Raw genomic sequence first — 72,089 nt, forward strand, 5'->3', positions numbered from 1 at the left:
TGTATAGTATGCCATGAGAAATCAAAGAAACTGTAAACAATGATCCATTCAAAGAAAAGAGATACAAATCCAGAAGACAATGAAGGTGACCTGACTGTGGATGTACTAGACAGACTTAAAGTGATCTTCAATTTCCTCAAGGAGATGAAGTTGGCCGGGGGGGGGGGGGGGGGGGGGGAAGGCTTTCAGGGATTTAAAAAAAAAATGAACATGGGAATCTCAAAGAGCCAGAAGTTTTAAAAAGGAACCAAACAGAACTGCTGAAGACCACAATAATGAATATGAAAAATTCCCAGGAGGCTTTCAGCAGCAGATCAGAGCTGGCTGAAGAATGAATCACTGAACCTAAACACAAGACAAGTGAGTCAGGTGGAGAGGAATTCAAAATAAAAAATAGTCCAAGAGACCTCTGGGATACCATCAGGCATACCAATATTTGCATTCTGGGGGTCCCAGCACAAGAGGGGAGAAGGAATGTTCAAAGAAACAACAACTTCCTAAGCTCAGCAAGAGATGTTAATATGAACATCCAAGAAGCTCAGAAAACACCAAGCAGGATAAAGTGGAAGAAATACACCCTGTCAAATCCTGATCAAACTGTTGAAATACTTAGCATGCTGCAAGATGACAAATGCCAACCAAGAATTTTATATTCAAAAATGAGGGAGAAAATAAGACATTTCCAGATAAACAAAAGCTGGAGGAATTCACCCCCACTAGACCTGTCCTACAGGCAATGCTAAAGGGAGCTATTTAGAGTAAAAGGGAAGGACATTAGACAGTGGTTCAAAGCAGCATAGAGAAATAGAGACTCCTGGTAGAGGTAAGCATAGGGGCAGTTACTCCAGTAGTGTTGTATTTTATGGTAGGCAACTCTAAATCTTACTGTGGCAGCTAAAATGCAAATTAATAAGGACAGAGTGGGAAGCGGACTTGGCCCAGTGGTCATGGCATCCTCCTACCACATGGGAGGTCCACGGTTCAAACCCCGGGCCTGCTTGACCCATGTGGAGGAGGCCTATGCGCAGTGCTGATGCGCGCAAGGAGTGCTGTGCCATGCAGGGGTGTCCCGTGTAGGGGAGCCCGACGCGCAAGGAGTGTGCCCTGTAAGGAGAGACACCCATCACAAAAGTAAGTGGAGCCTAAGAATGGCACCGCCAACATGGAGAGCTGACACAAGATGACTCTACAAAAAGAAACACAGATTCCCATGCCACTGACAACAACAGAAGCGGACAAAGAAGAAGACACTGCAAATAGACACAGAGAACAGACAACTGGGGGAAGGGGACAGAAATAAATAATAAATCTTTAAAAAAAATAAGGACAGAGATCTAGAAGATAGATACAGGAATGGTACATGCAGATGCTGTTGAAGTAGGTACCAAATTAAATGATTGATAGGGTTAAGATGCTAAATTTCAGCTCCACGGGTAATCACCAAGTAAGCACATGGAAAATATCTTCAAAGAAATGTTTTTCAAAATGGCATAGTACCAAAAGCCAAATATGAGAGTAGGAATTAAAAGAATTGAGGGTCAAAAAAGTATATATATATATAAAACTTGCAAATTCAAAATAGGAAAATGGCAAAAGAAAGTACTGCATTATCAGCAGTTACTTTAAATGTAAGTAGATTCAACTCCCCAGTCAAAAGGCAGATTGGCAAAAGTGGATAAAGTATTACCTAACTATATGATGTCTACAAAAGACTCATCTTAAATTCAAAAGGCATAAGTAGGTTAAAAGTAAAGTGATAGAGGAAAAAATATGCCATGCAAGTAGTAATATAAAAAAAGGGGGAGGGAGGAAAATGTACGTGCTTCAAGTGGTTGACCACCTGCTTTCCACATGGGAGGCCCCAGGTTCAGTACCCAGTACCTCTTAAAACAAACTAAAACTCAAGCAAAACAAAAAGTCAACTCAGGACAGTCAATGAAGCTCACTGGTTGAACACCGGCTTCCTACATACAAGATCCTGGGTTCAATCTCTGGTACCTCAAAAAAAAGCCAAAAAACAAAAAACAAAAAAAAAGAGCTGGTATAGCTATACTAATAACATAAAATAGACCTTAAGTCAAAAGCAGTTATGAGGGACAAAGATGGCCATTAGATACTGGTAAAGGGGTCAACGCAACTAGACAGGTATAAATACATACATACACTTAGCAGCAGACTCCTAAAATATATTCAGCAAATATTGACAGATCTGAAGGGAGAAATAAACAAAATAAGCAATTCTACATTAGGAAATTTCAATATACCACTTTCAATAATGTCTAGAACATCTAGATGGAAGACCAATAAGGAAATAGAAGAATTGAACTATACTCTCAACCAACTAGACCTAACACACATACAGAGAACACTTCATCCAACATCAGAATATAAATTCTTCTCAAATACAAATGGATTATTCTCCAGGGCAGGCCATATCTTAGGTCATAAAAGAAGTCTCATTCAAAAATATTCAAGTCATACCAGGTATCTTCTGTGAACATAATGGAATGAAACTAGAAATATCCGAGGAAGAAATGGCAAATTCACAAATGTGGAAATTAAAAACCAATGGGTTAAAAAAGAAGTCACAAGGAAAGTTAGAAAGTATTTTGATGTGAATGAAAGAGAATGCACAACATACAAAAACTTAAGGGATGCAAAGGCACGGCTGAGGGAAATCTTTAGCTCTAAATGCTTAAATATGAAGAAAGGTCTTAAATCAGAGAACTTACCTCAAACTCGAGATCTAGAAAAACAACTAATCTCAAAACAAGGAGAAGGAAGGAAATAGACATTAGAGTATATGAGAATTAAATAGAAATCAACCAGAAGTTGGTTATCTGGAAAAAAAAAACACACCAAAAAACCATTTATCTATAAGGGGGAGGGTAAGGGGGCAGAAAGGGGTGGAAAGAGGGAAAGAGGGGAAGAAAATCTGAAATGAAAAAGTACCACTAGCCCCCAGAAATGAATAGTAATACCTAGATGAAATGAACAAAGTCCTAGAACACAAACTATCAACACTGACTCAAGAAGAAATAGATAGCAGTGAACCAATAACTAGTAAAGAAATCAGATCAGTAAGCATCTCACAAAGAAGAGCCTAGGAGCAGGTGGCTTCAGGGGAATTTTACCAGTGTTCCAGAACAATGAACACCAAACCTGCTCAAACTCTTCCGCACCCCCCCAAAAAAGGTGAAGAGGAAGGAACACTCCCTAAACCATTGGAAGTCAGTATCATCCTCATACCAAAGCTAGATAAAGGTACTGTAAGAGAAAACTATAGACCAATATCCCTTATTAATACTGATGCGGACATCCTCAAAATACTAGCAAGCTGAATCCAAGAGCATGTTAAAACAATCATACACCATGACCAAATGGGATTCCTACCAGGTATGCAAGGGTGGGTCAACATAAGAAAATTAATTGAATATACCACATTAACAGAATAAAGGGGGGAAAGCTAAGTGATCATCTTAATTGATGCAGAAAAGGCATTTGGTAAAATCCAGCACTCCTACTTCATAAGCACACTCAAAATTAGGAACAGAAGGAAACTTCGACACGAAAGGAGGCATCTATGAAAAACTCACAGCTAATATAATTAATGGTGAAAGACTGAAAGCTTTCTCCTCTCTAAGATGAGGAACAAGACAAGGATGTTCACTTTCCCACCTGTTAATTCAACATTGTACTGGAAATTTTAGCTAGAGCATTTGAGCCTTAGAAAGAAAAGCCGTCTAAGTTGAGAAGGAAAAATTAACTTTCCTGATTTGTAGATTGCATTACGCTATATAAAAAAAAAAACTGGGGTGGGAGGGCAGGGGAGGGAAGAACCATAGAGCTGCTAGAACCAATAAATGAATTCAGCAAAGTAGTAGGGTGCAAGATAAATATGCAAAAGTCAGTAGTGATTATATACACTAGTAATGAACAATCATTCAATAGCAGCCACAAAAATCAAATATCTATGGGAAAGGAAAAAAAAATATCTAACCAAGGATGTAAAGGACTTATACAGAAAACTTTAAGACATTGCTAAAAAATCCAAGATGGCCAATGGAAGGGCATTCTGTGTTCATGCATTCAAAGACTAAATGTCATTAATGTGTCAATTTTACACAAAGAAATTTACAGATTCAAGGCAACCCCAGTCAATTTCAACAGACTTCTTTGTAGACATGGAAAAGCCAACTGCCAAATTTATATACAAGGGTAAAGGCCCCTGAATAGACAAAACCATCTTGTAGAAGAACCACCAAGTTGGAGGACTCACATTTCCCAATTTTAAAACTTATTACAAAGCTACAGTCATCAAAGCAGCATGGTATTTACACGAATAAAGACTATGGAATCTAACCCAGTTCAGAAATTAACCCTCACATTTATGATCAACTAATTTCACAAGGATGCCAAGTCCTGTCAATGGGGAAAGAAGAGCCTCTTCAACAAATGATTCTGGGAAAACAGGATGTCCATGTGCAAGAGAATGAAAGTTCACCCATATACCTCATAGCATATACAAAAAAAAACTCAAAATGGACCATAGACCTAATATAAGAGCCAGAACTATAGAACCCCTACAAGGAAACATAAGGAAGCATCTTCAGGACTTTGTGTCAGACAAAGATTTCTTAGACTTTACACCCAAAGTACTAAAAGATAAATGGAACTTCATCAAAATTAGATTTGTACAAAGGACTTAATCATGAAAGTAAAAATATAAACTAGCCAGGGGATTAAATATTTAGAAGCCACATATCCAACAAGTGTTTAATATCTAGAATATATAAAGAAATCCTACAACTCAAAAAAGACAATTTTTAAAATTTGCAAAATACTTGAATAGACATTTCTCCAAGAAAATATACGAGTGATCAGAAGCACATGAGATATTTAACATCAGCCATTAGGAAAATGCAAATCAAAATCATAATGACATATCATTTCATACCCATTAGAATAGCTACTATTAGAAAAAAGGAAAACTAAAAGTACTGATGAATGGAAAGACGAAAAAATTAATTCATTGCTGGTGGGAATGTAAAACGGTGCAGCCACTGGGGAAGACAACTGGCAGTTCCTCACATTACAGAGCTACCATATGACCCAGCAATCTCACTTCTGGTTCCATAACCAAAAGAAATGAAAGCAGGGACTCAGATATTTTCATACCCGTGTTCATAGTGGCATTATTTACACTTGCCCAGAGATGATAGCAACCCAAGTATCCATCCACAGATGAAGGAAAGGGGGTATATAAACAATGGATTATTCAGCCATAAAAAGGAAATTCAGATACATGCCACACATGGATGGCCCCTGAAGACATCATTTTGAGTGAATAAGCCAGACATGAATGACTATTGTATGATCTCATGGATATGAAATAATTAGAATAAAACTCAGTCAATCTAGAATATCGTTCACCAGGGGATGGGGTGGGGGTAGGTAATACTAGGAGTTAATGCTCAAGATGTACTCATTTTCTCTTTGGGATCATGAAAAGTTTTGGTAATGGATGGTGGTGATTGTAGTGATTAGAGCACAACATTGTGGACATAACTACATACTTGAATGTAATTAATAGGAAACTTAAAAATTAAAGAGTAAAATTTTTTAAAAGGAGACATTTTAGATTATATGCATGTTACTAGAATAAGAATTTTTTAAAATCCAAGGAACACATTGAACCCCAAGTGAAATAATGAACTACAGCAAGTAGAACAATAACATAGGTGTGCTTTCATCTATTTTAAATGGATCACACCAATGCAAGGTGTGAACAGCATGGTAAATTTTCACAAAATTGTTGTAATGTTTTAGCATGGAAATAGCCACACTTCAAGTTATAGACGTTGACACCTAGATGACTTTAAGAAGGAACACTTTACCAGTCTCCTGATGGGAGAGAGAACTCCAGTTGTAGACAGCATGCTCTGGTAACAAGTGTATGCTGAGTCACCACTGCCACCCTCTGCCCAGAGCCTGTCCTCATTTTTCAAGCACACCATACAGCTGGCAGGCAGGGTGATGCTTCTGGATGATTCTCTAAGCACAGATATATGGGGTGCAGAAGTATTGTTGCTATAGCTCAGATCATCTGGGTCTTGTTTCTAGAAACCATATTTGGTATCAAACAGTATAATATGAGAGACTTTGGTGATTTAAATCAATATATCTTAGATGTTTAACTGACCAAGTTTCATTTAAGTAATTAGGGCTATGTTGAAGGTATGGAGAAAAAAGTATTACCCAGTCGACTATAAACTTAAGATCTTCTATACTGGGCAACTAAATATTATGGCAGAGGAAAATCTTAATTGCTCTGTCTTTAAGCAGAAAAAAAAATCATTTCTGTTGCACAAAACACAAGGAAAACCTAAGGCAGCCAACTGCACAAGTCTAAACACTGTGACCACACCACAACCCAACCATTCACTTTGGCCAATAGACAATCCATCCCCATTTCAGGATGTGTCCTCCCAGCACCACCTGACCAGTACTGGGGGACAAGCAGAAGGAAAGAACCTATTCAGCAACACATTGTACACCTGGCTGTTTCTGTCCTAACTTGACATAATATTTCTCTTCTCTTTTTCTCTCTCCTCATCTGTCTTTAAATACAAACCTATGACCTTCACTTGATCTGACGGCTTTTCTCTTGCTTCCATTCTTTTGATCCCTCTTCTAACAGACTTGCAGGTTGACTGGAACTTGAACTTTGCGACTTCTGTTTGAACACCAAATCTTCACCAATAATATTCCCTCAACCCTCTCCCTACAAGTTGACTTCCAGCCCACTCCTCTACTAACAAATGCTGAATCTGGTTGCTTCCTCAGCACCCCTGTAGCTTCTCACAGCTTCCCATGGTGGCCAAAACTCCTCCTTGATCTTTTGACCCCATCTTGGCTCCTCTACCTTTTTTCTGATGGTTCCTCCTTCCTCTAGCCGACAGGTGTTCCCTGGGGCTCACTTCTAAGGTCTCTTTTCTTTCCTTTATTGATCCATTTTCACACCTTCTGTGGAACAAGCCCATAAAACCAGCCCATCCTTCCAATGCATTTTGGACACTTCAGAGCTATGCCACCCTGATAATGGTGGTAATCCCAGGGATTTCATTTTGCAAAGCAGGCTCTCTACGTGGCAAGATTCAGTTAAATATTTAGCAGTTATCATCCAGGTGCCCTGGACAGTGACAAGAACTAAGTATATAGATTGTTCGGAATGTGACCAAAGCTCATGTAAACCTGGATTCAAATCCCAGCCTTGACATTTCTTAGCTCTGTGGGCTTAATTTTAGTTGCTCCTTCTATAAAGCAGGGATTGGAACTAGCTGACGGGATCGTCAGACAGGAACTGGAAGTATACATCAAGTACCAGGCACACAGAAAAGGCTCATTAGATGTTAGCTAGTGACATTCTGAATTCTTAAGCCTTTACCTCAGCATCTTTGGCTCCTTCCAACACATCACTGAGAATTTGTATGTATTCAGTTGCCCCTTTTAGGACATCAACTTTGCTAGGCTTCCTGCTTTGTGGAGGAATGGCACAAATGCCTTCAGTTTGGCAAAACCACAATTGAGATTTTTTATCTAGAAAACCAAAAGGTTCAGTAACACAGAGAGGCTAATTCGTACATATACCTCCCCAAACAACAGAAAGGGCTTGTGAAGCTCATGTCTACAGCCCTTTTATCTGGCTGGCGAATCTAAGCAGGCATATTCTGAAGAGCAGTAGTTCCACTGGCAGAGACTTTCAGGGCAAAACGAGCAGCAAAACTCAGCACTGTGGGTGAGCCAGGGGGTACGTCTACATCGTTCCTTGACCGTCCCCCACCCACTGGAGAGGGCACACACTGCACTGTGGTAGAGAAGCACTAGGAAGTCTTTGTTAAAAACTCCAAGTCAACTACACCCAGATGGAAAACCCCCTCCCCCATTCACTACCTTTATAAAGCCTGTAGGGTGTTTAATCACTCAGCCTCAGGTTGTTTATCTGCAAAGGGGAGAACGCCAACCTTGTAGCTTTTTGTGGTGAATAATGTAATGGACACGTAAAAATACCTCACCAAGCATTGCACAATTAAAATTCATCAGTAAATGGTATGATGACTAAAATGGACACACACTTGTCTACTCAAGCACTGTGCCACCAACCCTTCAAACTTTTCTAGCTGAGCTAATGTTATAGTGGCCAAAGAATCTGTAGTTGATGACACTTGAAACCTAGCATGAGGTGCCTCATTTTTTTTGTCAGACAGGCCAGAGGCCCTGGGCTACCAGCACCTCATTTCTCTGGAGTGTGACACCTCATCATCCTCTTTCCCAGTTCTAAAGTCCTCGAACTCTGATGACCTTGCCCCTGGAGGACACAGGCCCTAGAAGAACTGGCTCCCTATGGACATCACCAGGGATTTGCTTTGAGACCGAATTGTGGAGTAAAAGGTGGAATGGGGCATCCTTTGCGACCTGAGCACTGGACCAGCAAACACGGCATGGAAACTGAGGCTCAAAGTACAAGCACTAATGAGCTCTTTAAAAGCATCTGTGGGCGGGAGACATTTTTGTATTTGTGGGAAGCCTCTGCTGTCCCCCTCTGGCCTCTGGGACCCGTTTCCCGCACAAGCCCAGGCGGTGAGGAGGCCACTCAAGCTGGACAAAAAGCAGCCTGGCCACGGTAGGGGCACCAAAGCCACCGTCACTCCCCCACCAACCAGGCGCAGGAGGGGGACCTCAGGAGGTCCAAAGCCGCGGGGAGCGAGGCTGCCCTGGGAGGCTGAGAGGGCAGGGCCCGCCCGCCCGCGGGAAGGGGTCTGAGGCGGCGGAGCAGCGATGGCCCTGGACGCCCGCGCTCCTTGGCCTTGGCCCCGCGCCGCCGCTCCAGCGCCAACTGCACGTCCTGGGTCGCCGAGTAGTCGCCGAGGGCAGACGCCTGAGCCGGCAGATGGCAGCCAGCTGGGCAGCGGCCCGAACTGCTCCCGCAGCACGTCCTGCAGCACCTCGGCCTCCGGGGCGTCCAGGAAGGCGGCGGCGCCGGGCTGGGCCCTGACGGCTCAGGCGCATCGTCCATGGCTGAGCGCGAGGCCGGGCCCGCCCCCCGCAGCCCCTGCCCTGCTGGGCAGAGGAGAGGCCGGGCTCGGGGAAAATTGGGCCGCCAGGGTTAAAGGCAGGAATCGGCTTTTAACTAGCTCCACCGGTGATTACCATGAGCCTTGACTAACAGCACTGGTTCCCAAACTTGACTTCACCTGCCATCCCCCCGGCGGGGGGCGGGGGCGGGGGCGGGAGGGAAGCAAGTGCATAATAGAAGATTCCAGCCCTATTTCTACATGTGTGTTCAAAAAGACACCGGTACATATGCATAAATTCACATACAGGTGCACGTAAGCATAGATGCAAATTGCACATGCAAATTTTAAAAAATCCATTTTCAAATAAATGTTGTAGAAAAGGTGACAGACTAATAACAAAGAGCTCCTGCCTCCACTTCTCTCTACTATTTAATCACATTTGCTCCATCACTCTTTTCTATGAATAGTCCCATTTTCATTATTCTTTTTCTGAACTATTTAAGTTGCAGAAATGATGTTCCAACAGGGAGGGAGGAAGGAAGAGGAAGAAGAAATCCTCATTGTGTCTGGGCTATGCTGATTCCAGAAATTCATGGGCCCATGCTGATACGAATTGGAGAAGGGAAAGTGCTCTCTCATAATAGATGCCACCAATTTGGCCACCATCAGGGCGTCAACACGGACACCAAGGAGTTGCTCCTCACGAAATAGTTCTCAATGACAAAAGGAAAACTAGTCAGTTTAGGGTGAAACCACCTGGCAGGCACCCCTTTGACCAGGTGATCAAGGTTAGCATCAGCAGTGGGGGCACAGGTAACGTCATGCAACTCCTGATGAGATGCGCGGAGAAAAGCCGAGCACCATTTCTATGGGATCCCTGCCAAGAAGGCCTGACCTAAGTCTCAACATGAGGAAACATTGGGCAGATTCAGCCTACGGAATGCTTGTGTGCTTACACGTATACACTTATATCTAAGTCTATGTGTGTGCACATCTTATGTATGTGTTTATTTTTAAAGCCATGAGTGCACATTAATAATTTCAGTTCCAACCCAACACCTCAGATTTCTCTGTAGTCTTCCACCTTTCCTTATTTTTAATTCCCTTTTCCAACAGTGAGAATCCTGACACCCATTATCCTCAATGTATTGATTTATTGGCCCAGTCGCTGTGCATAGCCAATTTCCTAACCACACCAGCCACTCCCTTGGCTCCCTGCCATCTGCTTGGCCCCACCTCCTCCCCAGCTCCCAGCCATGCCACTCTCTAAGGGAAGGGCAAAGGAAAAAGAAGACACACCGAATTGTAAACCATAGTTCCTGAGCAGTGAGTCTGGAAGTGAGGTATGATCTGTGCGTCATATCTTTTACATTGTTCGCGTTTTTCACAGTAAACATCAGGCACTTTCGTAAAAAAAAGGATTTTTTTTAAGAAAAACAAGTTTGTTTGGCCTAGGTACATTTGATGTTATCTTCTGGTACGCAGATAGAAGGCAGCAAGAACCATTTATGTAGGAATGAAGCTTAGAATGGAGGCAGTTCAGCTATTCACTTAGTTTTCCTTGACAACAGCAAAAATATCATCATTCTATTTTATTACCAAACCCTTGAGTGGGCAACCTGGTGTACATCAGGAGTCCAGTGTGAGAACTCCAGACTTTACTCCTTCTTCTTTTCTGTTTTTGAGATTTATGTACTAATTTCTCACCTCCCCCATTGTTTTTGCAGTCACTATCTGCTTTCTGTGTCAGCTGGGTGTGTGTTCTTCTGTGTCTGCTTGTCTCCTCTTTAAGCAGCACGGGGAACCAATCCTGGGACCTTCCAGAATGGGAGAGGGTTGCGCAATCTCTTGTACCACCTCAGCTCCCTGTTCTGCTGCATCTTTTATTGTTTTACCTCTGTGTCTCTTTTTCTTACATCATCTTGCTTGCATCAGCTCTCCTTGTTGGCCTCCTCTCCTAATTGGGCTGGCACTGCACTCGTGCCAGCTCACCACACGAACCAGCTTGCTTTCAGCACGAGACCCGAGGAATGGATCCCTGGACCTCCTATATGGTACATGGGAGCCCAATTGCTTGAGCCATATCCTTCCCTTTACTCCTTCCTCCTGAAGCAACCTCAGATCTCTTCCTGGCCTCTGTGTGTTAGCCATTTGTTCTGAAGAAAAGCAATCATGAACTCATTTGAGCTAACATGTTAAACCTGAGAGTGATTTGGTTTTGATTCCTTGACACTACATAGAATTTACTTGGCAAAAATTTTCATCTGTGTCAATCTCATTGGTTCCTCATAACCCTGTGTTAAAGGGAGAAGTATAGTTACTACAATGTATTCATTAACCAAATATATTCATTGATGACTCATATGACAGATATTGTCTTAGGACCTGGGACATAAAGGACTATTAACTTACTCTTGAAGAGTTTGAGATCAGAGAGAGCCCACTCGCCAAATGATAATAACCCTCTGATATGATGCAATCTCCTAGAGACATGAACAAGGAAAGAAGGGACTGATACCTTTGTGATTAAAAAAAGTATCATTCAAAATCCATGGTGGGTAAGAACTGAGACACAGGAGTCTGACACTAGCCATGTGACCTTGGGCAAGTCACATACTCTCGCTGAGCCTCAACTTCCTCTTCTGAAAAATAAAACCTACTCCACAGGCATTTGTGGGACAATGAATGAGAAAGCAAATGCATGTATGATGCTTGCAGTGAAACATGTGGAAATAAGAACCTGCTTGTTCAGGCAAAATCTTTCACTTTTTTGCCACAACTACCCTGCCCCCATAATAGGTATTTGTTGAGTGAATGAATGAAGGAATGAATGATTAGGCAGATGAGTGAATTAGACATACCTATGGAATACTGAGGGATAAGTATCCTCTTTCAGCCTGATGATATCACTTGGTTGAGGTACACAGCTCCTATCCCAGTTGCACTCATCTCACACTGATCTAATGGCCTACGAAGGCGTTTCTCCTTTCCAGACTGCCTGAAGTATCTGAGCACCTCTGCACCTCAGAATACATTGCTTTCCCCGGGTTTGCTCCTGCCTCCAGCCCTTCCTTTTGGGTCCAAACTAATGCCATGCTCAAGTACTGCCATTTTCCCTGAGTCCTAAATTCCTTGCTGTCCTTTTAAATGCCAGTTTACTAGAATCAGTCCTTGGGATAAGGACAGGCTCACACAGCTATCTCAGTGTACGGTGCCATTGCAGACAAGGAAGGGCTGCCTACTTGGCTGATGGTGCAGGTGCCAGGTCTTGGGGCAAAGGGGAGAAGGGTGGGAAGCTGAGGCCAAAACTTTTACCTCTTTCTGATTGGACAGAGTTGCTCTGTTTCAAAAATCAGGGTGTCCACTTGTTCCAAATCATGCTTCTCATGCCCGCTCCTGGGATATGATAGGTAGGGGTACAACTTCTCCTGTGTGAGTTTCCACTGCTCACTCCTTTGTGAGTTTCCACTGCTGCTGCCAACTTTGTCTTTTCCTCTGTCTTCTTAGCTACTGGAGAGGGAAATGAGAAGACCTTGAAGCAGGTGCCATTTTAAACAGAGTGCCCTTAGTAGGCACTTTCCATGATACATTTTTTTTCCATTTAAAGCTAAGAAAGGGAGAGTTAAGCAGGCAGCAAGAAGTAACCCCTGCCTCTCCAGGGGTGAGATGCGCTGGGACTTGACACATGGTAAGCAGTAAAAAATGCTGTCATCATGGCCAATATTTCTCTTCCCAGATGGGCCTGTGGACATCTAAAGGAAGGTCAGGGCTGCTCTCCTTACTCAGGAACAAATAACCAGCATTTCTCATGCCTTCCCAGGCACTACCCTGGAAGGAGGACTCGTGCTTTGGGTAGAGGATTCCATCAGGTGAGAGAAGAAGCTTTGAACAATTGGGGAACTGAACACCTGGATTTGGAGAATTTGCATTTTGGTGATTCGGTTTTTTATTTCTGTTTCCCTTCGGCTTTCAAAATCTGTGGCCTATATTCAGTCAGAGTGGACATCATCCCAAATCTGTCAAACCTGAGTAATGGAGAACAGGTGTGGCTCAACTATTGGGCTCCCGTCTACCACATAGGAGGTCCTGGGTTCAATGCCCAGGGCTCCCTGCTGAAGGAAAACTGGCCCTGTGGAGTGCCGGCCCACGTGGGATTGCGGCCCCATGCAGGAGTGCCAGCTAATGCGGAGAGCTGATGCAGCAAAATGATGCAACAAGAGACAGAGGAGAGAAAATAAGAAGACCAAGCAGAATAGTGAGATGAGGGGGCACAAGAGAGTAATGGCATCTCTCCCATTCTGGAAGGTCCCAGAGCCACCAATGATAATACAAGCAGACACAGAAAACACACAGCAAATGGACACACAGAGTAGACAATGGAGGGACAGGTGGGGACTGAGGGTAGAAATATAAATCTTTTTCAAAAAATCAATTGAAAAAATGACTGAGCAATGAACAAAAAGGGCTGAAGGGGAAACTGTTGACTAAACCAGATGTACTGTTATTGCAGCTATCTTATGTAAACTGAGTAATTTTCACAGTTACATAAAAATAAAATTTTAAAATTATAGGCTATTTTATTCATACATAAGGGACAATGGACTCTATCCCAAATCCCAGGAATGGGGTGGCCATGTCGAGCAGAGTGAGATTATCCCAGGGTTTGGTTTTCTTTCAGGCAGAGCCTCCTTAACGGACCCCACCTTCTTCCCACCTGGAGCCCCTACCCCAGGTGTCCCCACCTCCCCAGCACTTGGAGAAGGGGTTGAGATGACCATGAGGTGATTGGGGACCATTTCCAAAACTGGATCTGTCCCCCCAGAGGGCCTCCTGCCACGCAGCAGCAAAGGCTTCAGCCACTCATCCCAGCTGAGAGTCGATGCAGGATCAGAACCTAGTCGGCTATTCCAAGCAGATTCCAAGAGCTTTCGAAGGGCTTTTGGTGCTCACTCATGGGGAGGGTGGAGGTGCTGGCTCCTGCAAGTCCCAGCCCTCTGATCAGCCCCACAACACCAGCCAAATGACCTGCCCTGGAGCACCTATCTGTGAGGCTGTCACTGGAGCTCTGAGACCAAGGACATACCACCAACACTGGGCTCCGGGTTCAGGAAGCTTCTGCCACTGCAACTGCCACCTGACACCCACAAAGCTGATGAGCGGATACGGGAAACTTCACATCTCCAGCACCTTCCTGGTCCACAGAAAATCGACAAAAAGGCAGGAAGATGAGTCCTGCCTGGATTCCACCACCTCCTCAGTCTCACACAACTGCTTCTACTTAAATCATCTTGATTGGTGTCCAGAATCCTGGACACAAGGGATTCTGGGAAATGAAACTGGGCCTTCCTGCTTCTGCAGTGCAGGAAAACACCCTAGAGGGGGCTAAGGGGCCCAAGCCACATCCTACTCCTCTTGGAGACTCAGCGGAATTGCCTCTTCTCCTGCGTATGCCTCAGGCTATCCACCTCCTGTGTCTTTCCTCCATCCTTTGCCCTGTGGCCCAGCTGGGAGGACCAATTCCCTCAGGGGGCCACCCCCTCCCACTGATCAGCTTTGGCTCAGACACAGGTCTGGTTCTCTCCTCTTATCAGGGAAGTCATGAAAGAGTTTCCATGAAGCAGACTTAGTAAGAGAAGCAAAGAGTGATGTAAAGAAAGGATCAAGGGTCGCAGCTGTGGCTCAAGCAACAGAGCTCCTGTTTACCACATGGAGGATCAGGCTTCGACCCCAGGACCTCCTGGGTAAAAAAAATAAAGATTTCCCAGACCTGCACAGAGAGTCACAGGCTTCTGTGCAGCGAAGTGACAGAGCAAAAGAAGATGAGGCAACAAGATTTTTATAAATTATAAAAAAAAAATTGTCCAGAATACCTATCTAGGTCTAGAACTCAGGTCTGTGCCTCCACTGAGGTTCTTTTCCCAGGAGGTGTGAGGGGCCTCCCCCCAAGACCGCTTCCCCAGCCCCACATTCCTGGTCCCCCCAGCCCTACAGGCCATCCTGCTTCCAGGCTCCATATTTCACTTCCCCCAGGGCCCCTCCCACCCCGCCCCCATGGGATGAGCCAGGGTTATTGTCTTGGTGGCACCAGCAGAGTCAACTGGAGGTCAAACGTGCCTCTCGCCAAAACCAGGAAGAAAAGCAGACTTGCAGGCGCTCCTATAGGCCATTGTCCCAGGAAACCAAGAAAAGCTCAGTCCCCACAGAGACTCTCAGGTCCAGACCTTCCTGTTGCTACAGCAGCCAGGAGGCCTCGAGCCCTGCCAGGATGCAGAAAGCTAACTGGCCACCCCAGGAAGGGGCAGGGGGCCGCTTACAGCCTGGAGCCTGCGTGGCCTAGAAGAAGAGCAGATGCTTAAGCAGGGTCTGGGGGCTATAGGCAGAGAGTGGACCCCTTCGCGGTCAGAGGGGAAAGAGCGTTTGCAGCACAGGGTTTCATATGCCCTTTGAGCAAGTCATCCAAATTAGTGGCCTCAGTTTCCCATCTGCAAAATGGGGTTCTAATAGAACTTTCCTCAGAGAGTCATAGCAGCATCAATTAAACCATGAAATGAAAACAGCTAACACTTATTCAAGGGATGTATGTGCCAGACTCTGTGACAGACTCATCATATAATTAATTTTCTTAATCTTTACCACAACCCCATGAGGGAGGAACTATGCTTATCCCCATTTCCCAGAAGAGAAAACTGAGGTAGGCAGGTCAAATGACTGGCTTTCCCAGCCAGTAAGAGACAAAGCTGGGACTGGACATGAACAGACCAACCACGGAGCCTGGGTCCACGACTGTCCACCTCCCCTGCTCACAGAAATCCCACCATATTGTAAGTGACAGCACAATGGTAATGAGGGTTAATCAGCCATCATAGAAAGCCCAGAAACTCATCTATTGTACTGAGAAATCCTAGAGGACATCAGAGCTGGTTAAGGGGACACTGAGGTGCAGGGCTCAGTTCCAATAGCCCCCATAGAAGAAATAGAGCCACTTGAAAAGGGCCTGGCATCCCAGCTCCAGAACTGGGATTGGGAAAGGCATGTCAGATCGAAAAAGGCAAGATTGCAACAAAAACAGGGCTGTGGGGGCAGATTGGAATTAGTGGCATACAGATTGCTGTGGGGAAGACAGGGGAACCTAAGAGACAGAGCCTTGCTGTGGACACGCTGCTGCTTGGGGCCTTGTCCTGCAGAAGGAGGCTGGCATGGCCTCATGTGAGACCCAGATGGCAGGACCCTCCTCTGTCCTAAATCACATGGGCCCTCATGCCTCAAGAGTATCCCAGGCCTTCTCAGGATTCCGTGATTCTCACCTGGGCTTGGGACTTACCATGAGGTAGGTTCTCTGGGGTTGCTTGGCTTTGAACTGCATCAAGAATTGCTGGCAGTAGAGATACAGCCACTTGGCTGTTGTAAGTGAGTACAAAACGAAGACCTACAAAAAGGATACATCCCAGTTTCCTTGGCTGCCTGGAATTTGCTCAGGTCCAAGGGTGGGTATAAGTGTTATAAGAATTTTAGAGCACCAGAGAGCTGGGGCATTAGCTGGTAGAAGATACTCAAGGTGGTTGACTATAAGCATGTGCAGAGTTCCCTCTAAGCTAGTGATTTCCCTCATACTCAAAATGCTGTTATACCTTTCTCCAGAGTGTGTTTACTTTCTTTCCTTAGAAAGTGCTTCCCAGGCCTAGAAAACCAGGCCTGAGAGGCCATTTCTGGGCAACCATAAGTCTATGCCTTCCTTCCCCCACTTGAGGGTCGGGCTCTCCACTAAATCACAATGTGTGGAACTCCAGCCTTCAGGTTGGGTCATCACACCCAGAAAGACTGAAAAACATAGGTCTGGGAGAAGAGGCTGTGGGACACCAGGGTGGTGGCCATTGTCCATTCAGCAATCTAGAGTCATGGAGGGTGACATCTGTGCAGGCTTCACAGAGGAGGCAGTCGGAGCAGGCATTCCACAGCGACAAACTGACAGACTTCCCTCCAGGTCAACTGAGAAGTCACTGTCTCTTCAGACAGCTCTAGTCAGTCTACAGAGAACTTAATTCTGCCTTTCTGACATCCTCTTGGGGAATTTTCAGCATTCTTCAGAAGGAGGGAAGGGGCCAGTCCAGGCCTGAGCAGTGGCCCTGGGCCTTAGCAGGTTGGGGGTGGGGCTGGCATCCTCTCAGGCCGGCCTGCCTCTGTCCACCACCTCTCCTGGTATCTTTGGAGAGCCCCAGGCTAAGGGGGGCTGGATTAATTTTGCACAGCTGCCTGCTCCTCCAGACTGTCACACCCCCAGATTTCCAGCTCCACAGGCCTCCTTCCTGCGGCTCTGAGGGACTTGAGCTGCTCACTACCTCGCCTCCTTATGAAACACGGGCTTCATTGGGGTGGGACTTTTTATCTGTTTGGTTCACTGATGAATCCCTGAAACCTAGAAGAGTGTTTGCTACATAGTAGGGGTACAATAAATATTCCTTGGATGAATGCATATTGGTTAAAAAGTAGAATTCATGAGTGCAGATATAGCTCAGTGGTTGAGCCCATGCTTCCCAGGTACAAGGTCCTGGGTTCAATCTCTGGTACCTCCTAAAAAAATAAAGACGTCTTTAGATTTAGTGGTTATAAATCTTTACATATTAAATAGTAGCACTGAAATATATACAGCAGAATGTATTAGAAATATAAGGAGCAAGTGGCAAAAGGATTATTATATTGGGAGAATTAAAAAAGAAATCCTCAGAGAAATTGATAGGTTCAGTAGACAAAACATAAATTTTATGTTAGACTATTTGAATAAAAATTACAATCCTAATTAATAAATATTTAGCCTATGGAGCATTTTTAGAAAATGAACATGCACTAAGCCACAAAGAAAATCTCAGTAAATTTCAAAAAGGTGGGACATGTTACTTAATGCTGGCTTCAAATGATGCAAAGCAAGAAAACTCTGAACAAAGAAAAGAAATACAGGCCAAGAAATCAATAAATGCATCTCACTTATGGCTATTATAATGTTGGCTATGGGTGGGAGGCTGTTTATCTCTTCGAAGATAACCTGCGTTGTGGCTGTGAGAGAGTGAGAAGCTGCAGTCCTGCCCTTGGTACCCATGGCAATGACTCCAGTCCCGGGAAACAATTTAGCAATGAAAACTCCGTATACATATCAGTCAGTCCAGAGAGATTCTGAAAATAGTGATGCCAAATCTTCAATAAACTTAAACTTGTCCTCAAGGGGAAATATAATATAGCCTGTGCATGAATTCAAAATTATCTAGTTCTGCAACCACAAGTGCATAGAAATCCAAAGAAGTAATACATACCCTGTAGACTTTGAATGTTCAGAAGGGATGTGTATTCAAGGTTGCATCAAGTTCGAATGTGGGTGATATGTTAGTTCAAAACCTATCTGGTACTCAGGCAAACACTTAGCTAACAAAGAAAGTCTTTTCCTTTCATAAAACACCATTTGTGTCCCCATCCTGTATAAAAGGAACTTGAAAACCTTGTTCAGAGCTCTGGTTTTGAACAGAAATGTCCTGAGTCCTGCTGGCCATAAATAAATCTTTTTCCTTCCCAAGATCATTCGAGTCCTGGTCTTTCTATATGCAAATAATTGAACCTCTCTCCACTTCTACAATATTTTGGGGGGCTTGTCTGGAATTGCAAATGAAGGCCAGAGATGGTAGCATTTCACTACCCCATCCGGATCCCTGAGGAAGCTGGTAGGACTCAGGAGAACCCCAAATCTGGATGCCCCTGGGTTAAATTTAGTACAGAAAAGATGTGGGCTCCACTGGAATTTTCCTGATGAAAATTGAGGGCAATGGAAGGTCTGAAGAAAATTCTGGGAACGAAAAAGACTCCAAACATGGAAGTAAGTAAGACTCCCCAGGGGAGCTTAGTCAGGAAAATCATGGCTTTAATAGCTAAGTAGTGGAACCTGATCACCTGAGAGACAGCCCCAGTACCTCCAGAAATGTAGGGGGAAGCCGTTCTCTTTAGGTCTGAAAAAAAAAAAGAAAAAAGCATGGTGCTTGGGTTTTGTCTAACTGCATGTTAGAATATGGTACTGGTCTTGTCTCCACTGAGGTAATAAAGGCTTAATTATAATAGGAAGGGATGTTTAAAAGGTTCGAGTCCCAACATCCTGGTACTTGGTCTGGATTTTGAAAAACTTGGTTACAGGAAAATGAATCGGACCTTTTTTTAGTGGCACTTGGTCTGGGTGTAAAATTAAACAGTGGAAAAGGTCTAGCTAGAAACTTTTGATATGGTGCTGAATTGCAAATGAATTCGCTTTTTATCAGATGTTAATGTTAGGTGTTCTCTCTTTCTAAAGTTTGTAATGGCTGTGGGGCAGCCATGCTGAAGAAGATATATATAGAACTTATGGGTCAGATTAATGAGGTTTGTGCTTCTGTCTGTGTCAGCTCAGTGCTGGTGTTGGAGTTGTGTGGTTATGTAAAGTGGAATCTGGTTGAGCTGGAGCCCTCCCTTGCCGTTGGTGGAGGAGTGAAACGATTGTAGCTTGTGAGGCAAAACCGCATGCAGAACCAGGTTCTTTTGGGCTAATTTTAGCAACTGGAGCTCACCACCATGATCTTCTCTCCCCTGGACCCTGGGAAGGGGGAGCAGCTTGCCCCTTTCCAGTCAGTCCACACCTTCTATTCATAACCAACATTCCTATCAAGTCACTGACCAACTTGGAAGTGGGGAGGTAAGGGAAATATCTCTCTTTGTAAGTCTATGCTTTGAAATGTTTAAACTCTAAATGGGTAAAACACCTTGGTCTAAGCAAGGAGGTTATTGCTTGAAAACAATAAACCTTTAATTACTTGATAGCCCTTTTGAAGGTTTGGATAAAAGCAGTCAGCAGTAAGGGTTGTAAAACTGCAGGGAATAAAAAGGGATAAACCTCAAATTTAAAATCTGTGTTGGACTTTTGTCAGTTGCTTGTACCAAAGAATTCACGGTAAAAGGTAGTTTAAAAATGAATGGTTAGATGCCAATACTCTGGTATTGCTGGTAAATTAAATGCATAACTCACATATGAGAATTTGTTCTGTTACTAGGAAAAGGCAGAACTTCACAGAATTATTACTGATAAAATTCTTGTAACTTAATAAAGGTGTCCAATTCGCCTTAAGGTTAAAACATAATGAAAACTGTAACTAACAATTAAGATCATTTATAGATACATTTATATTATAAAACAGTATAAGGATAATAACTGAAATTATAACTGGGTGAATTTAGCCTGAACCTACTATTCTAAGTGTAAATTCTAAACTAACCATACCTTCATTTATGATCACTTCAAGCCTAGCCTCACCCCTTGCATTTGCTTATGGTTATTTCATAACAGCTTCTGCCCCAAAAGTCCAGGGAAAAGCAGGTATGAGACATCCCTGTCTCCTGTCCTGCTGGTATTAGTAACCCTGCTTTCTCTCATGATTCCAAGGGTGAACTAAATTGCTGCCTGGTGGAATTCTTAACCCTCGGGGTTGAGTGTCCACTGGGGTCTTTTGATCTTCTTCCTTGACTGTCAGGGCTCCTAAGAGTGATGATTCATGAGAGAAACCAGTCTCCATGAAGCTCCAATAGCCTAGGTGAATAGACATAGAATCAGTCTTGCTCATCCAATAAATCTACTAAAGTCAAAGTAAAATAGAAAGTTCTGAAACAAAAGAAAATTGTATTAAAGCATTGGGAACATTCTGGTCACAACCATTAGTTAAGAAGCAAAATTCTTGTGCAAAACTGCATGATCATAGTGCAAATTTAGAAAAAACTTTTCAGGAGTCTTTGATTTCTTTTGTAGTCACACTTATTTTGTAAAGAAAATGAAAGTTTTAAAGTGACTAAGTTGTATTTCTGTGTCAAACTATTCACGTCTGCCTATTTGCTCCAATTGTTGGGGTTAAATATGCAGTTATATAAGTAATATGTATTTCTAAAACCCAAGTTAAACTAAACAGTATATATTGTAAATTATAAGTAACATCAATGATTTGTGTCATATGCCTAACTCTATTTGGGTCTGCCTTATTTGCTCAGTGTACATCTTCATACATTGGGATAATAATATCAAATTAACAAATGAAAATTCTGAAAAGATCTCTATTCAAATGGTTAAAAATTAAGTATGCAGTTATATATATGACTAAATATTCCTGGAGTCCAAATTAGACTAAGCAGGATGGAAAGATCATATAGAAATCTGAGTATAGGAACTATTGGGAAAGGGCCATCTCTTTGCAAGAGTTTTGAGGGCAGGACTAGGTGTGGTGGATAAAAATTATATTCTAAGCTGGGGAATTGAGAATCGGTTTGCCCTGTAATTCCCCAGTTTAAACCTTTTCACAGCCTTAAAATAAGGGTGGTTAATAATTCTATTACTAAAACTGAGTAAGTAAAAGAAAGTCCATAAAAGTTATGGAAAAATCTATGCTAAATTATGATTTAAAAAATTAAGCAATTATAATATATTTTGGAACCTAGTAGTCATAATGCCTTTAAAATTATTCACAGCGTCAGAACTTAAACAAAGAAAAGAGGTTTTAGCCTCCTGTAAAGAAAGGAAAGAGAACATTCCTGCATAAACTGTAATGGTTTCAGTTTTATTCAGCTTGGGCATAATCTCTCTTAGTTTATAAATTACTCATTAAATAAATTAACATTATATGTACAAAACCTTTGGGGTAATGAAAATTGTTAAATTAATGTGAACGAAATTAAGATAAAGAAAATTGTAGATATGCTCTCTTAAATGAATAGAGTAAACTTCTTTGGTTGGTATTTGTAATTTAATAAGTGTATTTAAGTGTAAGGTAACTAGTCTATGTGGTTGTGATTAATTGCAAAAAAGTTTGTAAAAACATCTTCCAAACTGAAATATCTAAATGGTTCTAGTTCTAGAAGTCATTGGAACTAAAAACCTAGTTTGGTATTGATGGCAAAAAGAAACCTGGTGGTAATAAAACCTGTCTGAAAGTCAGTGCAAGGTGCATATTTAAGTAAATGGTAATGTAAAGTTATCTTGATTCCATCAAGAATCTTCCGTTTTCATTTTAACAATGAAAAATAGTTTTTTTTCCTTTATTACTATGGTAAAATACCTACTCTTATCTTCATGGTAAAATTGAATAAGTAGACAAATTCATTTGATATATGATATATAGATCAGCAGATCTAAGCATCTGTCCTCGGGCCTCTTGGCTGCCAGAGGTGGGCCCCCCCCCAGTGGAGTCCAAGACTGCTTAAACAGCGGGGTGCGCATCCCCGTCGTCCACCCCAGGGGTCCACTCTCTGAAGCCTCAGAATCCCGGAGAAGCCCCCAAAGCTGTTAGAAAGAAATCTTCTTCTGGAAGAAAATAGGACTCACCCGATTGTGGAGAAGAAAAGAATTTATTCTCAATCTTGCAAGAAGGGGCACACAACCAGAAAACGTGGCTGGTGCAACAAGCAAAGAAAAATGATACAATTTATAGCCCTAAGCTTAGCACGCAAGCCCTTCCTCTGTTTCTCCAGATTGGATACTTCAGAAGTGACAGCCTATCCGAGAAGATCTAACTTTCCCGCGCAAAAGTTTGTGATTCACCGCTTCCTCCATCACATTCCAACCATTTTAGTTTTTACCTGCTCCCCTTTGCCAAATAAGGAGTGGAATTTAGTGCTGAATTGGTATTGACTTAGCTCTTTCTTGGGCATCTTTTTGACTGCCGGTAGGACTGGCTTAAGCTGGTTTCCTTTCTTCCTGCTTAACATGGGAGTGGGAGACTGAGGCAGTAGGCTGCCATGTTACATTAAAAAATATTTTCTTCATGTGGAAACTAAACTAATCTTCATTTCTTACATTAGGTAATGACTACAACCCATGGCCAGCAGGAAGTAGTTATAGAGAAGAGAGCATCTCCCTTCAGCACCTCTTTAAGACTAAAGGTATAAACTCTTTAAGGGTAAAATAAAATTAATAGATGGATCTGGAGCGACAAGAAATCAGTGAGCTCTGGGTGGGAGGCTGTTTATCTCTTTGTAGATAACCTGAGTTGTCCCTATGGGACAGTGAGAAGCTGCAGTCCTGCCCTTGGTAACCACGGCAATGACTCCAGTCCCAGGAAACAATTTAGCAATGCAAACTCTATATACATATCAGTCAGTCCAGAGAGATTCTGAAAATAGTGATGCCAAATCTTCAATAAACTTAAACTTGGCCTCAAGGGGAAATATAATATAGCCTGTGCATGAATTCAAAATTATCTAATTCTGTATCCAACTGTGCCTAGAAATCCAATTAAGTATTATAGGCCCTTTAGACACTGAATGTTCAGAAAGGATGTGTATTCAAGGTTGCATCCAGACAGAATGTGGGCAATATGTTAACTCAAAACCTATCTGGTACTCAGGCAAACACTTAACTAACAAAGAAAGTCATTTTCTTTCATACAAGCACCATTTGACTCCCCACCAGGGTTTTAAAAGGAACTTGAAAACCTTGTTGGGGCTCAGGGTTTGAACAGAAAGCTCTGAAGTCCACTGGTGTAAAAAAATATTTTTCCTCCCGAAGATCATTCCAGAGACCTGGTCTTTCTATATGCAAATAATTGAATCTCTCTCCACTTCTACAACAATAAATGAAAAAACAAAAAACAGGAATGACTAAACTATCAGGAATTCAAATCCAGCAGCATACTAAAAGAATAATATACCATAACCAAATAGGTTGCTATTCAAGAATTGCAAGGATAATTCATCACTATGAAATTATTAATGTGATCAAGTATGTTCACAGAGTAAAGGATAAAGATTATTATTTTCATAGACATTGAAAAACCATTTGGTACAATTCAACATTCAATCCTAATTTTAAAAATACACTCTTATTGATTTGGAACTGAAGGGAATTTTCTTTACTTTATAAGGGGTAATTATCCAAAATCAACAAGCAATAAGCAATAGTGCAAAACTAGAAACAGCCACATTAGTGGAAGGAAGGAGACAGGAAGGTCTGCTCTCCCTGCTGCCAGGCAACACTGTTCTGGAAGCTTTACCAATGCAACAACAAAAGGAAAAGGTCTAAATTCTGGAAAAGAACAATCATCATTATCATTATTGGCATAGAATTTTATTTATAAAGAAAACTCAATGCAATTAACAAGAAACAAATATGAGAATGAATAAGAATTATGATGTCTATATTGGTTAAAGTGAGTACATATGAAATACACAAAAATCACTAGCTTTCCCTAGTATCCTAATATCTTATTTGAAAATATCATGAATTTCCACTTAAAAGGGCTAGATTAAATATATACTTCATACCTGCTTCCTCCCAGAAACAATTATAATGACAGTAAAGGAATAAAGAAGAGAATACCCCATAATGATGAAGACAATGGGAGAGGAATCAACAGCAGACAAGAAATGTCAACAAAAGTTTGGAGGCTAGCAATGGGTAAATGAATGGTAAGTGATTTAGCAGTAATGGGGGGAGTGAATAAAAAGTGGGACAATCCATGCTATAGAACACTGGCAAGCTCACAACTCACAAGTACCCAATTCCTCTAAAGGCAGGGTAGGTTGAAAACAGGAAAATTGTTTATAAGAGTTTTATGGAGACCATTGAGACATACCCATCCCCTCCTCTACCTCCCATAACCAGGCATTAGCCCCTTCCAGAAGAGAAAGGAGGTTTATACCAGGAGAGGTTTGCACAGCCAGGCTGAAAGCAGAGGGATTCAGGAGACATCTCTATACCAAACGGTAAAATGCTGCATCTCCTTACCCCACTAGGCCAGTAGAAGACTGGCAGCTGAGCTTCTATCTTTCTAGCAAAAGACTGGAGGACTCCTTTTTGATGAAACTGACAGACTTCAGAAAAAGGAGCAATAAAGAATAACATGTAGGAATGTTCCAGCCAGCCATCTTGGGCCCTTCAGTGAAATTCAGCAGTCACCAAGACCTAAACCCCAGTGGAATCTAAGCCTCCTCTTGACATCGATGTGCAATGGACACAACCAATCCAAGGTCCACAGAGAAAATGTGGCATTGGTGTGGGAAGTGGCCATGGTGGCTGCTGGGTGTGGGGGAATGGGAGGAAGAGATGAGATGTGGAGGCGTTTTCAGAACTTGGAGTTGTCCTGGGTGGTGCTTCAGGGACAATTACGGGACATTGTAGATCCTCCCAGGGCCCACTGGATGGAACGTGGGAGAGTATGGGCTACGTTGTAGACCATTGACCATGAGGTGCAGTGATGCCCAGAGATATACTTACCAAATGCAATGGATGTGTCCTGATGATGGGAGAGAGTGTTGCTGTGGGGAGAGTGGTGGGGTGGGGGTGGTGGGATTGAATGGGACCTCATATTTTTTGAATGTAATATTTTTAAAAAATGAATAAAAAAATAAAAAAATGAAAAGAATACTTTAAGAACAAAAAAAAAAAAGACCTAAACCCCAAACAGAGCTAGAAAGTTTTGAAAAAGCCAAAGGGGCTTGCCCCAGGTGATAACAAAACATAAAGCTACGATAATGAAAATAGTGTGGTTCCAATAAAGAAAAAGTGAGCTCATTGAAATGCAGTCAAGAATCCAGAAACAAGCTCATGCATTTCATATTAGATAGAGTTGGTGTTGGAGAAAAACAGTGCTCACTGGGACACGGAGACTGATATGACCACAGGCAGAGACTTTACTGAGGAGCTCTCCCATCAGAGGGGGTCTGAAGAACAGACTTGAGCCCCAACACCACCATGGTGGGGGTCTGAAGACAGACTTGAGCCCACTCCTGGAAGGGGGGGAGTTGAATTTTTGAATTGACACAGAACTTTCCTAGGTGGGGAAATGATGGTCAGTGGGAGAGGGTTGAGGGACACAGTGAGGTGCAGGGTTCAATAGGAAGCCCTAGAGGTGAAAATTTTCCCTCTAGGAGGGTAGCGGCATAGGGAGTTAGGTTTTCTTGGAATGCTGGAGGACTGGCTGTTTCTTAGATCTGTAGGGAGTAAAGGGTTTATCTCCCTTTGACATGCAGGCACTGAAGGTTTTCATCTCCCTCTCACATGCACATCGCCAAGATCTCTGTCTCCCTTTACTGCCCTCTCTACCTGGTTTCTTTGTTTAACCTGTGGGGAAGTGCCATGCCCTTAGACACATAGGCTTATGGGGAGGGGGTAGCCTTTCCCCAGTGCATATGAGGGTAAATGAGCTACAGCTTGTTAATTACTGCAAACCTCTAACAGTTGGCTTTCCAAATGAGTGAAGAACAGGTTATGATTTAATGATATTTGAGAAAAAGTAGATGACAATTTCACAATAGTCTCAAAAACAAATTCCAGGTGATTAACCATATAAAGGCAAAAATAAACAAACAAACACTTAAATAAAGGTACTAGAAGAAATATAGCAAAGTGTTATTTCAAACCTGGGACAGAAGAGGAGTTTCTAAGATTGATAAAAGGAAAATCCAAGAAGCCATAAAGTAAAAGATTGATAAACATGAATACCATAGAATTAAGTTTCTGTTCATCAAAAGATATCATAAAAGACAGAATATTTTCCACTCCTGGTTATGGCAGAGTAATTGAACTAGCCCGTTTGCTGTGAGCAACTAGGAACTAGACAAAACAGATGAAATAATTGTTTTTGGACATTGAACAGAAAGAGCAAAACTGAGACAAGGAAGCCTTCCAACCCCCTGCGTTTCTTCCTGGAGGCCCTTTCTGGATGAGGTGGTGCAAGAAGGGAGTTTTCAAATGGGGCATGACAGTCTCGACGAGCTGAGGCAAGGGCCAAGTGGGATGGGAGCTTCAGGAGACTGAGAGCAGTGGAAGTTTACAGAGGAGGAACGCTGCAGAGGCTTGTCTCCAGAATTCTGCATAGTGTTCCCTGTGCATACACACAATGGCTATAAGAGAGAAACAAGCAAAAGCCAAGGGGAGGAGCTAGAATCTGGAAGTATATGGAAGCTGTAAGACAAGGAGAGAGCATCTCCAAAAGATCAGAAAACCAAGGAACCTGAGGATTGTCAGCCAGCCAGAGTGCTGCTGACCCCGGGAGGAAGCAAGCCTTCTAACCTCTTTTACTAGAAGTAGTGAGAAGTTCAAAATGCTGATGTATCTGCTTCCTAGTGAGCCTTTTACCTAGACAAGGTGAGAATGTCACCTTAGTTCAACCCCAAGTTATATCCCACTCAGAATTCTGCCTTAAGCAATGGAAACAAGGAACTGATTTAGGGAGAGCATAGCCAATTTTCCTGAGAGTGTATCCAAGACTCTTGTGTTTGGAACAAAGAATGATCCTTCTTTAATCAGAATAAAGTATCATGTCCTAACAGAGATGTGCAATGTCTGCATCAACAATAATGAAATGAAAACAAGAAAATCTGCATTTTCAGTAAGGACCCAAATGTTTTTTCATGTCTTTTCTAATAAAAAGAAATAGAATAAAAAATAAATAAACACACAAAGGGCTTTTATTAACTCATCAAGTGTTTACTGAGGATCTGCTGTGTGATAGCCTATGCTGGTTGTGGAGGTGGACACTGAGGAGCACACCAGGGCACACCACTGGTCTCCCTGTTTACATGGGGTCAACGTATTGAAAGTGTGATCAGAGCCAGTATTGACGTCCTAAGCTTCTTCTCGAGAAAGAATTCAAGGATGAGCCACAAATTAATCAGGCAAGCAAAGAATTTATTGGGGGTGAAGCAAGAGAAGGTAAGTGCACCTGCAGGGGTGCAGGCAAGGGGGTGAAATGTGAAGTTCTGCCCTGGTGTCCCATGATATATGGGGGTACAGGTCTCCAGTTCTGCCCTGATTGGCATACTTGAGACACAGCAGGGGAACTCTACTAGGTGATCAGATTCCCTTAATGGGTTAGGGGCTGGGTTAGGGGATGCTGGTGGGTGGTGATTGGCTTCTGGCTGCTGTCCACGAGCTCTGCAGGCTGTGCTGACCGCCGGTGATCAGCCTCTGGTCACTCTCAATGAAGCAAGAGGTAACCTGAAAGTGGGTGGGGGTTGGGGTGCTGCCCCCCTCGCCCTGTCCCTATTTTTCCACCATGTAATGAGGTTGCCTCCTGATCACAGAGCCACTGGGTGTGCGCTGTATGCTGTAAGCTGCAGGGTGTGTGCTTGTTAGCTGCCCCTTCCTAATTTGCCCCTGTGCTCAGCACATTCATGCTAGCCAGCAGGCCAGTGCCTCAGTTTCTCTTGCCAGGCTTATTAGGTTTTTCTACCCTTCCTTCTTAGGTCCCTATCTATCCTGCCTCCAAAGGGTTAAACAACAGTTCAAGGCAGGACACCCAGGAGGCTAAGTGGAAGCCCCAGAGAGCAAGCAGAGGCCAGAGGCTCGAGACTCACAGGAAGCAAGGAAGAGGCCCAGAGCTGGCCACCGGGAGGGACCCATCAGCTCTGCTCTGCCCTCAGGCCACGTCATGGCCCACGGATTTCTTGCAGACCCACTGGTAGGTGGCATCACATTATACATCACCCCACATCTGCTGAGGATGGACACAGTCCTCCGTGTGCCCATTCCCGTTGTCCAGTTGTCCAGCTGCTCCTTGCTCAAAAACCTGGAAACAGAGGGATGTTATTCAGCTAGACACAGGCAGTGGCCCTTGTCCCTGCTGTGGCACATGGAGCTAAAGTGACACAGCTCCCCATTCCCCTTGCAGCCCCAGAACAGGGATAGAACTGCGATGCCTGCAGGCCTGGGTCTGCTGAGGACATCCTGAGTCACTGATGATCCAAGGATGGGGAGGGTGTCTGTGAAGCAGCAAGTTGGGGAAAGGAGAGGGGAGGGCCTTTCAACTTCCACCCCAGAACTCGCACTCAGATCCCTATCAGACAGGGCCTCTTTAGATTGACTTGCACCCCTGTGGAACATGGGGTGTCTGGGGGGGTGCTGGTGCCACCCGGACTGCGCACCAGCCCATTTTGCTCTCAGTGCAGAAATTCCCAGGCAAGCATGAAAAGATAACAGCAGAAAACAGTGCTGGAACGCGGGACTCGGCAGTTTTGCACAGGAAGCTTTGGGACATGTTGTTCTCTCTAGTCTTCTCAAAGTTGGGACAAAACTGAACAAACGAGATGAGCTCGGTGCTTCAGAAAGTGCAAAAGCTACTAGCGAGCTCTATTCTCCTCTATCAGGAGAACCAACAGAAATTTATGAAGTTGTTGCAGAAAATCCAGGACTTGTCAACAAATCTTTTTACCCAGGTGGTTGCTAATTAAGAAGATACTGAACATGTTCAACTAAGGAGTGAAGGAGCATTTGAGAAATACATAAAATCTATGTAGGAATGAAAATAAACTAATCTGAAGCAACTTAATCCAGAATAGTTATTTTAAATTGTGGTGGATAGAGATTTAAAATGGTGACTTGTAGCAATATCAATGGAAAAGCTACATGTTGCAGCGACATTATTGAAATAAACTTTAAAATGATTGAAGATAAGCATAATACAGGGTGTTCCTTTTTTTTTTTTCACAGCACTCTGTGACTTAGGCTACAGTCTAGTTATTATATTCACAATTCACAATATGACCTGAAAACAAAAAATCCTTCTGAAAATTATGTAATTTAAGGGTAACACTGTTATCATAAGCCTTATATAATATTGTAACTATTGCTTATTATCCTACTAATAGAACATTCAACTTCTTCATTTAAAAAAGTCAAGACTGGGAAAGCAGGTGTTGCTCAACCAGTTGAGCTTCCATCTACCATATGGGAGGCCCTGGGTTCATGTCCCGGGGCCTCCTTGTGAAGGCAGCCTCGCTCACACGTCACTGAGAGCCACTGGCCTACAAGCGCTACGGAGAGCTGACTCAGCGAGGTGACACAGCAAAAAGCAAGGCAAGTAAAAACACAGAAAAGCATGCAGCAAATGGACACAGAGAGCAGACAACAAGCAAGCCTCAAGGATGGGGTGGGATAAATTCAAAAATAAATACAGAGACGCAGAAGAATGCACAGTGAATAGACACAGAGCAGACAGCAAGCAAGCCTCAAGGGGGATGGTGATAAAAAAAAATCAAGACTGATGACTGGAGAGGAAGCCCAAAGGGACCTGAGGGAAAAGCATGCTCCCTTACATTCTCAGGGTGACGCGCCACCACCCGCCTCTGCCCTGCCCTGCTGCTGGCATCTGTCCACCTCTGAGAATCTCCCCGCTCATTGAGGACAGTGGGGTTTGTTGTCCAGGTTTCTGCCTCCAGTGCAAGGTGCTCAGAGGAATTCAATATTGTTCCCTGCCTGACAGGAGACATGAAGGTTATAGGCTGTACCCTACCCTAGAGGAGGAAGGTCAAAGCACCAAAGTCCCTTGTCACTCACCAACCCTGTCAGAACCACCCCAAGCCCCCAGCTCTGACCTGCTCTTCCTCAGAGGACACCGATGCCAGGTGAGCTCCTTGGGATGCACAGAACTGCTCAGCCTCCTCCGAACACTTCTTGACATCAAAAAAGTAATGCAAGCTCCGACAGTAGAACTTACAGCAATCCTGGAGAAACTGGACATACTGAGCTGGAGCAGAGGTGGGAAGAGAGGGAACCAGGGGCTGATGGTAGATGTCCCAGAGCTGGCCTTCCTGAACCCGCCAGCAGCTGGCCACTGAGGCCCACGTCCCTGAGGCTCGGTTCCGCAAGGGCAAGTGCTGCTGAGGCCACGCCCCTGTCCCACTACCCAATACGCCAGGGAACAGCAGCTCAAGACGCCTGGCTCAATAATCCTGGGACACTCAGCTCTGCTACCCAGAAAAACTCTCTGCTGAGACATGTGCTTTCTGTCACTTTATTTCCCATCTCACTGCTGCCACCGTACAGTCCTACCATCTCAATTCCCACCATCTCTCGAGGACGTTGTCCATCCATCCAGAGTCTTCCTTACTTCCTTGACTTGATCTCCATCCTCTCTGGCTGCCGACACCCAGGAGTGTCCCAGGACTTCCTCATCACCTGCTCTACCTGCCCTCACAGGTGTCACACACTAAGAGCTCATGCTGTCACCAGGAGCCCCAAGTCTCAGCTCTTCTCTCCCTCCTTGTCACCACATCCTGCTCTTTAGTATAATCTCTACCGCAGCTATTGAAATGGAGCCACAACACTCATTTCTTCATTCATACCTTCAAAATTCATACATTCATTGTTCGACATTCCTTAGCTTCTATGAGCCAGGGACTGTTATTAAAAGACCAATAAGACACGAGTCATGCCCTCGAGGAATTTACAGTCTTGTGAAGTGAGACAGATGTAAGAAGGGGATGGAAGATGTACTAATTAAATGCCACGTGCAGGTTAGAATAGAGGCATGAAAGAGGGTGTCGTCTCTGTCACCTGGGCTGGGGGGGGGGGGTTAGCAAGGGAATCTGGGATGAAATGTTCCTTGAGATGAGTCTTTAAAAAAAAACTGAGGGGTGGGGGATGGGGAATTAATACTTATTTGGTAAAGTTTCAGTTTGGGGCCAAGGAAAGCTTCCAGCCAGAAAAGATCATGATGGTAGCACAATGTTGTGAATGTATATACTGAAGCAGTTAAAATGAGAGCTTTTATGTTATATATATGTTACCACAATAAAAATTTTTTTAAGAAAACATAGAACTGTACAATACAAAGAGTGAACCCTACAATAAACTATGGACTATAGTTAATCATATGATTATAATAATATTGGTTCATCGATTGTAACAAAAGTACCCACTAAGGGAAAACGTTAATCATGGTCAAAGCTCTCTACCTTCTGCAGGATTTTTCTGTAAACCTACAACTGCTCTAACATTTTTTAAATTTTTAATCAGAAAAACACTAAAAAAAAAAACAAAAATACTGAGGAAGAGTTTGCCAGGGGATCAGGTCCAAGAAAAGCCTTCCAGACAGGGGAAATGGCAGGTGCAAAGGCAGGCAGGCAGGAAACAGCATTGCACAAGCTGATCTGTGCAAAACCTGGGGTGTGGCCGGCATGCAAGGGGTGGGGGAAGAGCCTGGAGAGGCTGCCAGCACTAGATCTTATGCCCATGAGAAGGAATTTGGATTTTTCCCTGTGAGCAATGGGAGGCTCTGAAGGGTTTTACGGATGGTGCAGATTTGCACTGTAAATATTTCAATGTGTTGCAATGTGAAGATACAACAGGGAAAAAAGACCACCCTGCTTGGACCAGAAACATCCATCAGAACCCAACTGCAAAAACCTCAGGAAGAGACAGGCCATGTGGACCACGCGTTCTCAAAGTGTGTTCCCTGGAACAGCAGCATCGCGCCAACTGGGAACTTGGTAGAAATGCCCCTTCTCAGGCCCAGCGCAGACCTGCTTTTCCAGAAATTGCATCTGAACAGTCTGTGTTTTAACAAGGCCGCGTGTGACTCTTATGCTCTCTGAAGCCTCAGAACCAGTCATCTAAACCTGGGGAGGATCAATTATGGCCCAAAACCAGCCTCTTTTTATAAATAGTGTCATTCGAGCAGCCACGCCAATTCATTTACACGTTCTCTTTGGCTGCTTCAGCAGTGCAAGATGCAGCATTGAGGAGCCCTGACAGAGACTGTGGCACACAGGTCTCAATTGTACTATTTGGCCCTTTAAGAAAAAAGTTAAATAATTCTCCACCCTGACTGCCCATGTTTTAAAACTTCGTGGTGCTGACGCTGCATATCAGACCAAAATCCATAAGATTTTGTACATGAGCCCCAGGCATGTACTTGGGTGACTCCAGTGCACAGCCAGGATGGAGCACCTCTCAGTCCATACTAAAGCAGGAGGGCAGCAGTGGGGCTTGAGGAGAGGCAGGAAGGAGGAAAGACTTCCAGGCACTGGTCCGCATGGCCAGTGATTCCTTAGACTCGACTGGAAACAGGGCAAAGAGCAGGGGCTCGGCACTGCCTGCCAAGTCCTCATTTGTCAGCTCCCATCTCTCCAGCAGCTTCTCCCAACCATCCCTTCTCTCCCCCAGCTCCCTACAGGCATCCTTCTCCTTAGCAAGTGACCTCCTATGCCACCCAGAAACAGATGTGGTTAACAGCAGCTCTCGCAGTCTCGTGTTCCCACATCTGCACAGTAGGGTGGACACCAACTTCCACACCTGCTCCCCTCCCAGGCTCAGAGATTCAAGTGCCATCCCAACCTCCTTCAAGGCCAGTCACTCATCATGCATTTCACTCTCCTCCCTCTCTCCTCCCCTATCTTCAACCTCCACCTCTTTGCTGTTTCCTTTCTGTAAACCTCAGCTGAAGCCTATGTGATTCTAGAAACACTCTCTCAAGTTCACCAAAATATTAGCAGGGGGTTCACATGGAAGTCTTGCAAATTTTCATGGCAATACAGATGCTTGTTTTCTCATCTTGCAATTTTTCAATATTTGCCACACTGTTTATAATTAATAGAAACATGTTGTAATGGAGAAATAGATGATGTGCATTGTTTTTTACTCTTCCCCTCATCTCTCCTTCCCTGTCAGCTCTGTTCCTTGACAGACTCATATACCTGATCGATTCACGGCCAACAGCAGTGGTCTGGCTTCCACTGAAACTTCATTCTAATGACTTATTAATTGCTCAGCCTCAGTGGATGTTTTTCAGTTCTGATTTTACATGGCCTCTCTGGCATGTGCCAGAACTGACTGCTCCCGTTTGGAATTTCTTTCCTCTTTTGGCTTTCCCACATGCACATCTCCCAATTCCCCTGTCCTCAGTTGGTTCACACACACATCTTTCCCTTCTTGCCTCCTGAAGGTTGATTCCTGGCCCCACCCTCAACACTCTTCTGCATTTTGTCTCATGCAATCCCCCACATCCACTGCTGCAACCAGAACCCCCACACCCAGGGCACCTAAGCCTATGTCTGCAGCCCTGGCCTCCCTCCTCAACTCCAGACAGCCTGCAGGCGACGTCCACTTGGCTGTCCCCCAGAGCACCACAGCCAGCATGTGCAAATCTTGCTGCTCCTCTTCCTCCTTTATTTCTCAGTTGGGGACCCCTCCATTTGACCACTCAAGTCAGAACCTCAGGGTTCTCCTTAAAACACTTCAGTGGCTCCTCATTTCCTGGAGGATGAAAGCCAAGCTCACTCAGAGGCCTTCCAATCTAGCATGTGTCTCTCCAGCCCTGGTGACCCCTCTACCCAGTGTTTTTCAAACTGCAATCGCTGACCCATTAGTGGGTCATAAATTTGGTTTATCAGCTTTTACATGCTTTGATTTTTTTTTTAAAGAATAGAATATAAAATGTCTGAGTGAGTTCATGCAGTTAAGTTTTTGCTTTTTAAACTTGCATAGATAGATTACATAGATGATTAGATAGATGACAGATAAGTGGATTTCCTCCCCCCCTTCCACAAAAGGTCCCTTCTCCCCTTTCTATTTGCCTCCCCCCTCTCAGTTCCCAGTACTTGCTTCTAACTTAACACCTCTTTCACCAATCTATATGACTTTGCTTACAGGTCTGTCTCCATCTTGCAACTCCCAACCTTCTCAAGAGCAGGTGTCATGTCTTATTCATCTTTAACCCTGACACATGGTAGATGTTCATGAAAGTTTGTCAGACACATGCGTGAATGCTGCCTACTAGCTTAAGTGCGTTACCTGTGTTGATTCACTTGATCCTCCCTGTGAAGCAAATCCTATTGCCCCCATTGTGCAGGTGAAGCTCAGCGAAGGTAAGCAACTTGCTCAGGTTCACACCATTTGTGATAACTGGAAGTCACAAACAGGTTGTCTGGCCCCACAAGCACACTCTGCCATTACTACACACCTTCATCACAAAGATCTGCTTTGCCAAAGGAGAAATTTGGTGGAGAGATTATAAGCCACCTGAGAGCAAGGACATAGATTCTCACATCTTCTGTGCTACCACCTGGGCAACAGAGGAGCTGCTTTTATTGGATTTGTCCTCTCTCCACCACCCTTGCTCTTTCCCAGAAGAGACACATGCTTGAGGCTAAAGGGGCAGAAACATCCCAACAACTCCGCCCTCCCCATGGTGGACCCTCCCTACCACTTACTTTGCGTCCTTTGTAGCTGCTCCTGTGAAGCACAGGCTGCGCGGAGGGTCTCCAGGCTGCTCTCCTGCTCCTGGATTTTCACACTTAGCGAGTTGGTATTATTCACATTAACTTTTAGCCTCTGGATCTCGTCCTGTGCCTCCTTCAGTCTCTTTTCTAACATCTGGGTCTGGGAATTAAAGGCAGCACCCTTCATTCATTGTTTTAGGGTCTCTAAAGCTCTCCTAGCATTTTCCAACTCTGCTCTTACTCCTGGGAGCTCAGCTTTTGTCTGCTCCATACCGCCCTTTGCCATTTGGGTCTGGGCAATGGCAGTTTTCAAATCTCTTTTTAACAACTGAATCACTTCATCAGCCCTGTCCAAGGGACCTCTTAATAACTGGATCTCAAAAGTTCTGTTGTCTACACTGCCTTTTATACAGGGCTGGGTCTGCAAATTGAAAGCACTTGCATTTCCCAGAGCTCCCCAGAGCCTCTGGATCTCGGCATTGGGCCCTTCGAAACTGCTGCTTAAAACCTGGTGCTGGGTCCTTAAAACTTTGACACTCCCCAGATTGCCTTTCAAAAGTTCGGTCTGAACATTGGCATTCTGTAAGCTCATATTTGCCAAGTGTAAACCTACCTTTAACAGCTGAATTTCAGCATTGGCATCTTCTAGGTCTTGGCTTAACATGTGGAGCACAAAGCTGGTGTTTTCTGAACTGCTTTGTAAGAAATCTTGGGTCTGGGAATTCAATGTGTTTGCCTTTTCCAGAGCTCTCCTTAGGCCCTGGATCTCAGCAACAGCCCCCTCCAAGGAATTCCTTAACATCTGGGTCTGGATATGGTAGGTGCCAGCATCCTCTAGAACTCCTTTGACCATCCGGATGTCAGCACTGGTGTTTTCCAGGTGGCCGCTGAGCATCTGGATCTGAGAACAGACATTGTCCACCTTGTACTTCAGCATCTGCATCTCCACAGCCCAGGTGCTAGAATGTTCTTTAAATAGCTGGAGAGCTTCCTTATCTCAGCCACCACGCCAAAATGGTCAGAACCTGCAGTGGAGGAAATGGAGAGGTCAGGCAAAGAGGCCCATTTCATGGTGAAGCATAAAGATCTACCAGCGTGTTCTGAAGATTTCCGTGGGGAGATGCCTACACCATGGCCCTGAGAGCACCCCTAGTGGCCTGTGACCCCCTGACCTTGGACCAAACAATAGCCAAAGACCTAATTAGCCATCACACCTGAACTAACAGATCCAAAGAATTGAAATTCTTGCTTACAGTAAACTACCTACCCCACACATACCCCAAAGTCATGCTGGTGAGACTTGGATTCTTTTGCCATTGCAACTGAACTTGAGAATAACTCATTATACAATTTAGAGCTGTGGAAGTTTAATTCCACAGAAATTTCACCATTAGAAGAGTCATTGAGGAAAAGAAGATGTGAATAAGGCCCCTGTTTTGTTCTGAGCTGTATTTGTAAAACTACCATTGAGCCTCTTGACCTATCATTATTACTCCTGAAAACCATGTAAACCACAATCAAATTTTCTGATTACAAATTCAGGGGGGGAAATACAATATGAACAAAATGGGTGCTCCTAGCAGAAGGCCCCTGTTCAATCCGCAGTGCTATGATGGAGGTGTGCCACACCTTCAGGTCACACGGGGACTCTGAGCTGAAATCACCTCTGAAAGGGTTGGGCACCCCTACAGAAAACGGAGGACAAGAGTCCCTTCAGAGCAATTTGGGGATATGAGAGCCCTGAGTGAGAGATCTTGGCCACCAGGGCCGTTTAAGGAAACTGCAGCCCTTTCCTCTGCAGGGTCTTTCCCAGCAAGCCCAGCGGCCACTGCCCCTGGTCTTGCCATCACCCTTGGCTCTCCTCATGAGCAAGGACTCAATTTCACACATCCATGGTCACCGCCTGGTTCCATCCTCCCCTCAGGACCCCTGCCCTATTCCTCAAGCCCTGGCTTGGGGAAGTGGGAGACCACCTGGCCTTTGGAGGCGTGAGAAGAACAGAAAGGAAGTCCAGGTTGATCTTCAACAAAGAAGCAAAGGCAATTCAGTGGAGAAAGCATAATCCTTTCAACAGATGGTGCTGAAACAATTTAATAGTAATATCCAAACAAATAAAAATGAGCTTCAGGGAAGAGGCCTTGGCCCAACAAATAGGGTGTCCACCTACCACACAGGAGATCCGCGGTTCAAACCCCGGGCCTCCTTGACCCATGTGGAGCTGGCCCATGCTCAGTGCTGATGTGTGCAATGAGTGCCGTGCCCTGTAGGGGAGCACCACGTGTAAGGAGTACACCCGGTAAAGAGAGCCATCCAGTATGAAAGAAAGTACAGCCTACCCTGGAGTGGTGCCACCCACACACACAGAGAGCTGACACAACAAGATGATGCAACAAAAAGAAACACAGATTCCTAGTGCTGCTGATAAAGACAGAACCTGGTCACAGAAGAACAGGCAGTGAATCAACACAGAGACAGACAACTGGGAAGGTGAAGGGGGGCGGGGGGAAGGGGAAATAAATAAATAAAATAAATCTTGGAAAAAAAAAAGGAACTTCCCTCCAAACTTCACACCTGTACACAAACACTAACTCAAAATGAAAATTTAACCTAAACTTTAAAATCTTTAGAAGAAAATGGGAGAATATCTTCATGACCTTGGGTAAGGCAAGCAGATTGAGAGAAGATATTTGCAAATCACACATTTGATGAAGGACTTGTGTCTAGAATACATAAAGAACTCTCAATATTCAACAAAAGAACACACCCATTTTTTAATTAGACAAGAGTTTGAACAGATAAATCTTTTTTCGATGAAGTATTTAACTACATGAAATAAAATGCTCAAAATCATTAGTAATTAGAGAAATGCAAACTAAAACTACTGTGAGATATCACTACATACCTACTTATTAGCCTGGCTGAAATGAAAAAGACCCATCACCCCAAGTGTTGAAAAGGATGTGAAAGAGAAGGAAGGGGTCGGAGGCGGCGGAGCAGCGACGGCCCTGGACGCCCGCGCTCCTTGGCCTTGGCCCCGCGCCACCGCTCCAGCGCCAACTGCACGTCCTGGGTCGCCGAGTAGTCGCCGAGGGCAGACACCTGAGCTGGCAGGTGGCAGCCAGCTGGGCAGCGGCCCGAACTGCTCCCGCAGCACGTCCTGCAGCACCTCGGCCAGAGGCCGGGCCCGCCCTGAATCACCCCCGCTCGGGGCGGGGCCCGCCCCCCACAGCCTCTGCCCTGCTGGGTCAGAAGAGAGGCCGGGCTCATGGAAAATTGGGCAGCTTGGGTTAAGGGCAGAAATCCGTGTTTTTGTTTTTGTTTTTTAAGATTTTTATTTATTTATTTTATTTATTTATCTATTACCCTCCTTGCGGCTTGTTCCATTCTTTTGCTGTCTCCACTCTGTGGCCATTCACTGCGCGTCTTTTGTTTTTTCTGTATATGCTTGTCTCCCTCTGCTGCTCCTCTTGCTGCCCCAGCTCTCTGCGGCCCCCAGGCAGGCAGATCTCCAGCGCACAGGCCAGCTCGCCCTCACACGGAGGCCCTGATGGACATGAACCCGGGGACTCCCATATGCTAGGTGGGAGCCCAACTAGTTGAGCCACAGCCGCTTCCCAGCTTTGCCTTTTTCTATGTCTTCCTAGCTGCTTGAGAGGGAAATGAGAAGACCTTGAGGCAGGTGTCATTTTAAACAGAGTTCCCCTAGGAGGGACTTTAAATGATACTTTTTTTTTTCATTTAAAGCTAAGAAAGGGAGAATTAAGCAGGCAGCAAGAAGTAACACCCTGAGAAGCAGATTTGATTCAACTGATAGAGCATCCGCCTCCCATATGGGAGGTCCAGGGTTCAAACCCAGGGCCTCCTGACCCATGTGGTCAGCTGGCTCACACGCAGTGCTGATGTGTGCAAGGAGTGCCGTGCCACACAGGGATGTCCCCCACGTAGGGGAGTCCCACGCAAAGGAGTGCGCCTCTCAATGAGAGCTGACCCACGCGAAAACAGTGCAGCCTACCCAGGAGTGACACCATACACACAGAGAGCTGATGCAACAAAATGATGCAACAAAAAGAGACACAGTTTCCCAGTGCCAGAGGATAATGCAAGCACACACAGAAAAACACACAGCCAATGGACAAAGAGAGCAGACAATGAGGGTGTGGCTAAGTCACTGTGGTTGAGGGAAATAACCCCCCATTTGGCTAAGTCACTGTGGTTGTGTTTCTGCTTCAGGTAGCTGGATGCAATCTTTAACCAACATAGAGTGTTAGACAAAAATTACCCTGTTCAATATGTTTGGCAATTAATGGGGTAAACACAAATCTTCATTAGAGGACCTCTGCAAGCCTTTTTATCTGAGATGCTCAGTGACAGTCCAAGAGAAGGGTACAGTGTTGCCCAATTTCTTTTGACTATGGAAGCTTTTATTTCACATTACATTTCTTGGGACCAGTGTCCTACCAAATATATTTTGGGGAACAGTGTTTTGAGTGCTTTGTCCAGCTCTCTCTCCTGGGCCCAGTGAAACAACATGTCTTTGTAGGACATAAGCATAAGTTCTTAGTAAAAGTTTTAATGTAAAACTTGATCGCAGACTCTTAAAATCATTTTAACTTTTTCCAGCCCAGGGATGAGAACTTGGGTCAGCACCAAGGTCTGGTTGCCCAGAGAGCCTGTGTCTTCCCCACCCATCTCCTCTGCCAAATCTTATTCTTTCTTTCTCTTTACCGTGAAAACAAATAACATCTTAAATTCTGACATTAAACAAGGGAGAAATTGACATTAGAAAGAAAAGCCCTGAAGAGGCACTTTTCAGAAACCCTGCATTTGGCATTAGTTACCTGCCTGGCCTGGGGTCAGAGCCCTGTGCCTTGGTGCATGGAGAGTTCTAACTGAGAGGACTGATTCTTTAGATAGGGCTGTGCTAGAAATTACTAAGACAAAAATGAGTGTAACTCTCTCTTACCCTTAAGAGAAACTTACATATAGCTTTAGGTAAATTATTCACATTATAAAAGATGTCTTTAAGAACAAATTTACTAAAGATTTCCTTTAAGTAAACAGCATCAAGTTTTTCCTTAACCTGCTCTTCTCCAACCTAAACCCAAGTGTCTTTAAACTTTCTTCATACGAACTAGTTTCTACCTGCTTGACCATTTAGGATGCTTATTCCTGAGCCCCTGGCATTTCTCATCACCTTTACAAGCATGATGACTTACAAAGACCACAATAGTCTCAGAATGGCTGAACAGAAAAGAAAATTATGATGGAAGAGGAAAACAAAATTGGAGCTTGAATGTCATTTCTCAGTATATCCCACAAATTACAGAATATGCAGTGATGTAATGAGAAATAAAAGAATCACTGCTTTTTGCAAGTAGACAGTGTCTTAGGAGGGTGCATTACAATACTGTAATTAGACATAAATACTTTTGATGTCTTAAATGCATACAGATCTTGTCAAAAAATGGTTTGAGGAAGCCACAGTGAGTATAAATTCTAACAGGCACACAATTTGGATATTTGCCTGTGAGCATTTTCAATGTAATTTGCATTTAGCAAGGACACAGATGACTTAAAATATGATACTGGCTCTCTAATCTCAAAGTATATCAATAACACTAGTGACTATTTTATTTTTAACAAAGGAGAAAAAGAAACCAAAAGAATGAATTGGGGTTAAGTCATACACCATAGGTAGGTGTTATCTAGTTATAAGTTAAAATTTATTCTTTATAGAACCCACAAATATTTATTGCCCGTGTGTTCATGTTTCTCACACAAAACAGATTAATAATAGCATCTAGTTCATGGGGTTTTTATTATTAGACTTTAAATGTATATAAATTTTAAAAATCTATCATTAGCAAACAGCTGAACATTTGGAAGTAATCAACGTCTGCCACTGCTGTGATTATGGAGCAAGTGGAAACACCAGGGGTATGTTTGGGTCACTGAGACAACAAAACTTACTGATGGATTGGATGGTAGAGTGAAGGAAAGAGAGAAACCAAGGACAACACCAAGATTTTGGCTTGAGTGACTGGGATGCTGAGGTAAGGAAAATGCAGAGAGAAGGAGCTATGAAGAAAGAAGCCAGGAGCGCTAACTGGGCCTTGTTCATCTGGTTCTGAGATGCCGACAAGATGTCCATGTGAATATGTAAAGGAGGCAGTTGGATATAAAAGTCTGCAGCCTCACAAACTCAAAGTAGGATCTAAGGATCAGCAGCAGCAACTGCGAGCTTTTTAGAAATGCAGAATTCTATTAAAACTTGACAACCCATGGACTAGAGTTCTTGGGAGATAGATCGTGGACTATTAGCATACAAAGGGAGTCTAATGCCAGATTAAATGAGCTCTCCCAGACAGAGGCTGTAGTGAAAGTAAGTGACCCTGGGCAGAGTCATTGGCCTTCCCACACCTACAGGTCTAGAGAAAGAGAAGGGAACCACAAAGATGATCAACAGCCAGTGAGGCCAAGGGAAAACCAGCAGAATGAGGTACCCCAGAAGGCAAGAGACCTGAATGTTTCAAGAAGTGGTCAATTATGTTAAATGCTGCTGATGGCGTGATTAAGGAAAAAACAGAAAAGAGGTCATTAGACATGGCAATGTAGGGGTCATCAATGACCTTAACAAGAGCAGGGGATAGAAGCCCAAGAGCAGACAGCAGGAAGAGCAATTCAGACAGTGAACAAGGGCAACTCTTTCAAGGAGTTGTGTTGGGAAGATAGAGAAATGGGACCGTAGCTGGAATTATGTAGGTAAGCAATATTAGAATATGGCTGAATGCCAATGGGAAAATTACAAGAGAGAGACGGATGGGAAGAGGGAGGGCAAGAGGAATGGAACTGATGCAGGAAGGAGCAGGACCAAGTCCTGGAGTAGTGTTTGAGAAGGTGACAAAGAAGGGGCCCAGAGCCCAGGAGGAATGATGGCCTCTGATAGAAGGCAGGCAACCTGACCCAAAGCAAGAGGTGGGAAAGCAGGGACAGATGCAGGGAGGCTGGTAGATTTAGCAGTAAGAAGATAAGGGAGCACCTGGCTCATTGCTTTAATATTTCTTAATCATGTCAAAGGCAAGAACATCAGCAGGGAGAGAGGAAATGGGAAGGGAAACAGATTTGGAGAAGAGGGATTAGTCCTTTAGGAGAGTGTGAAAGTGAACAACCTCAGAAAAGCCAGGTAGTGTGGGGTATTCAGATTCTGGGCATGGATATTATTTTTCAATCCATGTTATCCTCTATCATGTTTCATTCCTCAGGAAGTGTTCTGTTCCAAGGCATACATCCACAAATCACTAGAAAATACAGCATCTTCCCATCAATCCTCATTATTCCTATAATTATTTTATTACATTCAAGGTCACCATGAGAACAGAGCTGGACAAGGGAGTCATCTTGGAGCCACAGCAAGATGATGATGAGAAAGGATAGATGCCTTCAGTCATCGCCATGAGATTTATGGCTGAGGCTGGAAGGATACAGGAATTAGTGACATGAGAACAGATGCCTCAAGAAAGGGAGTTTTTCTCCTCTTCTTACAGTTCACAAGAACTGCTAGGAGGTCCTTCATGAGACTGATACTTTGACAAACAATACCAGATACTGTTAATTGCTTTTAATAGAGTTTTGAATGATCCCAAACTCAATAATGCCTCCTTGGGTACCTTCATTTCTGCTTGGAAACCAATCTCATTGAACAATCATGTAATGCTGTGCAGCACCCCCTAATCCAGCTATGTAAAGGCTATTTACATGATCCAAAATTCAAGCCTCTCAAGCCAGGCTCACCACGGCACCTTTTCCCTACAAGCACTGTCCTGTGGCAGCTGGCTCAACTCCCACATTCCACATGCCCTAGGACCGGGACAAGGGTACATAACCTCCTTGGGCCTTACAGCCACCTCCATCCTCTTCTCCTTCAAAAACCCCCATCATCTTGGAAGCACCCATCCTCAAACTTGAACTCCCATCACCCCTCCTTCTTCCACAGCAGCCTCAGCCACGCCTCCCCGTGGTCATATTTCCTAGATCTCGCCATCACCAAGAAGATCTCCACTTCCAAAGTCTGGATTTTGACATCCTACTTTCCCTGACCAACCCCTTCCAGCCCATGTACTCTGGCTGCTCCACTCCAGCAATTCTCCCATGCCTGAGAAACTTCCTACTCTTTCCCTTCTCTCCCCACAACCTCCACTCTTCACATCCCTCCTCATCTAACTTAAATCAAGCAGTCCTTGTAAAACACCTCTAATTCCTCTACTCCTCTCTCCCTCCACTCTTCCCACCCCACAGAGTCCTCAGCTTGGTTAATCCAACATCAACTTGCTCCCTGTCTGCATCTGAGCAGTTGGCACTTGCATACAACTGTGCTGACTGACTCACTTCAAAATTACCTCTATCCACTTCAGAGGATTTCTCATTGCCAGACAATCTGCCCTTCCCTGGTATAGACAGTTCAGGAGGACCATTTTCCACCTTCTCACCTCCTCCTCAATTCTCTTCACCCTCCTTATCCCCACTCAGCCCATGATGTCATCTCAAATCACATCATGAAAATGGCTGCAGTTGGCCACACTACCTAATCCTCTGACCCAATCCCACCAACCCACCTGAGTCAACTCAATGCTACCTCCCCAGAGAGGCCTTCCCTGGCCACCCTGCTAAAGCACCCTCCTGTAATCACTCCTTCATGTTACCTGAATATTTCTTTTTAACAGGGGTCAGTGATTAGCATGTTGCTTTGTTTGCACAGGTAGCATCTGCCTCCCTACTCCTGGCATCCAACACTGCCCCCCTCCCCCCCACAACTGGGAATAGTAACTGCACATAGGGGGTGTTTAGGAAGCTGTCTCCTTAAACCATACACAAGTGCCCGCTATACGTGATACTTTACTCATTGTTGCTAGTATATCTCAATTTTTAAAAGTTTTCATGGATATGTTTTATGGGATCTTTCTTTACCCTTCCCAGGAGAATTAACTGTAGGGCTTCTATCTGGGCCAAGTTTATTTTTGTTTAAGAAACACTTAAATAAAACTTTGTTTTTGACATTTTGCTTTTCAGCACATTAATAGGTGTTACCCTGCATGTACAGTGGCAAGGCAATCTCGTCCATTCCTTCCTCAGTGTCTACATCCTTTTTTTCTGAATTTGACTTCTAAAAAGTTTTAGATCACAGTAAAGTCACATATACAATATAGGAACACCTGTATACCAAACATCAAACCTTTTTCCCACTTCCCCAGCAATGATTTTATGATATTTTTCATTTTTAAATACCACAACTTATTTTTTACTTTCAGTTTTTCTAAATTATTATATATTCTATTTCTAAATGAAACCTGTCAATGCTATTTCATTTTCCTGGTAATTGAATTTGGCAATATATTAGGCTTCATTTTTGAGGAAGTTTTTGACTACAGAGGGGTTCAACTGTGGCACAGGAGGAGCACTGAAGTGGGTTGTCGTTGGTGGGGGTGCATGGGTGGAAGGGAGTTCTTCAGGGCATGCATATAGGGTATAGATATGTTCAGATATTCACTGGGTCTTGTCATAGTGGATAGAGTTATACATGACAACTAAAGGACTGCTGAGTTTCCATCCTGGGGAGCTCTGTTGCATTCCCCTGGGCAAGAACAACAATCCCCCAAGTGCAAGGACAAAGACAGTGAAGAAGAATGGTCCAGTGATGGGTCCTTGATACTGATGACTATGCTTATGAGCCTGTGTGCTTGAAATTTCAACTAGGCCTAGAGCTGCAGGGTGCCTAAGAATTACCTCCTGAGAGCCTCCATGTTGCTCAAATGTGGCCACTCTCTAAGCCAAATTCTGTATGTAAAGGCAGGACCTTCCCCCAAGTGTGGGACAGGACTCCTGGGGATGAGCCTCCCTGGCACCAAGGGATTACTACCATCACCAGCCTGTGATCCAACTAGAGAAAGACCTTGACTAAAAGGGGGAAATGGTAAAGAGAAATGAGTTTATATGGCTAAAAGACTTCAAAATTAGTCAGGAGGTCATCAGAGGGGTCATGCTTATGCACATCTGAGCAGGATCCCAGAGACAGTCAATAAGATACAACCCCAGGAAGTGGTGCTCCCGAGAGCTATGAGACACACAGGTTCTGTGGTCATAACAGATGACTCCATAGAGTTCACTGCCTTGCCAGTGGGTCCTTCTGCAATTTGTGCTCCGGATTGTGATGGAGTTGGACTCAGATGTATCCTCTCTACACATGCCTCATTTGTCACTTTACTGAACCTCTGACTTGCGCTGGGGTTTATGTATATGCAGGAGACTTGAATCTCTGAACTGTCCATGTGCCAGCTGGGCCCTGAGCCTCAGCAGAGTTGCAACAGCTGCTCTCCAGTTCACTGGACGTACCTAGGTCCGCTGATGGGCAGGTGAGAATGGTCAACCACAACACCAGGGAACTGAGAGTGTCTACAACTGCAAGGAGGAGAATCACATCCATCAGCCATGTGGGGTCTAAGTCTCCTCTCGATTTAGAGGTGGAGTGGGCATCACCATCCCAGGGTCCACAAGATGGAAGAATATGGATTAGAGTGGACTTGCAGGTATTCTACTGTAGAACTGTTGTGACACTAGCAATGGAAGAAATTGTACCATTGATGTGGAGACGGTGGCCATGGGAGTTACTGAGGGCAGGGAGAGGCAGGAAGAGGTGTGATATGGGGCATTTTTGGGACTTGAAGTTGTTCTGAATGGTATTGCGGGGAAAGATGCAGTACACTGTTTATCCTGCCATGACCCACTGGATGAACTGGGGAAGAGTGTGAACTACAATCCAAACTATGGTCCATGAGCTGTGGCAGCGCTCCAGGGTGTATTCACCAAATGCAACAAATGTGCCTTACTGATGAAAGGGGATGTTGACGTGGGGGGAGCAGGATTGGGGGGTCGGGAGTGGGATATATGGGAACCTCATTTTTTTAATGTAACATTTTGTGTGATCTATTTCTCCATTAAAAAAAAAGACAATAAAAATATTTTTAAAAAATATATAAATAAATAAAACCATCCCTCAAAAGAAAAAAAAATTTACAGTGGGAACAGGTATGGCTCAGGCACTTGAGCTCCTGGGGCTCCCAGTGCCTCCTGTAAAATATGAAAACAAACAACAAGCGTAACAAATTTAAAAAAAAACAATTCAGGGGAGACAATGTGGCTCAGTGGTTGACCACCAGCTTTCCACATGTGAGGTCTGAGGTCCAATCCCTGGCCCAAAATTTACAGAAAAAAAAAACACAAAAAACACAAAATTTACTAAACTAAAGGTATAAAGTTCACAAATCAGAATAAGAAAAGAAAAAAAAAAGGAATCAATATTATAGCTCATTTCCCTTCCTCCCTCCCTTTCTCCCTCTTCCCACTCTCCCTGAGGAAATAGCCCCCTCATTATGCAAACCACAGAATCCTCCAGAGAAGAACTCCAGAAGCAGCTTGAGCAGGACTCAGATGACCCAGCTCCCGCCTTCATCCCCTGAACATCACCTTTCCTTTGGCCTCTCTCCTCCACTCCCCCATCATGGCCTCCAGGGCTGCACCTGCTCCCATTCTCAGACTAAGGACACAAATACCCTTCCCCTGTCTGCTGACATTTAAAACACCAACAGACAACTAAGAAGAGATATTGTGGAATGAAGCCCATGAAAAGATGCTCAGCATCATTCAACATAGGGAAATGCAAATTAAAAATTTGCCCCACACCAAAGTGATTTAATTTGTAAAAGACAAAAACAACTAGAATTCTCATACATTGCTGATGGGGATGGAAAATGGTACATTTTGGAAAGAGTTTGGCAGTGCCTTATAAAGTTATATATACACAAAAGACAGCCCACTGCAATCCCATTCCTAGGTATTGATCCAAGAGAACTGGAATCTTACGTCCACACAAGTCTTTATGCCAATTTACACTGCAGCTCTAGTGATAATTGTCAACCACTGGAAACAACTCCAAATGTCCTTCAATGATGAGTGGTTAAATAAACTGTAGTGTATCCATACGTAATCCATACATATGGATCCATCGTTTATATGTAGTACACCCAATAGGTAATGTAGTACATCCATAGTAATCTGGATGAATCTCAAGCATTGTCCTCAGTGAAAGAAGACAGACACAAAAGCAAACACTGTATGATTCCATTATATGCCTTTCTGGAGAAGATGAAACTCTAGGGACCGGTGGCTGCAGGGGCTGGGGGTGGAGGGAGAGGATCCACGACAAAGGGGCACAGGGGAGCTGTTCTATGTCTTAACATTGGTGGAGATCATATGACTGCGTTTGTCAAAATTAATAAGACTATACTTCTAAAAAAACATGGATTGTGCTGTATGTATATCTCAATAAGCTTGCCTTAAATAAGTAAGCAAATAGAAAAGCAATCGATTTTTTTTCCTCAGGAAAGAACAAAATGATAACATGATTTTTCTGGGCTTACATCCACCTGTGCTTAAATCTCTATGTGAAGCAGAAGTGGCTCATGCAATTGGGCTCCCATCTACCATATAGGAGGTCCAGGGTTCGATACCCAGGGCCTCCTAGTGAAGGCAAGCTGGCCCTTGTGGTGAGCTGGCCCATGTGGAGAGCTGGCCTGTGCAGGAGTGCCAGCCAAGGTGGAAAGCTGATGCAGCAACATCACGCAACAAAAAGAGACACAGAGGAGAGACACTAAGAGACTCAGTAAACCAGGGAGCTGAGGTGGTACAAGAGAATAATCGCCTCTCTCCCACTCCAGAAGGCTCCACAATTGGTTCCTGGAGCCACCTATTGAGAATACAAACAGACACAGAAGAACCACAGCAAATGGACAGGGAGAACAGACAATGGAGGGAGGGGGGAGAAAGAAATAAATCTTCAAAATAAACAAACTATGAACCCAATTTGCAACACTAAAGGAAAAGCTCTTTTGCATAAACTGGAGCTAAGGATCTGTTTCATTACATTGTCAAGGTAATTACTACTTCTTGCATGTTGCACTTGCAGGATCCATAGATTTTTATCCCATTATAAATTGACTGAATAAATTTGTCCTTTAACAATATTCTCTAGGTATTTTCATTTTGTGTTTGAAATTAATTTTTAACATCATGGTTCAGGAGGAAAGTCTCCCATTTCAAGAAGACAGCAGACAATGCAAAACAGACTTTTTTGCAGCTCCATGGATTTTCTTTCATTATGGAAAGTTTTTAATTATGGAAACTTTTGAACCTATGAAAAATTAGAGAGAATACTATAATGAATCCCCAAGTACCAATCATCCAGTTTCAGATTGGTTGGAGTGTGCCAGTTTAGATGATAATTTATCTCTAATTTATCACTCCCCCAAAAAATATTCTATTGAAACAAATCCTAGACATTTCATTTTCATCTATAAATACTTTTTAAGAGGATTTTAATTCTTTGACATCCTTAATCTTGATGTCTTCAATTCAGAACCAAATATAAATTCAAGCTTCAAAACAACATTTTGACAGTCTATAACTTAAACAGAATTTTAAATATATATATATATATATATATATATATATATATATATATCAGGATCCCAAAGTCCATCTGTGGGCTTAGTGATCATTGCTAAAGTCGAAAAATTTGGCAACTTAGATGGAAACAGAGACAACCGAAGTTTCTCATGCATAGAAACTCCAGACTTACTTTCTGAACACACATCCCTTCTAGTCCAGGTGAAAACAGGCAGCTGCCACTCCCCATCATATGTGAGTTCACAGAGACTATTCCTTAGTCTCCTGGTCTAAATCAAGTGTTGGAAACCCTGACCAATATCTTCCAAAGCACTCAGGCAACAGCTACCTTCCAGGCTCCCAGGAGAAGTTCTCAGTTTCTCATTGCTCATTTTTACCCTATTCCCTCTTAGAGGACTAGCCAAACTTATTTTTACTTTGCCCCCTTCTATTCTGCTGGAGTCTCTGAAGAGAAATAATTGAACTTGTTAAGAGTTTCATGTAAACCAAATGTCATTAACCTATGAGTGAAAGGTTGAAGAAGGTGGGTCAAAGTGTCTAGACTATTCCAGATCAGAGAACGTGCTGGAGCTGACTTGACAGGTACTGCTGCTATTAGAAGACATTCATAACAGAGAAAAGTTAACTTCTGCTAGGCCTTGAATTTAAATCATGGCCATGCCAAAGGTCTGTTTTATCGCTATGCATGGCACAATTAAAAATTAATGCCCCTGGCTTCCAATTCAAGATGGCAGGCCTATTCCACCAATCCCTTATGTCTTCTGACCCTAGACCCCACAAAACTGGCCATAAGGAAAAAGAAATATATAATCCTGCGATAACAATGAAGAATTGGATCATCACTAATGGAGATGTTTCTGGAGAGTGAAAAGTAGATGGTAGGCTGGTGACCAATGTTTGAGCAGCCTCAGTTTAGATTTCAGACAAAGGATGCTGAGCCAAGGAGGCAGTTGATCTGTCTGGCAGAGCCCTGAAGATGTCTGGAACTTCAGGTCTCCTAGGGAGCAGACCAGCCCCCTGTCACACCCCCTCCCACTCCAGGGGCCTACAGTTAGGCACTGGCTGAGTGGTCTTCTCTAGAGAAGCAGCACACACTGCAGGGGGAGAACCAGAGCAGCTCGGTTGATGATGGTGCCCCAGCCTACAGCCCTTCTCAGTCAGTCACTCAGGGCACCCGAGTCTAAAACCCATTTGAACTTCACCCCATAAAGCTTTCCACTTAGTGACTGAAGGAATGAGAGACTGGAGCCCCTGAGAAGGACATGAAATCCTAGCAAGCACGTTATTTATCAGGCAGTGAACAGTAACAACCTAGTCAGATAATGAACTGTTTTCGGCTTTTAGAATCACCCACAGACAAAGCACAGAAACTCAGCCGTGCTTATGAAACAGAGTGAACACCTTCTCAACTCTGATGATGGAAAAGAAATAAATGTACAGCTAGCAGGAAGGAGCAAGCAGGCAAGGAGACGGATCAAAGTTAAGCTCAGAAATTGCAGTATTTGCATATTATTTTGAGACATTGAGTTAACTATAGCAGAATGAAAAACATAGCTAAAATAGGATGCCTGTAAATAAGGGATTGGGGGAAACGGACTTTGGCCCAGTGGTTAGGGCGTCCGTCTACCACATGGGAGGTCTGGTTCAAACCCCGGGCCTGCTTGACCCGTGTGGGCTGGCCATGCGCAGTGCTGATGCGCGCAGGGAGTGCCGCTCCACACAGGGGTGTCCCCCACGTAGAAGAGCCCCACGCGCAAGGAGTGCGCCCCATAAGGAGAGCCACCCAGCGTGAAAGAAAATGCAGCCTGCCCAGGAATGGCGCTGCCCACACTTCCCGTGCTGCTGAGGACAACAGAAGTGGACAAAGAAACAAGACGCAGCAAAAAGACACAGAAAACAGACAAGCGGGGGAGGGGAGGGGAATTAAATAAATAAAAATAAATCTTTAAAAAAAAATAAGGGTTTGGGGTGGGGCAGTGATTGTTATTTGTCATTAGAATTGTTCATTCCTATTGATTAACTGTGCACATGCATCAACTTAAAAATAAAAATTGGGGGACAGGAGAAGAAAATGCCATCTTTTAAACAATAAGAGAAAGGAAATCTCACAGTACAGTAGAGACAGCATGAAACAGGTTAAGCTGGACACTGCATAACTATGGTAACAGATGGAGCTAATTTAGGACACAAATGAGGGTATTGGAAGGATCTAAGAGAAAGGTGGTGGTAAGCAGGAAGGAAAATAAATTCTAAATAAAGGAATACTGAGACAATCAGTACAGATGCTCTGCCATCTAATACAAGGAAAGGAAGAAAGAATTGAACCCGCCTTCACTTTTCCTGTGTCTTTTCACCATGGATTTTGAAGAGTAAAACTCAACAGATTCTTATGTGAGCTCCTTGCCGTGTAGAGAAAGCAAACACAATAGAACTTATACTCGATAAAGTAACAGGGGCAGAAAACCATGCCTGCTGTTCAATGAAGTTCTATCTTCATAAAGTCGCCATGCATTTCAAAGTTTAATGGTCTATGCTGTGGACCATTCACCATGAGGTACAGCGGTGCTCAGAGATGTACTCACCAAGTGCAATGAATGTCTCATGATGATGGAGGAGGTTGTTGTTATGGGGGAAGGAGTGGGATGAGGGCAGTGGGGGTATATGGGGACTTCATATTTTTTTAATGTAATATTAAAAAAATAAATAAAGACAAAAAATACCCATTAAATAAATTAATGTTTTTTAAGAAGTTTAATAAGCTCACTTGTTCAAGAAAAATACTTCGGTGACAAATGTAATTCTGTTGACTTTTCCTTAAGATGATTCGCATTTGAGCACAAGCATTTAACTACCCCTTCCAAAATTCCACAGAAAATTGCCAAAGGAATATAAAGATAGGAATAAACTTGCCTCACTTCTTGTTATCAGGAGGGCAGCATCCACGTGAGAGAAACTGTGAGAATCGACAACTGCAACATCGGATTTTCCCACCCAGGAACGTATTCTATTTCTTGAGTAAATACTGGCACTTTATATTTTCAGTGAACACTGGCCATTTTTCAAGCTTTTCACACATGCTAGGATACGATAGTGCATGGTGTTACAGTTTCAGGTCTCTGCTCCCCTTCACTCTGCATGCCATTTCCAATATTGATTTTTTCTTTTTTGTCTTAAACACGTTTACCAGAAGTTTGTCTATTTTATTGGTTTTCCAAACGAAGCAACTTGGAGGACAAAAAGTGGGGAGAAGGCACGTGAGACAGCGGAAGGAACCCGAGGAAGGCGGGAGGCTGGCTGCACACAGTCGGGAAGGACAATGAGCCTCAGTCTGTGCCCAGGACAGAGCGTGAAGGAAGAGGTAACGCAGGAGAGGTGGGTGAGGAGCTGGAGTTTTATCCGTAGGGGAGTGGAGGGACAGATTAGATTTTTTTTCAGGAAGACCACTCTGGGGGGAGGGAGGTCAGGCTAGAAGCAGGGAGGAGACCTGGTCTGCTCTGGAGCTGCTCTCTACCAGCCATCCCCGCCTCAAGCTTGTCTAAAACTGGCCACTGTCCTGCACAACCTCTTTCCCTCAGCTGTGCTGTTGCATCAGCCACAGTCAGACCAGCTGAGCTGAGGGAACCAGCAAAGGGCTCCGAAGGCTTATGATGAATTTGATAAAAGTAGTCATCATGGAGCAGTTAAAGTCATAACCCTGAGCAAGACAAATTACAATTCCAATTTCATGAAGTTTAAAAGAATCAAGTCTGATCTACAGAGCACAAAACTACAAATGCAAGGAAATGATGACCATAAAAGGCAGGCAGGTGGAGGCTTGAAAACAGGAACTCAGTTACATGCACGCCCATGTTCACAGCGGCATTATTCACCACAGCCAACAGGGGAGCCAGTGTCCAAAGATGAACAGAGACCCGAGCTCCAGCCCTACAAGCTATTATTCAACCATAAGAAGTAGTGGAGCTGCCACATGCCACAACGTGAATGAACCTTGAAATCATTACGCTCACTGAAATAGGCCAGGCACAAAAGGACAGATATTGCATGATTCCATTTAAATGAAATATCTGGAATAAGCAAATGCATAGAGAAAAATTTAATTAAAGGTTACCAGGAGCTGAGGGGAAGGGGCAATGGGAATTACTACTAATGGGTAAAGAATTTGTTTGGGCTGATGAAAAGGTTTTGGAAATGTTGGTAGATATGGAGGGTAATATACTGTAAATATAATTAATGCCACTGAATTATACACCTTAAAATGTATGATGTACTTAATGCAGTAAAAATGACCTTAAAATGGCAAAATTTATATTACATGTTACCACAAAAAAAGACAAAAAGGTAGTCTAGTGTTTCACCTTGTAATACTCTGAGCTGTACATGTTTCATGCATTTTTCTATGTATATTATACCATACATTTTAAAATTTTTTTAAAGAAAATAGGCACTAGAAGGGAAAAATCTTTTGTGGACTTTCATATACTGATTTTACAGATATTGCCAACAAACTTCTTTTCTGTAATACAAAACGCCAGAAGAGGAAAAAAAAAATTGCAGATGCAAAGGTTTAGATGAAGAATTATATGTCTCAAGATAATGGTATTACAGTGTGAGAATAATATAAAGTTTATACACATGCAAGAACTAAGAAAATGTCCTGCTTTTCCTGAAAAAAAAAATGCAATTAATCAAGGAATTAGTAAAAAAAAAAAAAAAAAGATTAAGCATCGGATATGGATTGAGTGCTGTAGCCCATATAAAACTCAGTCTAAATAGCAGCTGATAATACGGTTATGAAACATAAATATGTCAAAAATAATTCTGGAAAGCAAAAGCATATACTGCTTAAAAAAAAACAAAAACAAAAAACCTGGGTCTAGGAGTCGAGAAGGGGAAGTGGATTTGGCCCAATGGATAGGGTGTCCAACCACCACACAGGAGGTCCAAGGTTCAAACCCAGGCCTCCTGACCCATGTGGTGAGCTGGCACACACGCAGTGCTGATGCCCACAGGAGTGCCGTGCCACACAGGGGTGCCCTTCACGTAGGGGAGCCCCACGTGCAAGGAGTGCACCCCGTAAGGAGAGCCGCCCAGTGCAAAACAAAGCACAGCCTGCCCAAGAATGGTGCCGCACACATGGAGAACTGACACAGCAGGATGACACAATAAAAAGGAACACAGACTCACGGTGGCGATGGTAACGATAGAAGTGGTCACAGAAGAATACACAGGGAATTGACACAGAGAACAGACAACTGGGGGGAGGGGGAGAAGGGGAGAAAAAGAAATAAAAAACAAAATCTTTACAAAAAAATAGTTGAGGATTGCTAGTTCCAGTACTATGGTAATTCTTACAGCAAATATTTTTAAAGATATATTTATTTATTTATTCCCCCCTGCCCCCCATTGTGTGTTCTCTGTGTCTATTTGCTGCGTCTTCTTTGTTTGCTTCTGTGTTTCTTTTTGTTGTGTCAGCTCTCCATGTGTGGGGCACCATTCCTGGGCAGGCTGTACTTTCTTTCGCACTGGGCGGCTCTCCTTCCGGGGTGCACTCCGTGCGCATGGGGCTCTCCTACGTGTGGGACACCCCTGCGTGGCAGGGCACTCTTTGCCCGCTTTAGCACTGCACATAGGCCAGCTCCACACGGGTCAAGGAGGCCCTGGGGTTTGAACAGCAGACCTCCTATGTGGTAGACAGACGCCCTAACCACTGGGCCAAGTCTGCTGCCCTCTTACAGCAAATTTGCTCCAAGCCTAGAAACTACATGTGGTATGTCATTTCAGTCATTTGTGTGTATTGTGTATGTGACAAGCCCTTTCTGAGAGAGCTACGCAACCTAGTATCTAAGAACCAATGTAGATTTATGGATTTTGGACCAGAGATGGTCTCTCTTCAGAGGTTTTCCAAATATGTAGACATCCTAGTAGACACTTTGCTTTTACTTGTGCCCTATTTGGAGGGGGAATGGAGACTGGGGGCAGTGAGGAGGGATCCTGGTCAAGCATTGAGAAGAGTCTGCTCACATTACAAAAACGAAGGCAAGGCATCATAAAGTAAAACTATTAACGAATAACTTACACCCCTTTAAAAAATCTCTAGTATTCATTATTTATATGCTAGTGGGAAGAGATACTTCCAAGTCTGAAATTCCACAATTAGTTTCTTTATCTATATCACTTCAAATGTCGACCAAATACTTTCCCTTAAAACAATTTCAAAATCCCATAATGAGAACACCTCACGCTGCACAAGTTAAACATTTCATATCCTCCAACCTGAGAAGAGCTGAGTGCACCCCCAGTGCATTTGCTTCTGTCGGGAGGCCAGACCAGCGCTCCTTAGGGGTTAGTCAGAAGACACAGGATGTCCATTTATAAAACTGATATTTGGTTTCTCTTATTTATTAGACTCATTTGAGTTAGTTAAATCTTAGACGACAAACTGCAAGAGGAGGGAGGAGTGGGTGTAAAGAAACAGATGGGTAATAGTCATGTTGTAGATAAACGAGAGTTTTTGGAAGAATTGGATAGGGTGTGGGCTGGAGCTTTTTTCATTTTTAGGGGATGGAGATTAGGGGTGAGAAGAAAAAAGGCAAGACAGTAGGCCAGACCAGAGCGCCTGCTCAGCACCCTAACGCTGCCTGCCCTTCCCATCCCCCTCCTGCCCCCACCCCAACACCAGGTACTGAGGTCTGGATATGAAAACCAGCAGACGTGGACCCAGACACCCCGCTGCCTCCCTGGGTGGAGGAGGGGAGGGAGGCAGGGAAACTGAGGAAAGGAGACGGAAGGTAAGATCAACAGACTGTCAAGACCTCTTCAGGTACCTTGGGGTTTTTTGTTTCCCTCCAAAGTGGTTGAGGTGCACAAAAATTCAAACCCACCCGGGCCAGGTCGCCTGCCAGCTCCCTTTATCAAAATGCTGGCGGCTGCAGACCTCACACCTGCTCACCAACAGCTGCAACCACGCTGCGGATGCCCACCCGGCCCCAAGGGAGCGCGCCCAGGGCGGCGGCCAACAGGAAGGCAGGGAACCCAGAGGAAAGCCCGACCTGGCAGACTTCGTTCTCCTGACAAACCGGCCCACAGCCCCCCATGCGGAGACCAGCGCCTGGCAGCCCCGATTTCCGAAAAATCCTCCAATGTTACACCAACAGAAATCGGTAGGTGTGAAATACATACCCAGCCACTAGGAAGGGCTGCAGCGCAGATGCCAACAAAAAGAGACAGGGCACTCCTCTATCTGCACCCCGCAGCTCTGGGAAGGGGAGGGATGCTGGAAGGCTCGGGAATTCCATGAAAATTAACAAAACCAAGGCAAGCCTAAGATTCTTACCTCCTGCGCGGCATCGCATCCATCTCTGGTCTTCCCTGTAGGATTCTCCTCTAAGTCAGCTGAATAAATGCACCCAGCTAACCTGCAGCACAATATTTCCTACCCCTCCTGCAGTCCCGCGCTGGTCAGAGCGGCCGAAAGGGTTTCTCTACCCACATCTGCCTGAAATCCCCCAGCCATTCGCTGATTCTTCGGGTCAGTGGGGATCACAGACAACAGAGGCTGCTGCTCCTTGACAAAGTATTCCTTCCAGCACCTCCCTTACAGCGCTGCCATCAGAACTAAATCCATCTCCCACCCCGGGCTGCAAGGACGCGCGCTCCTCCCCCGTGCGCGCTGACAGCAGCCCGGGCCCCGGCGCCCGCACAGCCCCCTCTAGCGGCCGCGGGGCGGGCGCTGGGAGGGCGGGGGCTGCAGTGCCCGCCCCGGCGCTGCTGCAGTCCCGGGCCCCCGCGGGCAGCTCCCCTGCAATCACGCCCACCTTCACCCACTAGGGAGCCCCTCACAGCAGTCGAGAGCTAATAGCAGTAACTTACCAGCGGGAAATCTGAATCCTCCCTGGGGTGAGAAATGAAGCCTCACTTAGAATGTTTTTGTCCAGGAAGTAGGTACATCTTCCCCTGAGAAGTAACGCTGTTAGTGATTTTTATAGGAACTATTGGACAATTTAAGTTCAAAGCCAAGATTACCCCTATACTAATTCTGATTCCATTTCCAACTAGGACAAAACTCTTTGTCTTGCTGAGCCCTCTGGGGTTATGGGACTTGTCCAGCTCCCTAAATTCTAGTTACTAACTCCCCTCACCCCTTCATCCTCGCTGACCTCCCACTCCTCAGGAAAAGGTGTGAGTGAGGAGGAAACTGGATGCGGAGCCAGGACGCCTGTTGCAGTCCGAGTCCTGCCATTAATTCAATGTGTGACCTTGATAAAGCCAGGACCTCTCTGGGTCTCATCTTCAACCGGAAAATTATAATGTACCTAAAAAGGCAGCTTCGGGGTCTAATACTTGCTGGCAGTGTTTCTCAAGAGTGCACTCGAGGAGCAGGACATCAGTGGGTACGTTGGATGTTAGACCCCCAGGCCCTCTACCAGCTCCTCATATTCCCCTCAGTCAACATTCCCTCTAAGTGGCTGGAAGGCTGTGTCTGCAGGGCAAGCCCCCGTCATGGCCCCCAGATCGTCGCCCCCCAAGGATCTGAACTACCACAGCCCTCAGACCCCACCATGGGGCCTGCCCGAGCTCAGTCTCTGGAGTGAGCCCAGGAACTGAAGTTTGGAAACAAGCAGCCCACGTGACCCCTTTGCACACTTACCAAGAGAACCCACCACAAGGGCCCCAGAACCACCAGCAGGTGGTCCCTGGCCAGTGCCAGGGAAAGCTCCTTCCTGCTCTAGCGTCCTCACGTCCACTCCTGCACCTTCACCCCCCACCCAGGGCTTCCCACTCATTCCCATTCCTTCTCCAGAAGCACCGAGTCCACTAGCCCTTGCCCATTCTGCTGTCAAAACCTGCTAGAAGAGTCAGGCAAACTCGGCTCCCCCCTGAGGCTCCCATCTGTGCAAAGCTACGAGGTGACGTGTCTGAGACCCTTCACGGGGCTGTGGCACTGTTAGTGCCAGCGAGCAACAGCAGGGGGAAGGCAGGGCCCAGGAGGCACAGGTAATCAAAGCGCAATCACAAAATGAGCCCCTAAATGAGGAGTTTTCATTTAGTCCAGAAATACCAGGTCTGAGACTGCATGGTCACACACCTTCAGATGTCCTCCCTGGTGCATGCAGGGCTCAAGTCACAAGCCGCTGGTGGCTCCTGGTGTTTTTCTGAGGCTTTCCCTGCATTTCTACTCATTTAACCCACACAAGAGCTCTGAGGGGGTTACTATTATTCCCATTTTTCAGGGGAAGAATCTGTGGACAGAGGTTTGGTAACTCATCCAAGGTCACACTAGTGGGTGGCCCAGCCAGGATTCACTCAGGGGCCCTGGTTCCAGAGCATTCCATGGCATGGCCTCTCAGAGACAAGAGCAAAGCTGCTCTAGGTTATCTCATTTCTACATGCTGCTGTGTTTCAGATTTAAGGCTGCTACCCTAAGATTTTATTAAATGTGATTTTTAAACAAAAGCAGTGTAACACACTGGCAACACCACACTTTTCTATAAAGGAAAATGAGGGGCAAAGGGGGGTGGGGGTGGAGGAGGGAATAACTGTCCTCTAACAGAACCAGGTATAAAAAAACTGCATCCAGGGACGCCTATGTGGCTCAAGTGATAAGACCACTGCCTACCATAAAGGAGGACCCAGGTTCACTCCCTGGGACCTCCTGGTGAAAAGAGAAAGCGTGCCTGCGGCCAGCCGAGTGCCTGCCCTACTGGGTCACGCAGCAAGACGACACAACCAGAGAGAGACAAAGGGGAGAGTCAAAGTAAAGTGCAGCAGAGACCAGGAATTGAGGTGGCACAATTGACAGGGAACCACTCTCTACATCAGAGGTCCCCAGGATCGAATTCTTCTGAATCCTAGAGAAAGATGAGAAGAGAGCAAAGAGGAAATCGATGCACAAGATCACACAGCGAATGGAAACAGAAACAGCAGGGTGAGGGTGGGCGTGGGTAAAAATCCTAAAAAAAAAAAAAAAAAGTCCATCCAAATGCTAATACATACCACAAAATGGGTGAACACCAAAGACATGTTGAGTGAAACAAGCCAGACACTAGAGGACATACTGTACAGTCACTCCCAAAATAACTAGACTACACATTCACATGGAACAATGACAGGCTACCAGAGGCGGGAGTGGGGAATGGGTTGCTAATCCCTAGCACACAGCTGCTGGGTAGGGGGAGGGAAGGTTTGGTGATGGATGGTGGTGGCAGCAGCACACTGTGCAGTTACTACCTGCGAGTTATATACGCAGAAGTGGTTCAGATGAGAAGTGTTATATGAAATGGCACGAAGTTTTAAAGTGTCTAGCTCCTCCCAGACACCACCTGATTACAGGTGCTGAGAAAGTGGCACAAGTCCATGTCCTTTGGAATTTTTCATCTGTGAGACAAGAAACAAGACTTCTTTCTTCTTTGTATTAGTTTTCACACCAATAGCCTATCAGAAATTCTTCCTTGAAGGTCCCATGCCCTCCCCCCGACACACACACATCCACCCAATTCCAATCTCACCTTGAAATTCAATGAGAACCATCACTGTTTGGCCCCACAGTCTATCCCTGTAAGACCATGAAGATTCAGAGCTCCTACAGCAGAAAGTGTGAGAGGCCTGGCCTTCAACTAGGCACAGCAAAGCACAGGAAAGTAGTACCAGACCCCAAAAAGTCACATTTGACTAGCCACCAAGTGCCCAGTCAGGATTTTAGTGTTAGATTTGATTGATTTGCATGTTTTTCAACCTCCAAGTCTTTTTGACAAGTGTTTCTAGCCAGGAGTCACTTGTGGAGAGTAGGTGGAAGTATGGGGAAACTCCAGCAGCATGAATGCTAGGTGGTTTCCAAGGTGGCTCAGTGGCCCCCACCTCCTGGCTTCACATTCTTACAGAATCCCTCCCGAGATGCCAGCAGGACCTGTGACTTGCTTCTAACCCATAGAACATAGCAGAGGGGATGGGATGTCACTTCTGTGTAGGTTACATAAAATTCATCATCCTGTCACACTCTAGAGCCTCATTGGCTTACATGCCTTGGTTAGGCTAGTGGTCATATTGGAAAGGCCGATGTGGCAAGGAACAGAGGGCCATTTCCAGCCATCAGCCAGCTGCAAACAGAGGCCGTGAGCCAAAGAGTCCCAGAGGAAGTGAGTTTACCCAGTTACAACTCCCGTCAAGCTTTTAGACAAGACCCCAGCTATGACTGATACCTTGAATTTTGCCTTGTGAGGGACCTCAAAACAGAAGATGCAGCTAGCCTGCTCAAACGGACTCCTAACCCACAGACACTGAGTAAAACATGTTGTTTTATGTTGCTAAGATTGTGCTTTGTTTCACAGTAGTAGACAATCTTGCCTAGGATCTGAGGGTGACAAGGCACTACTCTGGCTGGCCTTCCCCTAGGGCAGGCCGGAAGTGCTGGAGGAAGCCACATGCCCTGGGATCTGGCCAAGTTCAATGATGGTCAGGCTTAGTATACACCTGGCTTCCTCATCCCTGAGTACTGAGGGGACAACGCTGGGACAAGTTCCACAGTGCTTCCCAGAGTTGCCCACAGCAGTAGCCTGCTCAGTTATACATCTTTTATGGGTATTCCTACCTCTGACCTGTTGGTGCTTCACGTAATAACTACTACTTAAAGCTCTGTCTCAGAATCTGCATTTCAGGGAACTCAATTGAAGGTTAAGAAGGCTAGAAGTGTTAATGGGGGGTAGTATATGGGAACTCTTCAGCAGGATGTAAGCCTACAACTTCTCTAATAAGAGGCAAGACAGTGCTTTCAAGTCAAGTCAGTGGCTAATTCTAAATCTAGATGTCCAAGAGATGCCACCCTTGAGATAAATGAACATTCAACCAATTCTGTGGTGAGGCCTGTGGAAAGAACAGAAAGTCCAGAGCCTAGAGCTCCAGACTCAATCCCAGTGACTTTATGGCATAAGGAGAAAGGGGTAACAGTGCATGCCCTCCTCCTATCCTACACCCCAGGGTTGTCATGGAAATAAAGTGGTACCCCAAGTACTTATGGTCCAATTACTGAATAAAGTGAGACAATGGGCAACTATAACTCCAGCCATACCAGAGAATAACCAACAGGCTCAGGGACAGGGGAGCGGGAGTGAGGACCCCCGGATTGCAATTCCCACCTTCATGGAAGCTCTACATGTCAAGGGCTATAGCTAGAAGAACTGTGTTCAGCCTTGATGAAACGAAAGTCTCTCATGGCATGGGAGTGGGATCCAGGCTACGTCATTATTAGTTCCTCCCTCCCAGTCCCGTGGAAGGTACAGGAAGGTTTCAGAACTTTTCCAGTGATGACTTGCCCGGCAGGACTTACTATATTCAAGAGTTGTTATTCTTGGAGTCAGTGTTAAGCCTTAGGGCTAATGCCTCTGAACAAAAGACCAGAGCATTTTGTTCCCAGGACTCTGGTTCTCTTAGTTCCCCAGTGTCCCTCAGTAGCCTAGAACCAGCAGACTGGTCTCATTCCACAGATCCCACTTAGGGCGTATGACATCAGTAGGGGCCTCCTTGTCCTTGCCCTGAGACCCAGTGAAACACAGTCCCATGTTCAAAACAACTCCCACTTCCAACACCTTGGGAAGTTTTGCAAGTCTTTAACCAACTTAGTCTTATACCATCAGGAGCCCCTAGCCTTCCTCCTCCCTTCCTTTCTTCCGTGGGCAGCACCATTTCTTCTCTAATGAAGAAAGTTGGCTCTCCCCGATCCTTCTTCCATTCTTTCTGTTTCTATTCACTGCCCCCAATGAACAAATGCCCCAAATCCAAAAGATAGAAAACCAAAAACCCCTCTTTAGAGGTAAGGCTGTATGGCACATTAAATTTAAGGCAACTGTAGGTATTGCCATTGATGAGGCATTTGGAATTTTCACCAGCAGGTAGCTGTTACCAAAGTAATTGCCACTTTCTATGTGACCTTGAGCAAGACCTAAGCCTTTCAGCCTTTCTGTGCCAGTTTGTTCATGTGTAAGACAGGGATAGTGGTACCTACTTCATAGGATTGTTGTGAGAACAAATTAGCATATACAAAGCATGGTGAACAAAACCCAGTGGACATTAAGTCCTGCATCGTTGTTAGTTATTGTGAAAAGTGAAGACGGTCTTCATGGTCAAGGCCCTTGGGTGTCTAACTTGCACAATTGTGCCATATAGCCCTGGCTGCGTATTTACTTAGAGAGTCCTAAATTCTCACTCCCTTTGGTCAAAGTGTACAACTATAGCTAACATTTTTATTCCTATTAAAGGTTAGTTTCCCCAGAAGGGTTACAGTCCCTTATTCCTAAGTGATGAAAATAGAGTAAGATATTATGTGTAAGTCCTAGAGAAGATACAGAGCCCCAAAGAGTGGGAGGGGAGCTGGGGGACACTGCAAGGGCTATAGGCCCTGAAGCTTTTTTATTCAAGTTAGAAAGTTAAGATAAAAATAGAGTTGTGTAAATTTGTGACAAGCAAGGTCATTTAAAGGGTAATTATTAAATTGTCAGAGACTCCAAAACTTTGAAGACTGAACATACTTTTCTCTAGAAGGCAGCTCTGGGCCTTTTCACTTTTCATACTTGGGGAAGGCTGAAACAGAAGAAAACCTATTGTAAATGGCTAAAGGATAAAAGCAGACAGAAGAAATGTAACTAAACAAAATGTATAACATTTACCTTCAGTAATAGATGCTTCACTTTAAAGTTACCATTTTGTACCCATTAAAGTCCCATCACTTTAATATATCCCGCTGCTGGCTAGGATGTGAGGAAGTCAGGAGCCTTTTGGTATTAGAAGGTAGTATCGTACATCAAGTCATAGGACAGATCTACACCCCGTGACTCAGGAGTTCCACTTCTCAGGATCTATCCTGAAAAACAAAAGTACAAACAGAGAAAGGGCTAACCATGTCAAGTTATTTGCCATGTTTGAGAAGAAAACAAGCCAATTTAAATGGCAGAGAACTGTCTATTTGGTGGACTACTAAAATTTGTTAGAGAGATTATATAAGTAGTCTCTGAACATGCCAATGATAAAAGAAAACAGGACACAGTGTTATGTACCCTCAGAAAACTTAACTCGGTTGTATAGGGAAAAAAGCAACATTTAGAGTTTTTCCATCAGTGGTTCCACCAGGGTGGTAAGATCACTGAGTCTTCTAAATTTCCTGAAATTTCAACTTCAAAAGTGAATCTACGATTAAAAAGATAGTCACTCAAATCATAATCAGGCAGTTCAGATATTAGAAACCATGAAGAAACTCACTGATTACAATCAAATGCTTTAACTCAAATTTCCTAGTCCACTAGTTTACATTGAGTGTAGCTTGTCAGATTAAAGTATATCAAGGATGTAACATTATTACTACATCCTTTGCCCAACACATCACTGACTCTCATTCCAGCCTCTGTGTACATATATTCATCACTGGACTGAGGAAAGACAGAGGATGCTTAAGAGGCAAAGAACCCCCACAAGGATTCAGACATTGACTTTAAATCCTGAACACAGTTCTTTATTTACTCAAAGATGATGGGCCTTAAAGGGGCAAGATAAAGGTTCTTATCATCTGAATTATGAGGGTTTATCAGGGAACTCTTGACAAGCTGAGGATGCTACAGAAAGTAAAGTTACATTTCTTCCCATCTAATCATGTTCATAACTGACAATCATGTTTTGGGTGCATGAAAGTCCAGCAGGAACCAGAGACCAGAACCAGGCATTGTGGCCACAGCCAGGCCTTCGCACATCCAGAGGGAAAGTCACGCAAATGATCCTTCCCCAAACCCCTCATAACAAGTAGAGGTTTGGCCACCAAGCCTGATAGAGCCTTAGTCTCCTCCTGGGCTCCCGGTGCAGATCACACAATGCTGGGGGACTCTGCCACTTGGTTCCTTTCTCCCCAAACCCCCTCAACACAGAGAACAGACAACAGGGTGGGGGGAGAGAAATTTAAAAAAAATAAATCTTAAAAAAAAAAAAATAGGGTAAATCTTTCCAAAGAGAAAGGAAGTGATACAAAGAAGACCAGAAGACTCCCTAAAATAATCTAGTATTTATAACCCTCTACTCTTCCCATTAAGAGATCTACCATTAACATACTTCTTGGAGCCATTTTGTCCTTGATCTCTTCTGGACACCACAGCTATACCAAAAGAGACATGCCTTTTATAAAGCCTCTCCTAGCGTCTCCTAGAAACATTTCCTCTAGAAGTCCACTAGGATGGATGAGGACTAACTTCAGTCAACTTAACCACCAGGCCCAGGATGTCAGAAATAGAATTTGTGGCTCTTTCAAATTATGCTCAGCTCACTGACAAGCTTGGGCAGCACACACCAGTGAGAGTTCTTGTCCAACATGCCAGACTTCATACCATAAACCTACTTCCACGATTAATTCAATTCTACCCCATAGAGAAATGAGTTCCAACAAAGGGAATCTCCCTCTTAGGTTCAAGAGATAGAAGCCTGTGTTCTCTCTGACATTTTCTTATCTCAGTCAGATTCAGCCTTAAGAGTCTTCCTTGGGTGTCTGGTTTCATCGCTTGCTCAGTGGCCCCAGCCTGGAGAATCCACCACTGGAAGGGCCATCACTCCAAGGTTACTTCCATCCCATCTACATGCTCTGGATCCCCCACCTTTTCAAACTGCCAGACAACTTCCAGAGCACATACCACCCCAGCACCAGCCCTTAAACCACCCCCAAGGATTGAGAAACAGTCAAGTCTCAGAGCCCAGTGAACCACTTCCCTCTGAGCCCTAACATCTTTAGTCCAGGGCACAAAGTTAGATATCTGAACAAGTAGAATGGGCTAGTGAGATATAATAAGGGGTGCGTGGGGCTCTGCCAAGCCAGAGAACATCTCCATCAAAAGCAAAATTCAGTTTGGAATACTCTTCTAGCCAACCTCTTCAGAATATGCCCTGTGAGCCTCCCATGGTCAGAGATTCTTAACGTTTCCTGTTCCATGGACCCCTTTGCTAGTCAGGTGAAAACCACAGACCCCTTACTAAGCCCACACTATACTGTATACTATTTAATAAATATATCACACACACACTGACACATCCCCACAGGAATGTCTGAGTTTCAAGTTCTCGGCCCCTTGTTAAGAAGCCCCCCTGCCCTGAGGGAACGCTGGAGCAGATGAGCGGCTCCCAAAGCAGAAGCCTAGGGCAGCTTTAGTGGGGAAATTTTCCTGTCACAAGTAGCTCCTACCTGGGGAAAAAGAGAGACAAGGAGGCTTCGGGGTGTTTCCAGGGTGGTAATAAGTTTATCCCAATTGTCTAGGCCATCTCATTTCAGAGCTTAAACTGTTCAAGGAAGTTTCCCCAGTGATCAGTTTTATGCATCGATGATCACAACCTGAGGAGGGGATTAGTGGGACTCCAGCACCCACAGAGCAGCCTTCTCTCAGCAGCTTTCCAAGGAAGCTCCTGGGACATGCCAACACTTGAATCTTTGACTCTGCCTTATCCAGGCCCCACACATGGTCTTCATCCATATGTGCCCCCAGCTCTCATGGCATCTCACTCCAAAACTGAATGGCTTTATTTATTTTTTTAAGATATATTTCTTCCCACCCCAACGTTCTTTGCACTTTCTGTGTCCTGTGTCTTTAGGAGGCACACAGGAACTGAACCCGGGACCTGTGGTATGGGAAGGCAGTGCCTAATCGCGTGAGCCACCTCCTTTCCCTGCTATGTATGTCTCAATGTTTCTTCTTCTTGTGTCTCTTCTTGCATCATCTCTTTACATCACCTTGTTGCGCCCGCCGGTCACATCATCTTGCTGTCTTGTTCATTTTCTTTGGGAGGCACTGGGAACCTCTGCTCCAAGATTTTGTTCTGTCTCTTATTATGTTTTTTTTCTTCTTGTATCTCTTGTTGCATCATCCCGTTGTGTCAAAATCCCCACCTATCCATCACACCAGGTCGTGGTCTTCTACGGTCAAGCACAGACCTCCCACGTGGTAGGCGGGAGCTCAGTCGCCTGGGCTACATCCACTTCCTGAGTGACCCTTTTCCAGAGACACAGCCTCGACAACATGAAAGACAATTCTGAACAAAAGTTACACTCTTGAATGATGAGACATACTCACCTCACAGCCATGCGTGACAAAGAATAAATAAAGTGAGGCAGCAAACACCTTTACCACCCAGCAATACCCAACCCCTACACAGTAAAAGCCACCATCCTGAAACTCCACCAGTTCTACATGAGCCTCTCCTGGACTTTTTTTAATCCCCATCTCCAGCAAATCCACATGCTGTGGCTACACACAGCTCTAGTCTCTCTATCAGGACACATCCTTGCCAATTCAGTCCCCAAGTGAACCTGCTCTGGCCACACAAGTCAATCTCCATCCCCGCGATCAGCAAATTCTCATATACTTTAAGGACTTTGCCTTCCAGGGACGTACATTTTGTACTACCTGTTTTTACCCCCAGCCTCCCAAAATAAATGCCCATCCTTGCCAGCACCAGGATTCTACTTCCCAGGTCCTCTCCAAGGGCAGGAAGAGGAAACTACTCTGCAAACTGCCTCCCAAATCTTAGGCCCTTCTGCACACCAGCATTCAGTCCAATGTGGCGTATCAGCTGGCACCGGGTTTCCAGTTAGGGTGTCTGACAAGGATCCTGAAAACCTTACATAGCCACCCCCTTTGGATAAGCTGGACAGGACTCTAACCAGAGCCAGGAACCTTTAGTCAAATAAAGGGCAGCCAAAAAATTGTGGGAAGATGGCAAAGCAGGAAGTTCTGAGAAGTATTAGACAGTAACTGTCTCAATCAACTATTTCCAAACTCTGGAGTCCAGTAGAATACCGTACAGCATTCAGGGAACAATGGGGAGAAAATGCTCATACATGGAAATAAATGCCAGTGAATCACACATGCCGCACAGCTGTTACAACCATCCAACCCCCATTCTCGTGGCAGGCAGCAGAGGGGTCCAGCCCTTGGCATAATTTGCTGATGCCAGAAGGGGACAAAAGCTAGTTCCAAGATCCAGGGGGTGGGAGGAAGAGAATGGTCCAAATGCTCCTTTGGATTAGCTACTTCAAACCGCTAGGCACCCAGCGCTGAGAGCTGCCAGTGTTCTAGCCCACACTGGACAGAAGCAGCAGAAGAGACTTAAAAGACGACATACTTCTTCAGAGCTGCGGGAGGACAGTGGAGGGGATGCATTTGGTAGGCAAATGCCAAGTCAAGAAAGCACAGCTTTGGGGAGCCATAGAAGCAGCTCTAGGCACCCACCCTGGCAGCCCCCTCAGGGCAGTTTGGAGTCAGCCAGTGCTCCCTTTGTGGGGCTCTGGCCTTGCTCCATCTGGGAAAGACCATCTTAGGATATTCCTCTCTGGTTTACCCCCTGCCTCTTCCCAGAATCTGTCCCCCAGGGAAAAGCAACTGGAGACTACAAAGGCAGTGAGATAAACCGTGGAGGCCAGTGGCTGGGGCAAAGCCTGCCAAGGCTGGCCTGCTTTACCCGCTGCAGGGGAACACCAGGGAGTGGGAGGATGTCTGTGGCCTGAGAAGTAGAGGACAGGGAGCTTTCAAACTCCATAAACAGGGAACCCCTAACACCACTAGCAAGCACAAGCCCAGCACAAGACACAGGCCAGAAGAGCCAGGGAGGCCCCTGCACTTTGCATTCACCACGGGCTGACCTCCCTGATGAGAAGGCTCACCCCTGCAGAGAGTCCAGCCAATGCATATCCAATCTGCAAACTACTGAAAGGGTCTCCTAAGGTTTATTTGGTTTTCTTAGCTCCTACATACAAGAAAACCTGTCATATCATGAGCTGGATACAAACTCAAGAAACAGGTCAAGGAATAAGTCTGAGCTAATGTTAATATATGAGTATGTATAGTATGCCATGAGAAATCAAAGAAACTGGAAACAATGATCCATTCAAAGAAAAGAGATACAAATCCAGAAGACAATGAAGGTGACCTGACTGTGGATGTACTAGACAGACTTAAAGTGATCTTCAATTTGCTCAAGGAGATGAAGGTGGGGGGCAGGGGCGGGAGAAATGAAAGGCTTCTGGGGATTAAAAAAAAAAAAATGAACATGTGAATCTCAAAGAGTCAGAAGTTTTAAAAAGGAACCAAACAGAACTGCTGAAGACCACAATAACGAATATGAAAATTTCCCAGGAGGCTTTCAACAGCAGATCAGAGCTGGCTAAAGAATGAATCAATGAACCTAAACACAAGACAAGTGAGTCAGGTGGAGAAGAATTCAAAAAAGCAAAAATAGACCAAGAGACCTCTGGGATACCATCAGGCACACCAATATTTGCATTCTGGGGGTCCCAGAAGAAGAGGGGACAAGGAAATTTCAAAGAAACAAGAACTTCCTAAACTCAGCAAGAGATGTTAATATGAACATGCAAGAAGCCCAGAGAACACCAAACAGGATAAAGTGGAAGAAATACACCCTGTCACATCCTGATCAAACTGGGGAAAGCAAAGGACAAGGAGAATGTTCTGAAGCTGCCTGAGGAAAGCAATGTTATGTGCAATGGAGTCCCAATTAGATTAAGTGTGCAGCTCACCAGAAACGGTGGAGGCCAGGAGGCAGTATGTTGAAATACTTTGCGTGCTGCAAAACAACAAATGCCAACCAAGAATTTTATATCCAGTGAGACTTCCTTTAAACAATGAGGGAGAAAATAAGACATTTCCAGATTAAAAAAAAGCTGAGGGAATTCACCCCCACTAGACCTGCCCTACAGGCGATGCTAAAGGGAGCTATTTAGAGTAAAAGGGAAGGACAGTAGACAGTGGTTCAAACACACAGAGAAACAGAGACTCCTGGTAGAGGTAACCATAGGGGCACTTACTCCAGTGCTGTCGTGTTTTATGGTAGGCAACCCTAACTCTTACCGCAGCAGCTAAATGCAAATTAATAAGGACAGAGAGATAGAGAATAGATACAGGAATGGTGTATGTGGATGCTAATGAAGTAGGTACCAAATTAAATGACTGTTAGAGTTAAGATGTTAAATTTCAGCTCCACAGCGTAATCACCAAGTAAACACATGAAAAATATCATCAAAGAAATGTTTTTCAAAATGGCATAGTACCAAAAGCCAAATATGAATGTAGGCATTAAAAGAATTGAGGGTCAAAATATATATATATATATAACTTGCAAATTCAAAATAGGAAAATGGCAAAAGAAAGTTCTGCATTATCAGCAGTTACTTGAATGTAAGTACATTAAACTCCCCAGTCAAAAGGCAGAGATTGGCAAAAGTGGATAAAGTATTACCTAATTATATGCTGTCTACAAGAGACTCATCTTAAATTCAAAAGGCATAAGTAGGTTGAAAGTGAAGTGATAGAGGAAAAAAAAATATGCCATGCAAGAAGTAATATAAAAAAAGAGGAAGGGAGGGAAATGTATGTGATTCAAGTGGTTGACCACCTGCTTCCCTCACGGGAGGCCCCAGTACCTCCTAAAACAAACAAAAACACAAGCAAAATTAAAAAATCAACTCAGGACAGCCAATGAAGCTCAGTGGTTGAGCACTGGCTTCCCACATACAAGGTCCTGGGTTCAATCTAATACCTCAAAAACAACAACAAAACAACAACAAAACAGAGCTGATATAGCTATACTAATAACATAAAATAGATCTTAAGTCAAAGCAGCTATGGGGGACAAAGATGGTCATTATATACTGGTAAAGGGGTCAAGGCAACTAGACAGTTATAAATACATACATATACTTAGCAGCAGACTCCTAAAATATATTCAGCAAATATTGACAGATTTGAAGGGAGAAATAAACAAAATAAACAGTTCTACATTAGGAAATTTCACTATACAACTTTCTTTTTTTTTTTTTTAAAGATTTATTTATTTATTTCTCTCCCCTTCCTCCCCATCCCCGCCCCGGTTGTCTGTTCCCTGTGTCTATTTGCTGCATCATCTTCTTTATCCACTCCGACTTTTTATCCACTTCTGTTGTTGTCAGCGGTATGGGAATTTGTGTTTCTTTTTTGTTGTTTCATCTTGTTGTGTCAGCTCTCCGTGTGTGCGGCGCCATTCCTGGGCAGGCTGCACTTTTTTCATGCTGGATGGCTTTCCTTGTGGAGCGCACTCCTTGCACGTGGGCATCCCCTATGCAGGAAACAACCCTGCGTGGCACGACACTCCTTGCGCACATTAGCACTGCGCATGGGCCAGCTCCACACGGGTCAAGGAGGCCCAGGGTTTGAACCGTGGACCTCCCATGTGGTAGACAGATGCCCTGACTACTGGGCCAAGTCCGACTCCTATACCACTTTCAATAATGTCTAGATCATCTAGTCAGAAGATCAATAAGGAAAGAGAAGAATTGAACTATACTCTCCACCAACTAGACCTAACACACATATACAGAACACTTCATCCAACATCAGAGTATACATTCTTCTCTAATACAAATGGATTATTCTCCAGGGTAGACCATATCTTAGGTCATAAAAGAAGTCTCATTCAAAAATATTGAAGTCGTACAAGGTATCTTCTCTGAACATAATGGAATGAAACTAGAAATATCTGAGGGAGAAATGGAAAATTCACAAATGTGGAAATTAAAGAACCAATGGGTTAAAGAAGAAGTCACAAGGCAAGTTAGGAAGTAATTTGATGTGAATGAAAGGGAACACACATCATACAAAAACTTAAGGGATGAACAGGCAGGGCTGAGGGAAATGTTTAGCTATAAATGCTTAAATACGAAGAAAGATCTTAAATCAGAGACCTTACCTCAAAACTGGAGGACCTAGAAAAACAACTAATCTCTAAACAAGCAGAAGAAAGGAAATAGACATTAGAGTGGAGTAAATGAGAATTAAATAGAAATCAACCAGAAGTTGGTTCTCTGAAGAAAAAAAAAATTTTTATCTAGAATAGAGAGGGAAAGGGGCCAGAGAGGGGTAGAAAGAGGGAAGGAGGGGAAGAAAATCAGAAATGGAAAAAGAATACCACTAGCCCCACGGGAATAAATAGGAAAACCTAGATGAAATGAACAAAGTCCTAGAAACACAAACTACCTACACTGACTCAAGAAGAGATAGCAGTGATCCAATAACTAGTAAAGAAATCAGATCAGTAAGCATCTCCCAAAGAAGAGCCTACCAGCACATGGCTTCAGGGGAATTTTACCAGTGTTCCAGAACAATGAACACCAAACCTGCTCAAACACTTCCACACACCCCAAAAACAGCTAAAGAGGAAGGAAAACTCCCTAACACATAGGAAGCCAGTATCATCCTCATGCCAAAGCCAGATAAAGATACTGCAAGAGAAAACTATACACCAATATCCCTTATTAATCGTGATGAAGTAATCTTCAGAATACTAGCAAGCTGAATCCAACAGCATATTAAAATTATACACCATGATCAAGTGGGATTCCTAACAGGTATGCAAGGGTGGGTCAACATAAGAAAATTAATGTAATATACCACATTAACAGAATCAAGGGGGAAGAGCTAAATGATCATCTTAGTTGGTGCAGAATAGGCGTTTGGTAAAATCCAGCACTCCTTCTTCATAAGAACACTCAAAATTACAAACAGAAGCAAACTTCAACACGAAAGGGGGCATCTATGAAAAACTCACAGCTAATATAATTAATGGTGAAAGACTGAAAGCTTTTCCCCTCTAAGATCAGGAACCTGACAAGGACGTCCACTTTCCCCCTGTTAATTCAACATTGTACTGGAAATTTTAGCTAGCGCAATTAGGCCTTAGAAAGAAAAGCCATCTAAGTTGAGAAGGAAAAATTAACTTCCTGATTTGTAGATTGCATTATCATATAACAAAAAAATTGAGGGGGGGAGGGGGGAGAGAAGAACCATAGAGCTGCTGGAACTAATAAATGAATTCAGAAAAGCAGTAGGGTGCAAGATCAATATGCAAAAGGCAGTAGTGATTATATGCACTAGTAATGAACAATCATTCAATAGCAGCCACAAGGATCAAATATCTATGGGAAAGGAAAAAAAAAAATCTAACGAAGGATGTAAAGGACTTCTACAGAAAACTATAAGACATTGCTAAAAATTCCAAGATGGCCAATGGAAGGGCATTCTGTGTTCATGTATTTGAAGACTAAATGTCATTAATATCTCAATTTTACACAAAGAAATTTACAGATTCAAGGCAATCCCAGTCAATTTCAACAGACTTCTTTGTAGACATGGAAAAGCCAATCACCAAATTTATATACAAGGGTAAAGGCCCTTGAATAGACAAAACCATCTTGAAGAACCACCAAGTTGGAGGACTCACAGTTCCCAATTTTAAAACTTATTACAAAGCTACAGTCATCAAAGCAGCATGGTACTTACAAGAACAAAGACTATGGAATCTAACCCAGTTCAGAAATTAACCCTCACATCTATGATCAACTAATTTAACCAGGATGCCAAGTCCTGTCAATGGGGAAAGAAGAGCCTCTTCAACAAATGATTCTGGGAAAACAGGATGTCCATGGTGCAAGAGAATGAAAGTTCACCCCGATACCTCATA

The 72,089-nt window shown here is 44.2% G+C and overlaps 1 protein-coding gene across 2 annotated transcripts; it reads right to left on the minus strand.

The window, feature by feature from the left end:
* Positions 1-22,447: 22,447 nt before the first annotated feature.
* LOC131274000 (C-type lectin domain family 4 member F-like) lies at positions 22,448-56,268 on the minus strand. Of its 2 annotated transcripts, XM_058278834.2 has the most exons (5): positions 55,906-56,268; positions 35,671-36,082; positions 35,049-35,217; positions 30,432-30,583; positions 22,448-28,627 (listed from the first exon to the last, which is right to left on the minus strand). In XM_058278834.2, the coding sequence occupies exons 2-5, from the start codon at positions 35,998-36,000 to the stop codon at positions 28,535-28,537; spliced, it is 744 nt and encodes a 247-aa protein (XP_058134817.1). In that variant the 5' UTR covers positions 36,001-36,082; positions 55,906-56,268; the 3' UTR covers positions 22,448-28,534. The 2 variants fall into 2 exon arrangements, with proteins under 2 accessions (XP_058134817.1, XP_071064998.1); XM_071208897.1 differs by lacking the exon at positions 30,432-30,583 and having other exon boundaries at positions 55,906-56,254.
* Positions 56,269-72,089: the final 15,821 nt, after the last annotated feature.

The sequence above is a fragment of the Dasypus novemcinctus genome, chromosome 17, assembly GCF_030445035.2.
Source record: "Dasypus novemcinctus isolate mDasNov1 chromosome 17, mDasNov1.1.hap2, whole genome shotgun sequence".
Lineage (NCBI taxonomy): Eukaryota > Metazoa > Chordata > Mammalia > Cingulata > Dasypodidae > Dasypus > Dasypus novemcinctus.

What these genes read in the sequence shown, in the direction of transcription:
- LOC131274000 (XM_058278834.2), bottom strand. Translation starts at nt 36,000, where the DNA reads ATGCAGATGCTGAAGTACAAGGTGGACAATGTCTGTTCTCAGATCCAG. An exon ending in GCAGCTACAAAGGACGCAAA is followed by an intron (nt 30,584 to 35,048) that starts GTAAGTGGTAGG and finishes CCTCTGCTCCAG; the next exon opens with CTCAGTATGTCCAGTTTCTC. An exon ending in TGTCCTCTGAGGAAGAGCAG is followed by an intron (nt 28,628 to 30,431) that starts GTCAGAGCTGGG and finishes CTCTGTTTCCAG; the next exon opens with GTTTTTGAGCAAGGAGCAGC.